Consider the following 72,089-nt stretch of genomic DNA (forward strand, 5'->3'; position numbering starts at 1 on the left):
CAGCTCAAGGAGATTTCTCCAGCTTAGTGGATTCGCAGAGGAGGTCTCTTTTATCCTCTGCTAAAGTAACCTGGACCTCTACGGAGACGGACCATCATTTGAAGGGTCTGCTCAGGACGCTTGAAGTGTTCAACTTCCTTGACTGGTGTTTGGGAGTTCTGGATCTGCAAGCGAGAAGCCCAGAATCTCTCAGTCTGGGGGAGCTGTCCAGCGTGTTAGCATGTATGGACAAAGCCGTCAGGGATGGTTCGGAGGAGATCGTCTCTCATTTTGGAACGGCTTTATTGAAAAAGAGAGCTTTGCTGTGCAATTTCACAGCTCGTTCGGTAACTCCAGCTCAGAAAGCGGATTTGCTGTTTTCTCCTCTTTCGAACCATCTCTTCCCCCAGACTTTTGTAAAGGACCTGACTAACAGTTGCAAGAGAAGGCAACTCAGGACCTTTTGGCCCAGTCTACAAGACGTTCGGCCGTACCTTCAACCTCTTCAGCTGCGGTTCGACCGCCGAAGAAAGTTAAGCCCTTTCGTGGGGCTCCCCCCTCGAGAGCAGCTCCTCGAGGGAGAGGGTTTTCACGAGGAAGAGCTTCTTTTAAGTCAAAAGCCTTCCAGGTGAGAAGCATGTCCTTCAGACACCAGTCGGAGCCAGACTGAAGTTTTTTTGCGGAGCGTGGAGAGAGAGGGACACGGACTCTTGGGCCCTCCCTCAAGATCGTGGAGCAGGGGTACAAGATCCCCTTTTTAGATCTTCCTCCTCTTTCTACGACTCCCAGAGACCTTTCTCCATCCTATCAGGGAGAGAAGAAAGTATTATTCGATCTCCTTCAACAAATGATCGACAAAAGAGCGGTGGAACAAGTCGCGGACCTGGGTGGGGTCCCAGGTTTTACAACAGGATTTTCCTAGTACCGAAGCAGTCGTCAGGTTGGCGTCCAGTTCTAGATGTAAGCAGGCTCAATCTTTTCGTGGAAAAGACCAAATTCACGATGGAAACGCCTCATTCTGTTCTGGAGCCTTGAGATCCGGGCGACTGGATGGTGTCCTTAGACTTGCAGGACGCGTACTTTCACATCCCGATCCACCCTCTTTCAAGAAAGTATCTAAGGTTTGTCTTAGACAAAAAAGTGTGGCAGTTCAGAGCTATGTGTTTCGGCCTGACCACGGCTCCAATGGTGTTCACTGTAGTCATGAAGAACGTGGCGAGGTGGCTACACTCTTCGGGGATAAGAGTTTCCCTGTACCTCGACGACTGGCTGATCAGAGCGTCGTCGAGAGAGAAGTGTCTGAAGGACTTGCAGTTCACTTTAGCCCTAGCAAAGTCCCTGGGACTTCTGGTCAACCTCGAAAAGTGCATCTGACCCCAACACAGTCCATCGTGTATCTGGGGATTCAGATGGATTTAGTGGCTTTCGAGCGTTTCCGTCCCCCCAGGAACGTCAGCGGCTAGGCTTAGAAAAGATCTCAGCCTTCCTAGGGAAAGAGACTTGCTCGGCGAGGGAATGGATGAGTCTGCTGGGAACCATTTCCTCGCTAGAAAGGTTTGTTTCCTTGGGAAAGACTGCACCTCAGGCCTCTCCAATTTTTCCTTGCGGACGAGTGGAAGGCCAAGGACGATCTCAATGCCATATTGAGAATATCGCTTCCGATAAAGAAAACCATCTAAGATGGTGGTTGGACCTCAGAAGCTTCAGGAGGGCTGTGTCCCTAAGTCTTCTGAGCCCCGACCTAGTGTTGTTCTCCGACGCTTCCATCACAGGCTGGGGAGCAACACTAGGAGAAGGAAGTGTCAGGCTCCTGGAGAGGGGAACAGGTAGCCTGGCATATAAATGTCAAAGAACTGGCAGCAGTATTTCTGTCCCTGCAGTTCTTCGAAAGGAGTTTGAAGAACCAAGATTGTTCAGGTAAACTCGGACAATACCACAGCACTCGCTTATTTAAAAAATCAGGGAGGAACACACTCCAGAACGTTGTTTTCCCTAGCGAGAGAGATTCTGCTGTGGGCAAAGATAGAAATGTGACTATCCTGACGAGGTTCATTGCAGGAGTGCAAAACGTCAGGGCAGATCTTCTCAGTCGTCGGGAACAAATCCTACCGACGGAATGGACCTTGAACGAAGACGTTTGTCGAGACCTTTGGACGTTGTGGGGACGTCCGCTGGTCGATTTATTCGCGACGTCAAGGACCAAGAGACTTCCTCTTTATTGCTCCCCGGTCCTGGATCCAGAAGCAATCGCGGTAGACGCGTTTGCTTTGGAATTGGACGGGTCTAGACCTGTACGCCTTCCCACCATTCAAGATTTTGGGGGGATGGGGAAAGTCATGAGGAAGTTTGCGGCCTCAGAAGGGACGAGGTTGACCCTGATCGCTCCGATGTGGCCAGCGAGAGAATGGTTCACAGAGGTCATGTCTTTCCTTGTAGACTTTCCAAGGACATTGCCCTGGAGGAAAGATCTACTCAAACAGGCCTCACTTCGAAAGGTTTCACCAAAACCTCTCCGCTCTGGGTCTGACTGCGTTCAGACTATCGAAAAGTTGGCCAGAAGCGAGAGGTTTTTCGAAAGCAGCTGCGAGAGCAATCTCACATGCAAGACGTGCTTCCACAAGAGCTGTTTACCAATCGAAGTGGGCTTCCTTCAGGGCATGGTGTAAAAAGAGGGAGTTTCCTCTTCCTCGACCTCTGTGAACCAGATAGCTGATTTTCTGCTCTTTCTCAGGAATGTGCAGAAATTAGCTGGTCCCTACCATCAAGGGATATAAAAGCATGTTGTCAGCGGTTTTTAGGCACAGAGGCCTCGACCTGTCTGAGACAACAAGGACATTCATGACCTTTTAAAGTCTTTCGAGACTTCGAAGGTTCCTCAAATGAGACCTCCGTCATGGAACCTTGACGTGGTTCTTAAATTCCTTATGTCAAGCCCTTTCGAACCGCTTCAGGCAGCGTCTCTTCGAAACTTGACAAGGAAGGCTCTTTTCCTAACTTCTCTTGCGACGGCTAAGAGGAGTTAGTGAAATTCAAGCGTTTAGTAAGTTAATGGGATTCAAAGGAGACAATGCTGTCTGCTCGTTTTGAACCCAACTTTCTTGGCGAAGAATGAAAAATCCTTCGAACCCTTGCCGAAGACTTTCGAGATCAAGGGTATGTCAAGTCTGGTGGGCCAAGAACCAGAGAGTGTCCTGTGCCCGGTCAGGGCTCTCAAGTTCTATGGACATAGAACAAAAGAGGTAAGAGGTCCCTCTAGGTAATCTCTGGTGCTCTGTGAGAGACCAAGGAGTTACCTTTATCGAAGAATGCTGTTGCTTTCTTTCTAAGGGACGTCATTAAGGAGGCTCATTCATCTTTCCAGAAGACTGATTTGAGCCTCTTACGAGTGAAAGCGCACGAAGTTCGAGCTGTCGCTACCTCTCTTGCCTTCCCAAAGAACATGTCAATCAAGGACATTCTTGATTGCACCTTTTGGAGGAGTAACTCCGTCTTCGCCTCACATTACCTAAGGGATGTGAGAACGATTTATGACGATTGTAATGCACTGGGGCCATACGTTTCTGCGGACACAGTCTTGGGGTCCGGAAGTAGCTCTTTCCCTATCCCTTAGTTAGGATTAGGTTAGTTTTGTTGTTGTGTTTTTTAGGTTGGTGGGAGTCTTATGTGAAGATCTCCCATCCTTTAGTTAGTTTTTAAGGGGTTTTTGTGAATAGTTGTCAGGTGGTGGTCAGTTGCTTCGTTGCCCTCATATGTATGGCCTCGATGGTCTTGTCATGTGGAGGTCTCGTACACCGTTGACAGATATCCAGAGCGCACCAGCCACTACAGGTCTCCACCTGGCTGGCAACTCTGATTTAAGCAAAAGCAGCCTTTAGTGACAGTAATCACATAGTCTACTTTGCAAACAGGTGAGGAACCAAGATGTATATCATCTACTTAATTTAAGTTTCCTAAAAAATCCTATTCTGTCTCTTCCCACCATCCGAAGGTGGGATTCAGCTATATATATATCTGTCAGGTAAGTGGCATGAACAAAATGTTATTGTTATTATACAATTAAGTTTGTTCATACTTACCTGGCAGATATATATAATTAAAGTGCCCGCCCTCCTCCCCTCAGGAGACAGAGGCATTAATAAAAAATATGAATAGAAAATGGGAATGGTTCCTGATATCCGCCTCCCAGCGGCGGGAATGGGTACTACCACCTGGCCGCCCACTGCGTGTGCCGCGAGTTTTGAAATTCTGTCGGACTTCAGAAAATACAGCTATATATATATCTGCCAGGTAAGTATGAACAAACTTAATTGTATAAATAACAATAACATGTTCAGTTTTCTAGTCATAGTAACATCAGTTTGTGGACAGATTGTTATATCAGGAGTGAGTAATTTTTGAAATAACCGAAACCTCTCGCCATTATATAGCTTTTACTTCTGTGCCAGCCGATAGTAAAATCTATATAATGGAGAGTAAAGTATTTAAAAAAATCAATCTTAAGATAAGTATTTATATTTTATATTTCTGACCACAGTTCTGGGTTTATGCATTTTTTTTTTCAAATGTGCTCTCTTACTTTTCAGGCACCAAATTTCTCACAAAAGAGGACATTCACAGCAGTAAGTGGTTTATGCTACATTACAGATAGTGACATTTGCCATATATTTCTTTCATTTCATACAAATAGTTAATTTGTTAGAGAAAATTTCATTTTTGTAGTTGTTCAAAACATTTCTTCCAGCAAAAGTCTGAATGGGCAAGGCTAGATCAAATAAGTAGTGTTGTACAAGTGTAGTAAGTTATTGATATTTTGACAAATTAATATTATCAAATTATAATAACTCTATCAGTAGTATTCATAAAAAGGACTAAGTTTCAGATGGAATGAAGTTTTTTAAATCTGAAAATCTTGACAGAGCAGTTCCTGGACTGAGTGAACATATGTAACTGCCCTTCATAACATCATTTATTATTCCTATCAGGCAAAACCCTTCCCTGTTGCTCAATATGGAGGCCGCTTCACAGTTACTATGGTACCTGGAGATGGAATTGGACCAGAAATGATGGGTTATGTTCAGAATATATTCAGGTACAGCAATTGCAAAACTTTTCATTTTGTGCTATTTTAGTTAATGCAGCTAAATTTTATCATACGTATCTTTGAACAAGGCAGATACTATGTGTGTTGTACTTTATAAAGATGTGTTGCTGGAAATGTTTTATTGTATCATTTAAATATTTTTTGGAGTATCTAAATTTTTCATAAAGAGAAATGGTCTAGAATTACTGCATATGGGATGTTTCTTTGTTGCTTTTAATACTTATTTTATTTTTGTAGATATGCTGGTGTACCTGTAGATTTTGAAGAAATTCAGTTAACCAAGGATTCATCTGATGAAGATTTTGTTGATGCATTGATTTGCATTAAAAGAAATGGAGTAGCCCTTAAAGGTTAGTTATTAAGCATTTAAAGAAATAATTTGAATAATTTTGCAGTGTACTATATTCATACTTGCAATTTTCTTAAGACTATATTATTCAGAATAATCAGTACATATTAGCGAAGAATAGTTATTGGTAGGCAAAAGAAGTTGAATATTTATTCTGGTGAACATCCATATGTAGAGGGAGCCCTTATTGCTTCATAGGCATTGCTACATATGCTGCTGTATTACACATATGCATTGTTATTAGCTGTGATATTATTATTGTAATTATTATTTTATAATAGTCAGTGAGTCCAGTGTGCCACATTTTGAGTTTTTTAGTATCTTCCTAAATGAGAGGTGGAAATTAGAACAGGGTAAAGTTAGATTTGGAAAGATTGGTAGGATGGGCCCAAAGAGAATTACTAATGAAAAGTAAATTGCAGAAAGTAACATGCATGCTGTGTTGCCATGCATAGCCATTTACATATTAATTTTTAACAAATGGCCTCATTGTCAGTGGCCTTGAACTTCACCACCAGAGAACCTTAAACTAATGAATCAACCTTTTTGGGGAGTGTACTAGCACTACCAATGGAAGTGCTACCCTGATAAGCACCAATAGCACAGTGGTATACCTGTTTAGCCCCACTCTCTTTCCATAATAGACTTTGTAAGTGAAATGTATTGTTCAGAATTAAAACAGTTCATTTTTGTACATGAAACTTCCCTGCCCCAGTATATACTTAGCTTAGGTCTCTGACGTCACGACAGAAAATTCAAAACTCGCGGCACACGCTACAGGTAGGTCAGGTGATCTACCTTACCCGCCCGCTGGGAGGCGGGTGTAAGAACCAGTCCCCCTTTCCTGTCAGATTATTTTCTGTCGCCGGCTGGACAACACCTGTTGTTCAGTCCTTACGATAGTTAAAATTCGTTCTCGTTGCCGACGATTTGGATTTTGGTGAAGTACCCTTTGTTTGTTGGCTTGGCATACGCTTTTTGGACTGTTTTTTGGATTTTTTTCTTTTGGATTTCTCTTACATATCTATAATCATGGATGATTCTGAAGTTAAGAAAACCTAGTTTATTTAGGGTTTGTTCAGAGAAGGAATGTAAAGTTAGGCTTCCTAAGCTGCATTTGATCCTCACTCGGTATGTGAGTCGTGAAGAATGACTGCTCTTTTATTAACCCTTGCAAAAGAGTGTGAGAATTTGGATGAGGATGGTTGGAAGGCTCTCTCTTCTTATGTGAGAAAGTTAGAGAAAGATAGGGTGCGCAAGGCTTCTTCAAAGAGTTCTAGTAGATCGAGGGTGAGTGAAGTTGACGCTGAGAATCCTGTAGTAGAAGTAGTTCCTTCTCCAGTTTCAGCCCCTGCGCCCAGCATTGAACCCGAAGATTCGTTTTCGGAAGTTGCTTCTGGGAGAGCCTCGATCAGGAGTAAGGAGAGCCTCGCTCGCTCTCGACAGGTAAGAGTGATGATAGTGCAAGTTGATCAGTGCAGTGCCCCTAGTGCAGTGAGGTGCGTCTGACCGCTCACTAACGCTTCCAGGCCTAGACCTCTTCCCAGACTCCCAGACCCAGTGGAGGAAAGAAATCGAAAGCCGCAGGAAGGTTAGGGAGAACCCCCACCGGTCAGGCGTCCCCTCGGCAGTTCCTGTTGCTCGTTCCCAGGCTGCCTTGGATCGAACCAAGAAGGAGTTATTGCGCCAGTGCTTCTCGTCATCTTCGTCGCCTTCTCCTCAGCGTAGATGGAGCGCATCGGAGTCGTCTCGCCCTCTCAAGAGGCCCTGGAAGGAGCCTTGCCACCCTTCCTCCAGCCCCGATCCTTCGCGGAAGAGCCGAAGTGGAACGCAAGAGAACTAAGATTTCGTCCTGTTACGCTTCTCCTGTTCGCTCTCGGACTTCGTCCCCTGTAGAGGAGTTTAAGAGATCTCCTGCGCGTATCCTGGCGGGTCTGCAGGCGCAGATTGCGGCTTTAGCAGAGTCTATTGCCGGGACTTTCTCCTCGTCGGAAGGACGCCTCACTTCCGGTGAAGAAGTCTAAGAACGTTCCTTCGGCTAAATCTCCTTTGGCTAGAAGAGCTTTTGAGCCTGTTAGTAGGAGGTCAGAAGTGCAGGCTGGAGCTCGGGATCTTTCTTCCGAGTAGGCTCTCCTCTATCTTCCCAGCAAGAGTTGTGAGCATGTAAGGTGTAAGGAGCCAGGCAGGCGCTCTCCTCAGGATTTCCGCTCCTCTTCAGTTAGGCGTCAAGAGCTTGACAGACGTCAAGAGCCTCGTTTTCGTCAGGAGCGAAGGAAGAGTTCTTCGCTGGTGGCCACTCTCCTTTTGGACGGACGCTCGGAGCCTAGTAGGCATCAAGAGCCTAGTAGGCGCCAAGAGCCTAGTAGGCGCCAAGAGCCTGGTAGGCGGCAACGGAAGTTTTCTCCTCCGTTAGAGCACTCCCGATTGGATAGGCGCTCAGAGCCTTGTAAGCGCCGCGCTCTGACAGGGATTTCATCTGTTGGATGTTTTTCCTCTCCCCGTGGCAGGCGTCAAGAGCCTGGCAGGCGTATTGAGGATGGCAGGCGCCAAGAGCCTAGCAGGCGCAGAGAGCCAGATAGGCGCTCTCCCTTATCCAGACGCTCTTCTGTGGAGTTAGAATCTGTTTCCGACAGACGGGCCTCCACTTGTAGGCGCTCTCCTAGTAGGCGCTCCCCAAGTAGGCGCTCTCCTAGCAGGCGCTCACCAAGTATGGCTCTCTCCTGGGATGGAGCGCTCAAAGTAGGCGCTCTCCTAGTAGGCTCTCTCCTGGGAGGCGCTCCCAAAGTAGGCGCTCTCCTAGTAGGCGCTCTCCAACTAGGCGCTCTCCTAGTAGGCTCTCTCCTGGGAGGCACGCGCGCTCAAAGGTACTGGCGCTCTCCTGGTAGGCGCTCCCCGTGTAAGCGCTCTCCGGACCCGGTTTTTCTTTTTTTCCAGTTAGGCGCCCGAGTAGTAGGCGCTCTCCGAACAGGCGCTTCTCTCCAAGGATTAGCTCTCCTCCGGTGGGCAGTTAGAGCTTCTAGACGTCATTCTTCGGAAGAATTTGTTGCTGATTTGGAGGAAGATTTGCCCAAGGATGCTTCGGTTTCTTCGTATAAGAGACTTACAGACCTCCTCTTGCAAGATTTTGGGGAGTCTCTTTCGGCCGTTGCTCCTCCGTCTCCTCCGTCCTTATTTTCAACGACCAATACGGCTAAGAAGTCTTCGGTCGTTAAGATGAAGCCTACAGTGTCTATGAAGAAGGCTATGAAGAACTTTGACGACTGGTTGCTTTCAAAAGAAGAGAAGGGCAAGACAGTTTTTTCTTTTCCCCCGTCCAAGCTGACGGGTAAGATGGGGTTCTGGTACGAGTCAGGAGAGCCCTTGGGTCTAACTCTTCCCTCTTCTGCAGACTCGGACTTCTCTTCGTTGGTCGATTCCGCACGTCGCTCGGCGCTGAATTCTGCGAAGACGACGTGGGGTATGAGCGAGTTGGATCACCTTCTGAAGGGAATGTTCCGAGTCTTAGAAGTTTTTTAACTTTCTTGACTGGACCCATGGGAGTGTTGGCTAAGAGGACGCAAGAGCAAGACACTCTTTCGCCTGAAGACCTCCACGCAGTTCTGTCTTGCATGGACAAGGCAGTGAGAGACGGTTCCGGGGAAATTGCTTCACTTTTTGGTGGCAGGAGTGGTAAAGAAGAGGGCCGTTTCTGCTCTTTTCTTACCAAGGCGGTTTCTCACGCACAGAGAGCTTCCTTGCTGTATTCGCAACCTTTCCCCGCAACTCTTCCCCAAGAAGACTATTAACGATATCTCCAGCTCGTTATCAGCAAAAGCGACGCAGGATATGCTAGCTCGCTCGGCTAGAATTCCGAAACCTTCGTTTCAGCAGAAGACGAAGAAAGAGGCTCAAAGTAGGCAAGAACCCTTTCGAGGAGGACCTTCGTCTCGCTCTTCTTCCTCCAGAGGTTCGAGACCACCTAGAAGAGGAGGACCTTCTCCCGGTCTATTAGGGCCAAGAAATAGTTCGGGTGTCCTCCAGACAACTGTGGGTGCCAGACTTCTGAACTTTGCAGATGTCTGGGCACGAAAGGGGGCGGACAACTGTCCCTCGCGATCATCAAGAAGGGATACCTCATTCCCTTTATTTCGAGACCACCCTTGACCACCACTCCAAGGGCACTGGTGGCCAAATACAAAGACCCACTGATGAATCAAGCCCTCGCTCTAGCGGTAGAGCTGATGTTAGAGAAAGAGGCAATAGAGATGGTTCAGGAACCCTCTTTCAGCGGGGTTCTACAACCGTTTGTTCCTAGTTCCCAGAAACTCAGGAGGATGGAGACCGGTTCTGGACGTAAGCGCCCTGAATGTCTTTTGTGAAGAAGAGGAAGTTCGCTATGGAGACGACGTCATCAGTCTTAGCAGCTCTTCGTCCCGGGGACTGGATGGTGTCACTGGACCTTCAGGACGCTTACTTCCATGTGCCGATCCATCCTTCTTCTCGCAAATATCTCAGATTCATGTGGGAGGGAACGTTTTTTCAGTTCAGGGCCCTATGCTTCGGCCTTTCCACGGCCCCCCCCAAGTATTCACAGGACTGATGAAGAACGTTGCCCCAGTGGCTTCATCTCGAGGGAGTGAGGATTTCCCCTCTACTTGGACGATTGGCTTATCAGGGCCAAATCCAAGGAGAAATGTCTGGAGGACTTACGAGTGACGTTGGATCTAGCAGTTCTTCTCTGGGTTTGCTAGTGAATTTCGAGAAGTCACAGCTAATCCCCAGTCAAGAGCGTATCTATCTGGGGATTCTGATGGCTTCTCAGGTTTTTTGGGCGTATCCGTCCCCAGAGAGGATAACCCGAGGTTTGGAGAAGGTAGCAATTTTCTAGAGAAAGATGTATGCACAGCGAGGGAGTGGATGAGTCTGTTGGGGACACTCTCCTCTCTGGAGCAATTCGTTTCTCTAGGAAGGTTGCACCTCAGACCCCTACAGTTCTTCCTGACGAGGAACTGGGATCGGAAATATCAAGGTCTGGACTTTGCGTTCAAGATTTCGCAAGAGATAAAGGAGGATCTACGTTGGTGGCTAGACCCTCTATTGTTCAAAAGGAAGGCCTTTCCTTGCAGGTTCGGAACCCCAACCTAGTATTGTATGCAGACGCTTCGGACAAAGGTTGGGAGCTACTCTCGGGTCGAGAGAAGTGTCAGGCACCTGGATGGGGGATCAGGTGTCCTGGCACATCAACAAGAAGGAGCTAACAGCGATTTGGTTAGCTCTCAAGACCTTCGAACCACTCGTAAAAGGGAAATATGTCAGATCAACTCCGACAACACTACAGCCCTGGCTTACATTCGAAAACAGGGAGGGACTCACTCTTTCTCCCTGTACGAGACAGCGAGATCGCTCCTCTTGTGGTCAGAGGAAAGGAACACTAAGGCTTCTCACCAGGTTTCGTACAGGGGAGAAACAAATGTCAGAGCGGATCTGCTAAGCAGAAGGAATCAAGTCCCTTCCTCAGAGTGGACTCTGCACGCGGACGTATGCCAGGAGCTGTGGAGGACGTGGGGCAGGCCCCATCTCGATCTATTTGCGACCTCCAGGAATGCGCGGATAGATCTATACTGCTCCCCTATTGCAGACCCAAGAGCAGTGGCAATAGATGCATTCCTGATGGATTGGAGGAATCTGGATCTTTACGCGTTCCCGCCTTTCAAGATTATAGGGGAAACGTTAAGGAAATTCGCAGCGTCAGAGGGAACAAGGATGACGTTGATAGCTCCGTTCTGGCCCGCCCACGACTGGTTCACAGAGGTACTGGAATGGCTGGTGGATGTCCCAAGATCCCTACCTCTAAGAGTCGATCTGCTCAAACAGCCCCACTTCGACAGGTTTCACAAAAACCTCCCCGCTCTCAGTCTGACTGGATTCAGACTATCAAGAGTCTCGTCAGAGCTAAGGGCTTTTCGGCAAAGTCTGCAAGGGCTATTGCCAATGCACGTAGACCTTCCACATCTAGAGTCTACCAGTCGAAGTGGGATGTTTTTCGACGCTGGTGCAGGACTCATAAGTTTCCTCCTCCAGTACCTCTGTGACGCAGATTGCAGATTTCCTTATCTTCCTGATGGGAAAAATGCGGGTTGGTTGTCTCCACCATCAAGGGATACAGAGCATGCTTTCCTCTGTTTTTCGTCATAGAGGATTAAACATATCTGAGGACAAGGACCTCCATGATTTAATCAGATCGTTTGAAACGGTTAAAAGAACCTCCTCCTTAGTGCCTAGCTGGAATCTTGATGTCGTGCTGCTCTTCCTGAGGTCCTCAAGGTTCGAACCTCCCCATGCTGCTTCGTTCAGAGACCTTTCGATGAAGACTATTTTTCTCTGTGCGTTAGCGTCAGCTAAGAGGGTCAGCGAGCTTCAGGCTCTAGAAGGTGAGGTAGGTTTCCAAGGAGGCTCCGCGGTTTCCTCTTTTCTTCCGGCTTTCCTAGCCAAGAATGAAAAACCGTTCTTCGCCGTGGCCCAGGAGCTTCGAAAATCAAAAGCTTATCCTCCTTAGTCGGGACAGAAGAGGAGAGATCTCTTTGCCCGGTGAGAAGCCTGAAATATTATCTTCAGAGGAAGAAAAGACTTGCCGCTAATGAGAGCAATCTCTGGTGCTCTGTAAGGGACCCCAGTAGGCCCTTATCTAAAAATGCACTCTCATTCTTTATCAGGAATATTATTAGAGAAGCACACACTTCTTGCAATCAGCAACAGTTTAACCTTCTGAAAGTCAAGGCGCACGAAGTACGGGCCATCGCGACGTCTTTGGCTTTCAAGAAGAATTTGTCATTACAAAACCTTATGAAGGCCACTTTTTGGAGGTGTGAATCAGTCTTCTCTAATCACTACCTAAGGGACGTATCGATTACGTATGATAAGTGTTTTGGGCTAGGCCCTTACGTATCGGCGGATTCAGTGCTGGGGCAGGGAGCTGAAACACATCCTTTTTAATCCTTTTTCCCTGTTAGTTTTAAGTTTGAGTTTTTTGGTTGTACGAAGGAGGTTGCAGGAGGCAGCTCCTTCTTTCGTATACTAATGTTAGTATTGGTTAGGTGATCAGTTGTGCTTGAGGCTCCTTGCAATTGGTATGTGATAGGCTTCTGGCATGTAAGCGGGTTGATCCCCATTGACCAGATCCTGCTTGGATTCTGCAAGTAAGTGGACTCAGTTCCCATTGTAGACCCAAAGAGTTCTTCAGCCATAGGTCACGCCCTCGCTGAGACTCTTTAGGCAACGCAGACTAATAGACAGTAACTATCAAGTCTTCTGCCTAAATCAGGTAAGAACCAGAGGTTTATATTATGTATTCCTTTAACATGTGTTGTCCCCACTTTCTAAGTAAGTATGTGTCTCTTTCCCTCCACCAAGGGTGTCAATCAGCTAAGTATATTATCTGGCAGGGAAGTTCATGTACAAAAATGATATTGTTAGTATACAATAAAGTTTTGTACATACTTACCTGGCAGATATATACGATTGATGGCCCGCCCAGCCTCCCCTCAGGAGACAGGTGGAAGAAAATAACCTGACAGGAAAGGGGGACTGGTTCTTACACCCGCCTCCCAGCGGCGGGTAAGGTAGATCACCTGACCTACCTGTATAGCTGTGTGCCGCGACGTTTTTGAATTTTTCTGTCGTGAACGCCAGGAGACCTAAGAACTAAGTATATAATCTTGCCCAAGGTAAAGTATGTACAAAACTTTATTGTATACTAACAATATCATTTTGAAGGTCACAGAATCTGCATATGAATTTTTAAGTCTTATCCAAATCCTTTAATGTGGTGAAGACCGCTCTTGCCACCATGACCTGCTCGTGATGCCAAGGATGGTAAAGGTACGGGCAAGTGACTTCCCTACAAAGGCTGTTAGTCAAGTGAATATGTTTATCATGTACCATTACTCTAAATAAAAATCATCAGACATTTTGAGTATAAATTTAGGCATAACATGCATTTTCATATTTGAACTTTTACTGTGGGTCATGCATAATGTATGGGTATTATTTACCAAGAATATTTATATTTGATTCTAAGCGCTGTTAACATCACCCATAAATCTAAATAATCCAAAAGTCCACATGGCACATGGTCATATTCCTAATTTAGCAAGCTGGCCTTATGCCATCACTGACTCTAACTCTTGAGCAGCCCATGTAATTTGGTTCTTGTTAGCCATCAGTCATTTGTTCTCACAGCAGTTATCATTATCTACAATAAAAATTATGACTGCATTTCAGTATAATACCAAGTACCTGTTAAAGCATTACTATTGCACCTCTTCAGAACTAATGTCCTGGAATTTGTCATGTCGCTGTAGAATGATTTTTTATGTTGTATGTGAAATGAGAGGGCTGTAAATGCTGAATTCTTGCTCGTAGGTAACCAGAGTTAAAATGCTGACAAAGCTGGGGTCCCTTAGTAATGACTGTACTTCTTGGATGAGGTAAACCAAAATGGTTGAAGTTTTTGAACTAGAACTAGATATTTCTTATATGTACTGTTGTAGACAAAAAATTATTTTGGAGTACTGTACTTTGATTTGCTTTTCTTCTATTAAATTGTTCATATGTTTTAATCTTTTGGTTCAATATTATCATTCTGATTTGTTGTAATGTGCAATAGATATTGAATGAATTACAGAGAAATGCAGAAATTTTATTGATACCTATACTCTGTTACTCTGTTTTCTATTAGGAATTTTATAACATTGTCAGGAATTTTTATCATCACATTAATAACTGGAGAATCATGGTAATATTTCTGTATTTACTATTGAGTTATTATAGATATTTTGATTGTTGTTACCCTAATTTCATTTTGATTTACCCAGGCAGCATAGGAGAGCAAGTATATGGCGCAACATTTCTACTTTGTCACGCAATGTTGCTCTCAGGACTGAACTAGACCTCTTTGCAAATGTCTTACATTGCAAATCTTATCCTGGTGTGCGTTCAAAATACAGGGATGTTGACATTATTTTGGTCCGCCAGAATACTGAAGGAGAGTATTCCATGTTGGAGCATGAGGTGAGGAAAGAAATATAAGGTTAATCATATTTCAAGTGAGTACTTAGTAAAAGAATTCTGAATTGCAGAAATTAGTAAAGAATTTTAGTAAAGAATTCTGAATTGCAGATTGTCTTTTTAATGTATTTGCTTGGAATGATGATTGGAGTTTAAATATCCTATTTTCTTTTAAATTTAATTTTCATACAATCAACTTACCTGTCAGATATATACATAGCTAAGACTCCGTTGTCCCAGCTATGTATATATCTGCCAGGTAAGTAGGTATGAAACTTTATTGTATCAGAACAATAATCATGTTTCAATTATTAAATTAACTATTGGGTTTTGCAACACGGGGGGTAATTTTTATACAAGTGCTTTTTTTTTGCCTCATGCAAGTGATACTCTATGGTAAGAAACACTTACTGTAGGTAAATCTAGAACAAGGGTTTCAGTTAAATTACCAAGTAATTACATAGCTTTTAGTTTCTACTTGAACAACAGCTTTTGATTTTGAAATTTGCAATAGCGCTCATTTGTTTATGGTGTAGGTAACTAACGGCGCCCACTTTCAGTGAAGAATAGGTACGACATATCTGAATAGCTTAATTTGTTTCTGTCGCTCAATGACTGAACAGTGGTTGTTAGCAGCTTTGGTTTTGTTATGTTCAGGATTTGTTCAACAGATGGTCTTAGCTTTTGCCTCTGGACTAATTTTATATAGCTTAGTTTAGCTAGATTAAATTTATTTACTCAATTGTGACTTGAATATGTCTGACACTAGTGTGTCTAGTAACCGATATCGCGGCAAGGGCTGCAATACCAGGTTGACTTCATCCAAGTATTACTCATTCAATTTGCTATCATTACAGAGGACAGATTTGCTCTTCTGACCTAACTTACAATGAGTGTAAAGATTAGGATCAGGGGAAATGAAAAACTTTAACTACTCATTTAACCAAACTTAGTAGAAATAGACAGAGGAATGCGATGTGTCTTTTTGCGTTATGCATCTACTTTCGATTCCTGTGACTATTTCTTCTCCCCTATTCTTATTCCTCTTACACTTACATCCACCAAGTTACCTGGTTCCCAAGCTTCCGAACTCAATGCCATCGCCAGCCTCAAGAAAATTATAGTCCAAAAGTTTGGTCTTTTGATTAATTCTCTTGTGCAATTTGGAGCTTCAGTCAAGGTCCTGATGGACAAAGTGAACGCAAGCGATATCAGTGCCAGTTTAGTGCCAGTGACTAGTACTTGTCCCACTGACACTCCTAGAATTAGGTCACTGTCAGACTCCCCTTATCCAGGGAGGAGGCAAACCAAAGCTCCAAGCAAGGTCAGTGGGGTTTGCCCATGGGTAGTTGCTCCCTCAAATGAGTCTGTTGTATGTATCCAAGACTCTTTGGACAGCTGCGGGAAAGGTGTCCAAATAGATGTACAGTGGGGCCCCATTATTCATGGGAAATCCACCTATTAGCAGTATTTTTCTATGAGAAATATCCAGAAATTCCTGTTTTTTTTCAATTTCATCATAAAATAACTTTTTGTGATAAAACTATTAAAACAACCAGGTATAAGAATTTTTAGTGGGATATTCTTGAGTTTTATCTACCAAAATAGGCTGTTTCCATCATTTTTAGATGGGTTCCAACTATTTGCGGATTCTAACTATTTTCTGGAGGGTCTGGTACACATCCCCGCGAATACAGGAACAGTATCAACACTCAGATGACTTTGATAGCCCCCTTCTGGCCCCATAGATCTTGGTTTCCAGACCTTCTGGACATGTTGATGGAAGTTCCAGTATTTCTTCCAGAGAGGAAAGATCTTCTCAGACATCCTCATTTCCATTACTTCCATTGGAACCTCGAGCAGCTCGTCATTCGGGACTCTGTAAGGCAGTGGCTTGCCAAATGTTTCTGTCTGAGAAGATCAACTAGGAAACTATACCAGACTAGGTGGGCTAAGTATCATAGTTGGTGCCAGAAAGAGGGGCATAGCATTTCACATTCATCGGTTGCTAAAGTGGCAGATTTCTTCTTGTTTTTAAGGAAGAAGAAGAACTTGTTGTATTCTACGATTGCTGGGTATAGGTCGATGCTCAGTAGCATATTCAGGTTTCATCTGCCTGAGCTTTCAACCAGTAGAATTTTTCACGATCTATTAAGATCTTTTAGAATAGAACGTCCAGTTTTTCCACTTCAGGCCCCCTCTTGGGATTTAGCAGCTGTTTTGAGACTGTTGAGCTCTTCATTTTTTGAAGCTTTGGAGTTGTTATCCTTAGGAGAGCTAACCAATAAGGTGTTATTTTTAGTTGCTCCGATTCGAGCTCTCATATTTGCTCCGGTTCAAGCTCTCAAAGTTTATTTGTCACATACTGAGAAACTTTTACTTCTTCTGAGAACCTTATATGTTCCCCTTGGTGTCCATCTCCTTCTATTTCCAAAAATGCAATTAGTTTCTTCTTGCAAGAGGTTATTAGTCAAGCGTCGGATGGTTCTTCATCGCTTTTGGAGCCTTCTAGTTCTTCTTCGTGTCCAAGGGCGTATAGTATCAGGGGGATGGCTACTTCCTCAGCTTTATTTAGGAATTTTTCGGTGTCGGCGATCTTGAAGGCGGCTACTTGAAAGTCAATGTCGGTTTTCACATCATTCTACCTTAGGGATATTCAGTTTTCTTCAGAGAAGGGTTACTCATTGGGTCCTTTTGTTTCAGCCAACTCTATTTTATAATTAGCTTTGTATCATTGGGGTGTTAGGGGTTTAGGTAGTCAGAGTAAGTCTAAATGAACTCAAGAGTCTCTTGTTGGTCAGGATTCATATTGAGTGTATTTTTTTTTAGGTCTGAGGTTAGGCAGATCCCACCAAGTTGGACAACTAGGTGAGGACATACTTTTGCACATACTAGTAGGTTGATAATGAGTTACCTGCTTATGCTCCATTGACAGGTCGGGCTGAATTAGATTGATCCCACCTCAATTAAATTTTGTTTATCGGGCTAATTCAGGTGTTCAGGGAGTGTATTGCATTATGAAGTTTTCATAATAAAACACCTGAACACCTGAATGATTTTCACCCTCCTCCCCACTTCAGTTTTGATAGTGAGTGACTCAATTGGGGATGTTGGCTGATATTTGCAGCAGCATTCGCAACGGTACCTCAGGTAACTCATTTGACAAGATTTTACCTGCAGCATTGGTAGCACTGACAGGTAATTACCCACTTTGTGGGTAAATTTATAGGGATATAGTTCGGGCTGGTCAGTGACCAGGGCTAATTCAGGTGTTAAGGTAAGTATTTCAATATTAGTTTTATTATGAAAACTTCATTTTTTTATAAAAAATCATTTTAATATTGTGTGAATTTCATCTTTCATAAGGGCAAAGTAGGTTATGTCTAGGGTCCTTAGATTTGCACCATAAATTTAATCAGTGTTATTATATACACTTCTGCATAAGTTTAATGGCTTAAGAAGGATAGTAACCCATGAGTGCTACAAATAAGGCACAATTGTATATTCCAATTTTTATTTAACTTGTGTTGTATGATTATTACATACTAGCCTTCTTGAAGATTACTACTACTGTTTGGATTGTTTTTTTAATTTAACTTTAATATACTTTGTTTCCAGAATGTGAAAGGTGTGGTTGAGTGTATGAAAGTCATCACAAGAAGTCAGTCTGAAAGACTTGCGAAGTATGCCTTTGACTATGCTGTGAAAAATGGACGTAAGAAAGTCACCATAGTCCACAAGGCAAATATCATGTAAGATGCTACTTTGAAACAATCGTATAGTATTTAGTTTTAATTTATGTGTTGAAGTATTATGACTGCTGTAAATTAAATACTGTAAATACACATTCCAGCAGTAGCTTCTCTTGAAACTTGTTTGCACTGAAACTTTTGATCTATATGTAGAGTAGAATTGCTCTTCCTTGTCAATTTCTTTGGAATATAATTTTAGTTTTTTTTGTAACAAACCTATTACATGAAATTAATCCATTTCATGTTCTGCCAAATGATTCAGACAGCCTAGTCCCAAAAGAAAGCAGTACTTAATTGGTCACTATCAGGCAGCTCTGGATACATCTGTTGGTTCATTGGTTTTCAACAGCCAACTGGGTCCTTTTCATGTTGTATGTGAACCTGTTTGCATCTCGCAGATTACTCAGACTATTATCTGCTATATCCAAGATTGGCTTGTATTTTCTTCATTATTCATTTGTAATACTAAAGAACAAAATGTAGCTGGTCCCTCTCTCCCTGAAGGGGCAATAGCCCCTCGGGAGACAGACCAGCATTACACACAACACAGCCGATGATGAAGCAGAGGAAAAGGCATGAGGCACATCAACTGCAATTTGCATCTGTCCCAAAGGAATGTCAGCACGGAAATCATGGAAGGCTGTCTAAAAATGTGGACATCCACAGGACTTCTGGACTGGATAGATATGAAACAAATCACAGGCTTAGGTAAAACAACTGGCTTGGGGGGAGGAGAGCAAAGCTAAAGTCAACTCTCCAAGGTGGTTAAAGAAAGACGAGTGCGTCACAAGGTTCTAAACCTGGTTGGTGACCAGCATCCACCTCGTATACATGAGTTGCCAGAGGCCACAGATCACTTGCTTTACAGTTTTCGATTGTTTTTAACCTGTTTCTGGCTGACACTAGAAGATTATCCCATTGTTAAGACCTTAGGTTTGTTAGCTATGAAAAATACAAATTGATTAAAAGTTTGTCATTTTTCATAGAGTGTACTATTGTGGTATTTTTTTTGTTATACTGGACTACTGTAATATTTCCATTTTTGGTCTGTTGTGGTAATTGCCATCATAAGAATTGTTAATTATAGAATTTGTATAAAAATGCCTTCTTAATGAATAATAGATTCTTTTTTAATATATTTAAATTTTATTTCTTTAAATATAGTTTGTATATGCAATCTGCTGTGGTGAAGGTAGCTTTTTTCCTTCAAAAAGCTTGAGCAGTGCTTCCTAGCTGTCTTACAGTTTGTCACAATGCTACTCTGTCTATCCAATGCAGCTCTGAAGGTTGGTAGTGGAAAGGATCTGAGTTATGGTGTCATCCCATTAACTGTCCAAATGGATGTATGTAAGGTAGAACCTCACCAGGGATTGCAGTGTATACTGGGACATGGCCTGCTTTAGTGGGAGAGACACTGGTGATTTAACCATTGATGATAACATCATGAGTACCAAGAACTGGGAGGGCTATATTAGTAAAAAGAATTGTTATAGGCTTCACTTGTTACTTGGAAGGTGACAAGGAAAAGGAGACTGGCTGTTAAGGATTTGACTATGACCTGAACTAGATATATCTAGTTTTAATATGGAAAGACAACTGAAACACAGGAAAGTCATTTCATTAATGGAACTCAAGTCTGACCCAGCTAGGTTTTCGGGTGTTTAGCTGCTGCTTGTGATATCCAGGAAATCTCGAAGCATGAGAAGGCTCCATGTTCACAATAGCGCCCGGAAATTCCACACCCAACAGATTCAAAACAACAGGGGGCAAACTAAACTGGCTTTAAAAGGACAGAAGCAAAGCATGTCCTCTCTTAAAGGCAGTAAGAAAATAACTAACAAGGTCACGAGTTAAAGAAGGGTTTGTGGGTGGCTCCACATGACTCGTGACCAAGCACAGATGCCAATAGTCCCTTGCGTACACAATTTTTTAACTTTACTGGTTTCCAGCTGGTGCTAAGTTATTATCGTAATGTTAAGACCGAAGGTTTGTTTCGTATATGAACAAAGAGGATATATACTTGTCAAACATATGGCCTGTTGATCTTTAATGACTACTGGTACAGGGATATACTAGCAACTGTGGCACTCTGGTACATCAAATCTGCTCTGCTGAAGTAAGTTTCTCCATCAGCTCCTTAACCTGGTTTTGTGGAAAGTTGGTGTCCATAAAGTTGGACAATCAAAAGTCTAGTTTTAATGGATGATGACAACAAATATAATAAATAGCACTCCAAGGTTGCATCTCTTTTCCTGAGGATGTTTACTAGCCAATGCAGAACCACCCACAGCACCCGAACAAACACTGCACACAAAGAAAGCAGAATCTTGCTACCAAGGGCCACTCCTACTATTTAGGAATGACCAAAACTTCACCCTATGATTGCTATAATTTGTCATCTCTGTAGAGTTCTATTGAGCTGAAGACAGAAGTAGCTGGCAGTCACTTTGTGAGTCAGTCCTTCAGTTAATGAAGGCAGGTACTGTACTTGGCTGGCCCATCCTAAAAATATTTCACTATCTATTGCATCCTATCAGGAATATTGTCCGCTGTAGCCATACAAAGTAAGCTGGACCGCATTTTAGGCTTCATGAAGCCTACAGCTCCTATTATTCAGCCACAAACAACATTGTCTCCTGTTTCTTTGGCAGAAGAAAGGAAGAAGGAGATAAGGAGTCATCCTATGGCCTACAAATCGCTTCTTTGCTATTTTCTAGCGAATTTCTCCGACTCCTCTCCAGCAGCTCCAACTTTGCCAGTCTTCATATATGAGGGATAATCAAGCAGATTCGTCTAAGTTCTTTCTTTTTCTCCTCGTAAGGCATTGAGGAAGTTAACCTTTGGCTTTCAGAGGAGTGGGAACAGGGAAACGTTAACTTTAATTTCCCACCATCACGTCTTTTGACAAGGAGACATCTCTGTTAAGAGACCAGGGAGGCTCTCTCTTTGGGTATGTCTGCCTCTTCCCAGGGCGACTTTTCTGGACTCATACTCCACAAGAAGGTTGGCCTTCAACTTGACCAAAATAATTTTTTTGGCGTCGGAATTATACCATCTTATCAAGAATATCTTCCATGTGTTCAAGGTAGTGAGCTTCCTTGATTGGACTGTAGGAGCTTTGGGTTGCAAAATCAATGAATGTTAGGCGCTGGATGAGGACACTTTTACGTACCTTTCAGGAGTACAGTGGACCCCCCGTATTTATGTTCTCCAGATTCGCGGACTCACACATTAGCGAATTTCTCTCTGGAACATTTCCCCGCATTATTCGCGGAAAATTCACCTATTCGTAGTATTTTTGTATGAGAAATTTCCACAAATTCATGTTTTTTTTTTTTCTATCAGTCTCATCATAAAGTGCACTTTTTGTGATAAAACTAATACAAAAACCAGGTACAGTGGTCCCCCCGTATTTGCGGGGGATGCGTACCAGACCCCCCCGTGAATAGTTAGAACCCGCGAATGTTTGGAACCCCTATAAAAATGCTAAAAACAGCCTATTTTTTAGTTAAAACTCAAGAAAAACCACTACAAATTTTCATACTTGTTTTTTTAATAGTTTTATCACAAAAAGTGCATTTTATGATGAAATTTATCAAAAAAAACAGGAATTTGTGGATATTTCTCATAGAAAAATGCCGCGAATGCGCGAATAATGCGGGGAAACGTTCCCGAAAGAAATCCACGAATGTGTGAGTCCGCGAATCCGGAGAACGCGAATATGGGGGGCCCACTGTATAACAATTTTTACTGTTTTTCTTGAGTTTTAACTAACAAAATAGGGGTTTAGGGGATTTTTATAGGGGTTCCAACTATTCGCTGGTTCTCACTATTCGCAAGGGGTCTGGTACGCATCCCCCGCGAATAAGGGGGAACCACTGTAATTTCCTGCTTGGGTAAAGGCATCAGGGAGGGTTCCCGGGAATTGTCCTTTCTTTTTACGTTGGGCATTCTGAAAAAGAGAGAACTCTGTGTTCTTTCACCACCAAAGGAGTGTCTTAGACACAGAGGTCCGCCCTTCTTTACTCTCCTCTGGATAGTAAACACTTTTTTCCTGAGAATATAGTGATTCAGGTTGCTTCTGACCTTCAGGAGTCAACACAGGACCTTCTATCTCATTCAACCAAGTGCTGTCGTGATACCACTCCTAGCTCACATCCTTCTTCTTCCACATGTGCTTGGGGCCTTTCATGGCAGGGGAAGCTCTAGGCCATTCCCAAAATCAAAGAGAAGAACACATTTTACTCCTCAAGCCATTAGGAAATCCTCCTCCAAAATCCCTGCTAAGAAGTGAGGGGGCAGTCCTTCGTGCACCTGTAAGAGCAAGGCTCTGTTAGTTTTGGATGAACTAGAAAGCAAGAGGGACGTAACTTTGGATCGTAAGTGTTGGGAGAAGGCTACGACATACCTTTCAAGTGTATTCCACTCTTATCCAGCTCTCTAATGCCCTTGACAGCCTACTCGGAAAATTCAGAAAAATTCATTGCCCGGTCAAAGAGAAGTTTCGTCCCTCATGCAGAAGGCAGCCATAGAGTTAGTAATTGATCCGCTAACTCACAGGTTTTACAACGGACTATTTATAGTCCCCAAGGCCTCGGGGGACTGGAGGCCTGTGTTAGATGTAAGCACACACAATCTCTCTGTCCGAAAGTCAAAATTCAAGATGGAAATGAATCAGACGGTTTTGTAAGCCATTCGTCAAGGGGATTGGATGGTGTCCATCGATATGGAAGATGCTTACTTCCATATCCCAGTTCATCAATACTCAAAGAAGTTTCTTTGATTCATTTTCAGAAACATAGCATGCCAATTCAGAGCTCTGTGCTTCAGGCTTTTGACAGCGCCACAAGTGTTTACTCGTGTCTTAGCCCTTATTGCAAAATGGCTGCACTTAGTCGGGATAAAAGTCTCTCTCTACCTGATGATTGGCTTCTTTGGTCGCAGACAGAGAAGAAATGCATGGAGAACCTGCAGAAAATTCTATCATTGGCACAGGAGCTGGGACTTCTGATAAACTTGAAGTCACAATTAGTTCCCTGTCAGGAATGAGTCTCTTTGGGGATGAGGATAGACATAGTGGCTTTTCAGGCTTTTCCATCCCCACAAAGAGTGGGTTCATGGCTTCAGAAACTGGACCCTTTTCTAGCCCTTCAAGAGTACTCAGCAAAGGAGTGGCTGAGCTTACTGGGCACCCTGTCCTCGATAGAACAGTTTGTGTCCTTGGGGAGACTACATATGATGAATCTCCAGTTCTTCCTAAAGATAAATTGGAACAGGAAAAAATTTCCAGCCTTGTTTGTGTTCCAGGTGACATCTGAAATAAAGGAGGACCTGTCTTGGTGGAGATCAGAAGACAGGCTTGTAGAAAGGAAGTCCCTTCTCCCTCTGAGCCTCGACCTAGTATTCTATTCAGATGCGTCTGATCTAGGTTGGGAAGCTCTCCTCGGGGACATGTAATGCTTGACAGAGGAGTGGCATATCAGTTTGAAAGAATTGAGTGCTATCCACTGGGGGCTGTTGGAGTTTGTGGACCTGGTCCATAACAAAGTAGTAACTGTCCACTTGGACAATACAACAGCTCTCTTGCATCAAGAAACAGGGAGGAGCACACACTTTTCCTCTCTGCAAAGTGGCAAGAGCCATTCTGTTATGGGCAGATCAGAACCACACCAGAATCCTGACAAGGTTCATACAGGGGAAATTCAACTTCCTAGTGGATGAATTAAGTGGCAAGAAGCAGGTTCTTCCCACAGAGTGGATCTTGAACCCATTGTTATGCCTCAATTGTGGAGAATATTGGGCAGACTGATTCTAGACCTATTTGCAATGTCAAAGAACCACTGTGTCCCGCTTTACTATTCGCCAGCCATGGACCCTCAAGTGTGGGCAACAGACATGATGCTTACAGATTGGTCAGACCATTCAAGATGGCAAAAGTGGTCATAAATAAGTTCAGGTCTCACCGGAACATTTCCATGACAATCATTGCCCCACTCTAGCCAGCGCAGGAATGGTTTCTGGATCTACTAGAGCTCTTGGTGGACTTTCCGAGATTGTTACCACAGAAGACCAGTCTACTCAGACAGCCCCACTTCAGACATTTCCATCAAGGTCTGTCCATTCTGGTTCTTTCAAACTAAGCTGCAAGTGCTATTGCTCAATGTTGAAGGAAGTCCTTAAGTGAAGTATACCAGGCAAAGTGGGCAAATCTTTCTATCCTGGTGCAAGGAGCATAACATCTCTTCTTCTAAGACATCTAAAATGGAAATTGCTGATTTCCTTTTATAAGGACGTCCAGGAACCAGTCTACTTCGACTATCAGGGGATATAAAGCAATGTTGGATTCAGTCTTTAAACATAGCGATGTAGATTTGTCGAACAAGAAAGACCTAGCAGATCTTATTAGATACTTTGATATGGAGAAACCTAAAAGAGTAGGTTTTGCTCAAGGTAATGCTATATGCACATTACCCTTGGTATTTTTGGTGAAGAACGCAACCCCATCCAAGCCATAGCCTCATTCTTTCGTCATTAAAAGTCTTACGGACTTTGTAGATCCAGAAGATGAAGAAAGGTCTCTTTGTTCGGTCAGAGCACTGAAATTTTATCTGCAGTGGACGGAAAAGATTCGGGTCCCGTCCGATCACCTGAGGTGCTCCAGGAGGAACCCATCGCGCCCAATTTCTAAGAATGTCTTGGCATTCTTCTTGAGGAATCTGATTGTGGAGGCTCTAGACCTTGCTAGCCACAGACTATTCCTTAGTTGCAGGTATCCCACGAAGTAGAGGATGATTCTTGGCTATACTGCCATGTCTACAAGTTAAGATGAGCATCATCTGGAGGCAGTAATCTTCTGTAACGGCTCTCTTAACAGGCAAGGAACCAAAGAGCATAATCCAAATGTTAGCGCTACCTATATCTTTTGATTATTTTTATATGAATTGTAATATACTAGCCATGAACCCCACCACCTACAACGTGGGATTCACCTATGATAATAATAAAATAAGATTTATGTATACTTAGCAGTAGTTACATGATCAAAGCCCTCCCTCCTCCCCTCTCATGGATAGGAGGGCATAAATAACTGATTTTCAGTGCTGAGTTGGTTCCATTCTCCCCCGGTAATAGGCTGGGGGCATCGCCTAGCCAAAACAATAGAGCGCTTCCATGAATTTCAAATTCTAGCTGCCAACGTATAGAAACTATAGCTATGTAACTACTTGGTAAGTGTACATAAAATCCTATTTTACTATAAAAATGTCATTTAAAAAAATTTTTTTTTCATATAACCCATCATATGAAGCACCACTTTAGTCAGTTAAGACAACGCAAAAATGATCCAATAGGCTGTAGGGAAGCCATCAATTGATAATCACATTGCAGAGTTGCCTGTTAACTACATTTTAACTACCATTTTCTTTTATGAACTGGATTGTTTTGACCATTTCACTGACCACAAAATAGGGTTAATTATAACTAACATTTGTCAGATAATTGTCTTTTTAAACTGCATACTATTTATTTGTGCTATATGTTGATAAAATATATCTGGTAATATTTGGTTTAACGTAACTGGGAATAATTGTATTTTACTTGATTAATATATAATCATCCCATATTATTTAAAAAAAAATGTTTTTTGTAGCTAAAGAAGAATCATTATTTAATTTCAGGAAGTTATCAGATGGACTGTTTCTGCAAACTTGCAGAGATGTTGCCCAAAACTATCCTGATATAGAGTACAATGATATGATTGTCGATAACACTTGTATGCAGCTTGTTTCAAAACCCCAGCAGTTTGATGTGGTGGTTATGCCCAACTTATATGGCAATGTTGTTTCAAACATTATATGTGGACTTGTTGGAGGAGCTGGATTGATTTCCGGTAGAAACTATGGTGATCACGTAAGTATTTAAGAAACTGGTATTAGTGTCTAGTGTCTACCATAAAAAAAGGAAACTCAAAGTTTTATTAGTTTATTACTATAAATGTTAAGTCAAACTATCAGGTTATAATTGTTAAGTTGGTTATTCTGTAAAAGTGCCCAAATCACTTCTTTTTGTTCCAGTAAAATGTACCTATCTAGTGACAATTGCTTTTTATGATTTTTTACTACTGTAAAAGTAACTCGGCTCTGTAATAAACAAACTGGTGCATGCTTTTGATAGTTTGTTAAAACAGCTTCCTTGTGAAAAGTTATTTTATCTTTTTCCTTTTCTTGCATTGTTGACTTATGACTTATTTGTTTGCAAAATCAAAATCCTCATGTTTATTCTAAATTCTGCCATTTGCCAACAGTAAGTTGATGTATTGTGGCATAATTAATCTCTTTCACGCACTTAAGATCTTAAGTGTAAACACGCTGATTACTCTCTCTCTCTCTCTCTCTCTCTCTCTCTCTCTCTCTCTCTCTCTGTCTTTAAAATTATATTAATATAATCTCTAAGATTAATACAGTAATATGATGATAATTCAAGGTAAGTTTAATGTAGGATATTACATAAGGTATACATTGGTGTTTCTATTGCTTCCTTCTTTTATCTCTCTCTCTCTCTCTCTCTCTCTCTCTCTCTCGTCTCTCTTCTCCTCCTCTCTTCCCTCCTCTCTCCTCTCGCTCTCTCTCTCTCCAATCGGGAAATAAGGGATGATAGACAGACAAATAGATACTTGTTCAGTTCTCTCTTTCTTCTCTGGAAAAGATATAGTATGTATTTATGGTAGGGGAAGAATTGCTACCCTATAGAAGTTGATTTCAATCTTTTGATATCATAAGGGTTTATTCTCTCTCTCTCTCTCTCTCTCTCTCGTCTCTCTCTCTCTCTCTCTCTCTCTCTCTCTCTCTCTCTCCTCTGTTATTGGCTGTTTATATATTTCTAATGGTAAAATGTTTCAGATGACTTTGAAATTATATTAATAATACCAATTCAATGGTATATTTGATGTAAGATGATACTTTAAGTATACATTTGTTATTTGAAGTTTCAAGATAGGCAGATATAAGCATTTTTAGGGGGGAGTTCTAACTATTCGCGGGCTCGAGCTATTCGCGTGGGTGTCTGGTACCCATCCCAGCGAATATGGGGGAACACTGTAATTTTGATATGGAAGATACTGTAGAGAAACAAAATCATTCAAAATGTTTTTATTATACTCAAAAAAAAAAATCATGATTAATTACGTCAATACAACTTTATCAATAAAAGATGCATAATATCATCATCTAAAAAAAAACATTGACTTTTGTTCATGAAACTTACCTGTCAGATATATATATAGCTGTATTTCTGAAGTCCGACAGAATTTAAAAACTTCCGACACACGCAGTGGTCGGCCAGGTGGTTAGTACCCATTCCGCTGCTGGGAGGCGGGTATCAGGAACCATTCCCATTTTCTATTCATAATTTTTCTGTCGCTGGTGCTGGAAACACCTGTTTCCAGTACCTCCGTCTTAGATTTTGGAAACTTCATTTCCGCTAAGTATCCTAATTGTCTTTTAATTTATTTACTTGGATTTTGTGGCTAGGCATACGCTATCTTAAATTGATTTGAATTTGATTCATTTTTGCATAAGATATCTGTAATTAGTTAGGCCTACTTTTCAAGAGGGTTTTTTGTCTGCAAAGATAGGGGTGTGGCTACCGAAAGCTTCGGTAGATCTGCACTTGGTATGCCACGAGGGGGTATGAGTTCTTGCTTCTTTGTTGAGATTTGTCATGTAAGGAGTGTGAGACTTTGTGTAATTCCGTAAGGAAGACGTATGATTCGTATGTACGCAATTAATCAGTAAACATGTCTAAATTCCGTAAGGAATAACGTATGATTCGCATGTACCAGTTTAATCAGTAAAACAAAAGTCAGGGTAGTGAACCTGTAACCTTCCTGTAGACTTTTTTTTTGCCTAACCCTGTAGTATGGCCTACGGGTTATGAATATGTCTGCGAGAGGTGATCGCTCTCCTTCATTGTTGTGAAGAGTGCTACTTCTGTTATTGTTTCTCATAACCCTGTAATGTTGCCTTCGGGCCCTAAACAGTGTCTGTAGAGGTTATTGCCCTTTCTCTAATACTCTTTCGATCGTATCTTAGAATCGAAAGTGCTTGCTTTAGAGAGCAATAGTGAAGTGGCTAAGTGCAGTGACAGTGCCCTTGTGTAGTGGAGGGTGCGTCAGATCGGCCTATTTCGCCTCTAGGCCGGGACCTCTGCTTGACTCCCAGGACCCGGGGAGAGAGCATGTCGAAAGCCAAAGGAGGGTTACGAGGAACCCCCACCGATCTGGCGTGCCTTCGCAGTTTCTGATGAAATCCCCGAACTGCCTAATTGCGTGCACGTGCACGAATCCTGAAGGATTGCTTCTCGTCCTCCGAAGCGTCCTCCCCGCGCAGGGGTTGGAGCTTTCGGAAGGACCCGCGCCCTCTAAATAGAAGCTTTATAGAAGAGGACGCTTCACGTCCTCTCTCTCTCGTTATGCATTCCATGAGAAGTAAGAAGGCGAACGTCGCTGATCACGTGTACGTCTTGTTTCCACCGAGAAATATGAAAAAGAAGTCTTAGTAGCAGGACGCTTTTGAGAGCGGACGTCCGAGCTTTGTTACTGTGAGAATAAGAAGGCGTTCCCTCGCCCTCATATTCTCACACGATCAACCCTTCTCCTGAGACTGTTTCGTGCAGTCGGATTTCTCTCCGAGATGTATCTCGCTTGTTTTGACGCCTGTCAGGAGCGTGACGCTTTTCTGCATGCTTCTTTTGACGCTCGGCTTGGATGGGACGTTCAGATGGACGCCAGGCGCGCGGGGGTGCACGCCAAGCGCGCACCAGTGGAACGCCGAGCGCGACGCCCAGTGGATACCGAGCGCGCGCCGCGCGCAAGCCAGTGGACGCCGACGTGCTCGCTGCTCGCCAGTGGACGCCGAGCGCGCGCGGCAGCGCACGCCAGGTGTGTCGCCTGGCTGAACGTTTCTGTTGAACTCTTCAAGCTCTTGTTTTACGATTTGGGCCTCAAGAATTTTTACCTCTACCTTCGGTGATACCTTATACCTCACATGCAAAGAATGTGAAGTAAGCAGTGCTTCGGTAGGAAGCTTAAAGTGAACAGACAACTTCGTCTTCAAAACCCAGCAAGACCTCGGGTTTCGTGAATTCAAGAGGTCTCTGTCAATATTATATTGCTTTTCGCAAAGGTGGATGGAGTTAAGGAAAGCTCAAGGGAAGATCTCGTTTTCTCTACCGCAGTCAAGACTTTGCGATAAGGCAGTTACGGGTTATGTAAAGGCTCGACGTCCTGCATGTCAGGACTCGGCAACGTTCAGTAGGATTCTTGCAAAGTCATCATCAAAAGGACGCTCTTCAGGAAAGTGCAAGACAGGATTTCCTTTGCCATACTGCCAATAAATTTTAAGCTTTAGCAGGCATTAGTTGTGATACGGGAGAGGAAGCTGGTTGGAGAGTTTCTTCCTCTTCCCAGGATAATTTTGCAAGCTTTTTAGCCCATCTGAAAGGTTTTTCAGATGATATATTTTGTTAGTTTCTAGTCGGGACTACGCTGCCGAATTGAACATCGTCGTTCTACCTGCCGTAAGCCCAATCTCTTAACAGGATTCTTGCCCCTTCCTCGTTTGAGACGGGAATCGGAAAAATAAAATGCTCGACTTCCTGGATTACGTTTTGTCAATTCAGTGACTTTCCCCCATTGACAATATACTATCGTGTTTTCAAAGTGGGATCCCCTCGTAAGTGTATCCCCCTCATTGACAAAATATCTCTTTGTCCCGTAAATGGGTTAGTTCTCATTGACAACATCTCATTAACTTGATATTGCGTAAGCGAATAAGCTCTTATTGACAAGATTCGGAAGAGCTCTCATTCGTCATTCGCAGACTCGTACAAGAAATAGACTTGTAGACTACGTCAATGAACGCTTATGTCCAATAACATAAGAAGCTTGAGCTGACTGCTTCGATTCTCTTAAGTTTTGTTCATGAAACTTGCCTGTCAGATATATATGTAGCTGTATTTCCGAATTCAGCTATATATATGTCTGCCAGGTAAGTATGAACAAACTTTATTGTGATATAATTTCATATTTTGCCTTGCGTTATTTTATTTCTGGTTGGTTCAAGTCATATACGCTTGCTGTAGTTACCTCTTCGGATGGCAACCGAGAGGTCTATTGTCCTATTTTTAAGGACATTTAATCGTTACTCCCTGCAGCCTTCCAGGAGTTTCCGATTTATCTTACCGCTGTATGGTAGTGTTCTGACGACACAAACGCATCTATATATTTAGCGTTTTCTGTTTCGCTTAATATACCAGCTTGAGAGAGTTTCTGCTCAAAAAATAACGGACCTATTTCTTCGTAGAATAGGGTAGCTGGCAACCCAGACATTAAGAGACGACGTTCGTAAGCTGCTGCTGCTGCTGTCACGCTGTGTCTGTCCTCCAGTCCAACCGAGCCAGTAACAGATCGTGCGCTGTCATGCGCGGTAGGTTACGTCTCTCTCTCCTGCGGGATTGACTGACTAACCGTATCTCTGTGCTGGCGGTTTACATCTCTCCTGCTGGATTGACTGACTAACTGTATCTCTGTCCTACAATCACAGACTTTAGCCTAAGATTGAGGGGATTTCTTACGTGAATGAATAAACGTTGCATTCGTTTTGCCTTACTATGTTCAACGAGTTTATCTCTTAATCCTTTCGGTGCTCGTTACCGCACGGTATAGAACTACGAGTCTACCGCAACATTGCACTTTTATATGCTCTCCTGCTTAGGCAAAGCGCAGCCTTATTAGGGAAGTAAGCATACTCGGGGAGGGAATGGATGAGCTTGCTGGGGACCATTTCCTTCCTGAAGAAGTTTGTTTCCCCGAATAGACTGCAATTCAGACCACAGTTTTTCGTTACCGTGGGAAAACTGAAATATTATTAAAGATCTAGGAATGATTCTGAACATCTCTCAGTGCGTCTATCACCTGAGTGATAGAAAGAAGGTGCCGGACATCTGGATAGGGTTTCAGATGTCCTGGATCTTAATCTGAAAGAAGTAAAAGCGATTCGGTAGTCCCTCCAGTCCTTGAAACGAGTTTTTGGGAACCAGTGGTCCAGATCAACTCTGATATTCCACAGCTCTCTCATATCTTAAGAAGTTTCTCTCGGTCCCTGTTCGAGTTTACGAGAAAGAGCCTATTATAACAACAGGCGTAGAATGTAACAATCCTCTAGAGGTTCGTTACAGGATTGCAAAAGTCCGTACGAATCGTCTCGATCGACGGCAGCAGCTATTGACTTCCGAGTGGAATCTCTTTAGAAGTAAGTTGAGAGTTGTGGAGACTTTAGGGACGCCCTTTCATTCTCTCTCGATATGTTGAGGACGAAGAGGCTTCTTCTTCTCTGCTCCCTTATTCTCGATCCGGGATCGGTACCATTAAACGCCATCCTATGATATTGAACAGGGATGGATGTTTAGTCTCTTTTCCCCTTTTTTCAATCGCTTAGGAAATGTAATAAGAGGATTTATGACGTCACAGGGAGCGACAATGACGCTGATCGCCCCATGTTGGCCTTCAGGATCCTGGATTCACAGAGGTCACATACTTCCTAGTTCACTTTCCAAGGACCTTTTCCGAGAGAGTCGGTCTACTCTAACTCGAAAGGTACCTATAACCTCTCCGCTCTGAGTCGACTACGTTCAGGCTATCGAGATGTTGACAGGAATAAGATTACTGTCTTCCATTTCCGTCTGAAGAATGGGATAAGCTGGCAGTCACAACTATTAAAGAATACGCAAATATGTTGTTGGCGGCCTTTGGGCTCAGAGATTTGCGTCTGTCAAACAACACAAAGCCCTTCCTGATCTTTGAGTTCTGTGGAATCTCGAATCTCGCTCACCATCTACTTTTTGTCTCACCTGTTTTCTCGGAGTCAGACACTCGTGCGAGATCAGGCGACATATAGTAGCCCTGAGTTTCTTGTTGACGAAGTCGGTTGCGTTTATACACCCCCGATGATCGTGTAACATGAGACCAGGTTGGACTGTCAGGCATTGTTCCTTCGGGACTGAATCGCCTTTTTTGCTCCTCGCTCCTTTCTCCTGGCACCAGAAGCTCGAGTCAGGAGTTGATTCGCTGACGACGTTGGGTTGCGTTGATACACCCCCAAGGTTTGCTTAGATTGATTCGCCCAGGCAGTCCAGACATCATCTTTCAGTGAAGAATAGTGCCTTATGGTCTTCAGGAGTACAGCCTTGCTGTCCTTGATTCGTCTGACTGGTCAACTGGTCGGTCACCAGACTTTAGTACAGACGGACTGACTTTGCATGTCCAGATCGAAGCTTTCAATATGGAACTTAGACGTAGTCTGAAGTTCTTGATGTCAAAGCATTCGAACCTCTCCTACCTGTTAACTTCTTGCATGTGATCAGGAAGGCCTTCTAACCAACACCTAGATACGGACAAAGAGGGTTAGTGAGATTTTAAGCCATCGTCACAAGTTTTGGCTTTAGAGAACACAAGGCGGTGTGCTCTCTAGCCTTTCCGTTGTGGCCTAGAAAATGGAAACCCGTTTTGTCCTTTGGGCCCAGGAGCTTGGAAGCAAGGGATGGCACAAGTTAGTGGGCAGGAGCCAGAGAGAGTCCTGTGCCCTGTCGGGTCTCTCAAGTTTTATCTACATAAAACTCAAGAAAGTCGAAGTCATTCGGGCAATCTGCAGTGTTCCGAAAAAAGACCAGACTTGCCCATATCGAAGAACACCCTGGCTTTAGTGTTAAGGAGTTCTTTTCAAAAAATGCTCCTTCATTGTGTTTGCACAAAGATTTGAAATCTTTTTATCTGAATGCTCACGAGGTGAGGGCGCGGCCTCGGAAGCATTTCAACAGAGCATGGCACTCAGCACATCCTGAGTACCATGTTTTAGCGAAGCAACTCTGTGTTCACTTCACACTCCCTGCGAGATGTGAAGATGGCATATGAGATCTGCTGCTCGCTAGGGCCATACGTGTCTGCAGACACAATCTTGGGGGCAAGAAGTACCACTCATCCTATCCTGTAGAAAATGGTTAGGAAGAGTTCTTAACTCTTAAGCCTTAGTTAACACACCTTAACTTTGGCTAGGTTGGTCAGGTGGTGATATATATATTTATATATAATATAATTTATTTTACTTCTTAGCCCTCATGGTATGGTCAATATGGTCTAGTCACATTGTGGTCACGCCCCCGTTGACAGATCATCTGGCAACTCTAGTAAAGCAGAAGCAGACTTGGGTGACAGTAATCACAAAGTCAGCTATGCTAACAGGTGGAACCAAGATGTAAATCATCTGCATTGCATTTGTTTCCCAAAATCCTTCTATATTCGTCCCTTCCCACCTCCAAAGGTGGGATTCAGCTATATATATATCTGACAGGTAAGTTTCATGAACAAAATGATATTGTTATGATACAATAAAGTTTTGTTCATACTTACCTGGCAGATATATATAATCAAGTACCACCCACCCCCTCCCCTCAGGGGACAGTGGAAATAAAAATTATGAATAGAAAATGGGAATGGTTCCTGATACCCGCCTCCAGCGGCGGGCAATGGGTACTAACCACCTGGCCGACCACTGCGTGTGTCGGAAGTTTTTAAAATTCTGTCGGACTTCAGAAAATACAGCTATATATATATATCGCCAGGTAAGTATGAACAAACTTTATTGTATCATAACAATATCATATTTCTTAGCAGAGACATACGATCTTGAAAAACATGAAGCATCAAGTGTATTTGGTGACAATCGGGAACGAATTTTGGATAGAAAGTACCCTCCAGAAGAAAAAAGCTCTTTCACATTCTGCACTGGTTGCTTTAATGGTTAATAAACTTCAGTAAAGCTTTTTCTAAGCTCTTAGATAATTTCCATGTTGCCTCAAATTGCTTCATTTCTTAACCCAAATCAAGAATTGGGGAGAGAGAGGTTAATTTTCTTCTTTTTACTGGTCACTTCACTTCTAAATCTATGAAGCATTGGATCACCAGCTGTTGATTCTGTTTGTTTCAGTTTCACAATTATCTTCTTTATGACATGACTGGCAATTAGTGGCTTTTTTTGCTTTTCTTCAGAAAGTGCTGCCACACATTTGATCTATTTTGAGACTTTATGAGGCGGGGTGAATGTTGATGTCGTCAACCTAACAAGACAAGTGTTAAACAAATTGCTGTAAAGTTTGAGAAGTAAATCATAAACATTTATGGCAATGCCTAAGTATTAACAACCATTTTAAAATTCAGTTAGTTCAAGAATCCTTTTTGCAAATTACAATGCTTAAGAATTAACAACCATTTTAAGGTTCAATCAGGTCAAAAAACCTTTTCGCCAATTACAGCAAGCAAATAACCGGTAACAGTGAAAAGTGTATCGGTAATGGTAATCCTCATCGAATTTTGTTAAACAGTAGTTACCGATAATTCATTACTGATGTTCAATTCCTTGTGTCCGAACGACTTTCAAAGCTTGACAACCCAGTGTCCGTTCTCCCAGTGTCTGATCCCCCCAGTGTTCAACCTCCCAGTGCCAGTGCGTTCACCTGTATCCGCAAGCTCTCATGTGGTACATCCCCTCAGCTGGTGTGGCACCAGTGGCCAAGATGGTGCCAACTTCTGCTGTTTCAGATCCTCCCTTGGATCCTATCCAACATCAGGTAGATAATATTCTGGGTCTTTCACAGAACTACCTATCGACAGCACAAGAGGATCCAAACTTAGTTCTTTCTGATGTTTCATCAAAAGAAGAAGAAGAAGAAGTTGCTAAACAAGAACAACCTCCCTCCAACCCCTAACCATGTTCTTTTACCATCAAGAATTTAGTGGATATCCTGGGACCGACAGATCAAGAGAGAGCTCAGAATTTGTAGTGTTCTGTGAGAAACCCATTACATCTAAGAATACCTTGGGCTTCTTTCTAAGAAGTGTGATTTCTGAGTCATACTCAAAGATTCAAGAGGACGATCTCCGAGTTTTTAAAGTTAAAGCTCATGACTTTAGGGCAGTTGCCACTTCGAGAGTTTTTAAAAAGAACTTTTCTCTCTCCACAATTCTCCAGTCAACCTACTGGAAGTCAAGATCAGTGTTTGCCTACCATTATCTGCGAGATGTGGAGACTGTTTATAGTAATTGCAGTACTTTTGGCCACTTGTCTGTGGCTGGCATGGTATTGGGTGACAAAGGATAGGGAGTCACTCTTCTAGTTCCCTATCCCCTCGCCTTGTTTTAGGATGTTGAGTTTTGGGAAGCCTGGTGGTACTTTGTACCAGGAGTACCCACCACTTGTTGGTTTTTATGGTTGGGTATTGGTTTGGTGTGATAAAATTATTTCTCGTATTTTGTACTGTACCCAGAGCAAGGCCATCTGTTTTATGGTAATATTTTGTTGGCCTTTGGAGTACTCCTCGGCTGCAAGGTTCCCCACTAAAGTAGAGGTGGTATCTTCCGTTGCAGCTCTCTCACCTGGTAAGGTTACAACAAGTATTTAACTAATGCTAGCTATTTCCTATATCAAATTCATATCCTTACTAAAAATTTTTGAGTTGAACATGACCAAGTATCTCACCTCAACATGTCCATATATCACTTCTTGTCAGTGTGGGATTCTACTGTGTAGTTACTTGGTAAGTTACAGCTTCCCTCCAACTCGAAGAAGCAGCAATAGTCACTGGCAGAGCAATAAAAGATGTCTGACCTCGGCTACCCACACGAAGACAAGGCCGGGCCGGGAGGGAGGGGGATTGGCCTGGCCAGCCTGATTGGTTGGGTACCCCCTAGCCTGAGCGTCTTCCAATCGCCGCCATCTTGGATGCCTCTGACTCTGGAGAAAAGAGAATGATGAGAAAAGCTTCCCTCTTCTCGGGAATCAAATTAATTCCCGAAGAAGAAGCGGTGACATTACAAACATCAGCCTGGTGGCCTCAGGATACTTCCAGCGATGAATCAATGGAAGAAAAGGAAGGAGACTCAGGAACAACTCTACTATTGGGATTGAATACTGCAGGAGACGAAGCTCGAGAAGGGGCGAAAAAACCTTCCCATGAAGAAGAGTCAAAACCCTCCGATGTTCTCTCTTGCTAAAAAAACGACATCTACTCCTCTTTAGGCCATGACCCAGCATTCTGTGCAAGGATCGTTAGTACAAAAAATTAGAACGGCACCTTCTGCACGAGATGTGGGGGGTGTCAGTTGCTTCCGAAGCCAAAAACGAGAACACGGAAAACCTGGAATTCCGGGGCACACATGTTGATCGAGGCCAAGAAGGAGCAGAAGAAGCCACAATACAACCAAACACACACACACACAAAATGCAAGCAAAACGGGCAATGAACCGGGTAAAGGCCAAGAGAGGTAACAAGACTCTCCCCCAGGCGGTCAAAGAAAGACTGATTCATGATTGTAGGTGGATGGTCTGTTTGACCATCCTTCAACCGATCTACGGCATACATTGCCAGATATCACAAGATTCCTTGCTTTCATCTGTTTTTTAACTGGATCCAGCTAGGCGCTAGAAATTATCCTATTGTTAAGACCTCAGGTTTGTAGCTATGAAAAATACAAATTGTCTTAGAAAATTTGTCATTTTTTTTTTATAATAAAATTTGGTTTTATATATACTTACCAAGTAACTACATGATTAAGGCCTCCCACCTCCCCTCTCATGGATATGAAGCACAAATAAATGACGCTTTCAGCTTTGTTGTACCTATACTTACCCAAAACAAAAGTGCAATACAGTAATATCTCAATCTTACACAAGGTTAGGTTCCAGACCCTCTTGCGCAACATAAATTATCGTGTAAGTTTGGCGCTGTTTCTAAAAATGCTAACAAATGCTTGTTTTTAGAGAACTCTAATTATGACCTTAATCATGCTCCCCAAGTATTAAGCTAACTTTCAAATGAAATTAAGAACTTCTTTATTTTGTCTCTTTGTCTCTGCTCTGAAATTCCTTTCCATGAACAAACAGCACTTTTATTTGGATTAATACAACTCATATTTATGTGTTTATGTTTTAGAATGGCGCATTTACAGTTTTAGATGATGAAGGTAAAATTTGATAAATTTAAAATTATCTATCACTAACAATGAGAGAGAGAGAGATCACATTAAATTGACATATTTGACAGCCTAGTCTTTGAGCTTCTCATCGAGTTAAAATGAAAGATGAAGGAAAGATATTTCATATGCATTTTGTAATCACAGTTATATTATTATGTATTATTAGTATTGGTATTATTATTATTAATATTTAAAAATATTAATAAACATATATGTTATACCAAAAAAATTCTCTCATCTCAGTAAGAGAGAGTGAGAGAGAATAGTTGTCTTTACTTAAAATAGTGAAAAGTAAAAGGTTATTTTGTTTCTTTAAAATGCTATTACATACATATTTTGTAATTACACTTTTATTATTATAATTATTTATTATTATTTTTATTATTATTTATTATTTTACTATTATATTATTATTATTTTATTATTATATTCATTATGATTATTTATTTAAACATTTTTATCAATATTGAAAAATTATGAAAAAACCAGGATTCCATGTGCCAAATTTCAGTTAAGAGAGAGAGAGAGAGAGAGAGAGAGAGAGACACATTATTTTTTTATTATGTTTATTTAATTTGCCTACACATGAAAGCTTGAAAACCTTTAAATTACATAAAAAATAAACAAATGCTTTTCCAGGTTCTCTCGTGGATCGGAAAATGTTCGCTTTTATGTGTCTGTGAAAAACTTGCGTATGATAATTAGTAAGGTTCCAATAAAAAGTTCATGCTATCATGAATTCGCGCAACTTGAATCGCTTAAGCTAGAGGTATTGCTCGGTGAATTTACAAATTTTGAACTGCCGATAAAGTAGAAAACTAATATAGCTATGTAGTTACTTGGTAAGTAAACATAAAACCGATTTTATAAAAATCTCATTTTTTATTTAGGTCTTTCCGAAACAGCATTCTTGCTTTTCTTGGGTCAAACATTCCCGTTCTCCATGCCTTTTGATGGTGCAGGAATAAAGATTAGTATACTACAGGCAGTCCCTGGGTTACGACGGGTTCAGCTTACGACGTTCCGAGGTTAAGGTACTTTTCAATTATATTCATCATAAATTATTTCCAGGATTATGACGCATGTTCCAGGGTTACAACGATCATCTGGCAAATGAAATATGACAAAAACAAAAATGCAAAATAATGATTTTTTGAAGTTTTTTTTTATGTAAATGTAATAAGAATGCAGTTTACCTAGTTTTCAATGCACCCAAAGCATTAAAAGTAAGGTTTTCTTAGGGTTTTTTGATGATGTTCCGGCCTACAACGATTTTTTGCTTACGACGCTTCTCAGGAACGGAACCCCCGTCATAACCCAAGGACTGCCTGTATTTGTTTTTGGTATTTGATGTTGTCCTATTTAGAGTCATAGTTGTCCTCTCTTGTCACCACTACAGCTAACAGGCTGGTTATCTTGAATCTGTAATGGTTGGAATCCTGTCTTTTCTCTTACCTGGCTAAGGTGTAACCACACTATAAAATACTCTTTCATGTGATGTTTCATTATTTATTGTATATCTGGTTGTCTTTTCTTTCCTTCTGGATGTCAAGAAAATGGCTTTCTCTTCATATGTAACAATAATCTGTTGAGTACCTCAGTGGCCTGGTTGCCACCTCGGTGGCCGCGAGTTCGATTCTCAGGCATTCTATGAGGTGTGAGAGATGTGTATTTCTGGTAACAGACGTTTACTCTCAACGTGGTTCGAAAGTCAAATAAAGCTGTGGTCCCGTTGCTGAATAACCACTGGTTCCATGCAACATAAAAACACCATACAAACAAACAAACAAACAAACAGTAATCTGTCTTCTCTGATATTTTCCAATAGGAAGTGAGCTGCACTGATGCAGGGTTTGCAGATTACATTTCTAGCTGTTAGCTTTTAAATTTCTTTCATGTGTCAGATCTATACCCTTGTCTTCAAATCAAACAAGTCCTTTTTAGCTAAGCATATTTTCAGAGCAGAACTGTTTACAGCAGTGTGGACTGCCACCTTCCTATTTGTCTTTGAGAATCATTATCCTTATATTGCCTGGTTTGATAACTATCCTTTTCCTGTTTTTCCTGAGCACATCTCTTGTTTATTTTTTCTGTTGTATGTATGTATAGAAAAAAAAAAAAAAAGATGAGTAGGCTCAATTTGTAAGCTTAAAAAATCCTTGTGCAATTAATGAATAATTATTTGAAAACTGGCTTGTTTTTGTTCACATTAATTGTAAATATGCAAACAATTATGTAATTGACTTATTCAATATGTAGTTGAATTGATTTTACTTTTACTTAAAGAAAGGGGCTATCTGATAAAAGAAAGATCAAAATCCAACAATAATCTAAAATTGTGAAATTTTTCAATTGTCAGTTGTCATTTAACAATTAAAATATGAAGTATTGCAAAAAAAATTATCAATATTTTATAGTTAATAGGAATTTGAGACAATCATTACCAAAATTTACTATGAGATTTTTCCCCATTGATATTTGATGTATAACATTAAAGCTGAGCTATTCCTTGAAAGCTTAGATCAATTAGCATAGGCAGTGTATCAGCCCTTAGTCAGGCTTGTCCCAACCGTAGAAAACATGTATTTTAGAACATAATTGATATATGACATCAAAGAGCTGCTGCTTCATGTTTTTTTAGTCATATTAGATTGATGATACAGAACTCTTTTCATTAACTGGATTTGTTTGGTGACAGCAAAAATGAATATACAGTATGTGTATTTAGAAATTTATATCTTGCAAACCAAGGGTTTTTGCAAAGATTTCTGCTAATGTCTTTGATAACTAAGACAAGGTCCTTTTACCATATTAATTCAGTTCATGTAGGCTAAGTGGTATACAAGGAATAGGCATTTGGCTGTTTATGATTACTAAATATGATGAAAAATGAACTTCAGATTAGGTTTCTTGAGCAGTACATGATGCATATGATGTCCTTTATTTCTGGTATAAATGTGGTACATGTATCCCCATAACTTTGATTTTATTTCCGCAAATTGGATGGACCCTTCAAAGCAGGTGTATGGTATTTTGTGTTTGGGACATGAAAATAATTTAAAATAAATCATCTGCTGTATTTTTCAATTTCAGTTTGCAGTCTTTGAACCAGGTACTAGGAATACAGGAACTGCAATAGCTGGACGAAACATTGCAAACCCAGTCGCTATGTTGGTTGCATCTTGTGACATGTTACAACATTTAGGTCTCCACAACCATGCAAATTTGATATTGAATGCAATTGAAAAGACATTAAATGTGGATATGATTCACACTCAAGGTTAGTTCTTATATATATACATATATTTTTTTTATAATAATTACACTTTGATGTTGATATTGTAAATTTACATAAAGGTATATCTTGTTATTTTTCACTTAAGTACTAATCTGCTTGATACATAAAAACCAAGGCTTTTCAGGTTTTTTCCTTTATTAAATGTGAAGATGTTGTGTATATCTGATAGATTTTAATGCATACCATTAGAAAAGGATACAAAACATGATTCTTAACATTTTTATCTGTTCATGTTTCATGATGAAGCTATCATATCAGTGTTTTAACTCTTATTCTTCCTTGTTTGGAGTACTGTTCTTCAGTGTGGTCTTTGGGAGCTGACTCTCATCTGACTCAAGGCGAGCCTGGGGCCACTTGGTGGTTGAAATGCCCTTCAGTCTTGTTTTTAATGGTGGTTGGGTGTGTTTATATTGTTGCAGTGTAGGTGATTTGTATTGTTTTGTCTGGTCTTTATTTATTCAGTCTATGCTTAGGGCAGGGGCAATTGACTACTTGTATGCTTTGTAGTCACTGTGTTTATCCCTTGCTACAAAGCCCCAGTATTGTAGAGGTCCAAGTGGCCAACTAGCCACTCCCTACATAGATAAGATGAGCGCCGACCAGAGGCAGTATTTACCTGTAGCAGCTCTCTTATCAGATAAGGAACAACAAGCATTGTTTCAATGCTGTTATTTTCAGTTTTTTTGTACACCACATAATACAATATTTAAGACAAATAAGTTTCATTAAAAGGAAATCAGAAGAGCATACAATGTAATGGAGAAAGTGGATAAAAAATAGGCTATGGTTAAAAAAAATTATAGAAAGAATATTATATGTAGAAAATGTAAATTTTAGTGGTGATGGGGTCAGTAGGGATTGTTTGTGGAACCACAAGAGGCTGAGTTAGAAAGATACATTTGATTGGTCATAGGGGATCATTTCTTAGCATAGTGGCATCAGGGAAGCAACCAGAGCAGCTCCTTAATGCCCAGTGCCCACCTTTGAGTTTACCATAGATTTTGGCCTAGAAATCAGATGATTGTTGCAGCAGCTCAGGAGATGCCTGTCACACCATTGGCCAGTGTGGTAGTGGCGGAGGGTGAGGCCCTGAATAGTGTGTATCCTTTTGGATGGCTGCAGGCTGCCATTTAAGGACCAGTGCCCTGCTCTTTCCCCTACTAAATTGATTCATTGTAGCCTATTCACCAGGATTATCCAAGTCTCCCGCCTTGTTGTGGGAGGTGCAAAATGTGCAGTAGAGAGTTTGGGAGTTGATAGGTGACTGGTGACCAGTCATCAGTCCCTCCTCTGGATGGATTTGTCCTTCGAAATCAGTTGAGGATGGAAACTGCACATTCCATGTGAGATTCCATTTCAGAGGGCATCTTCATACGTCGACAAACTGGAAGGTTGCATTTTCCAAGTACCCATCCATCAACACTCAGAAATTCCTCTGCTTTTTCTATGGGACAGTCTTCCAATTCAGAGCTGTGGTGCTTCATACTGTCAGCTGCCCCACAGGTGACACATGGAAACAAAATCAATCAGGTGAAAATTACACTATTTCTTGTTGAGTCCTCGCAGTGCTGCGAATAGAACTTACCATACAGCTGAGAGTAATTACAATAATTCCTAGAGAGGAAACTTGGAGGAATCACTCAGCCTCATCTTTGGTGACCAAATTGCATCATCAGTTCTTTGGATCAGTCTCGCCTTCCATTCCACCACTACTATGAACAGATGATGGTAGATTGATTACTGGCTCTAGGGAAAAGGCTGAAATGCTTCATTGAGCTTTGAAGCTAAGCAATCGGCTGAGGATGTCCTTCCCCCTGATACTTGTCATCCTGAACCTATTGTTACAAAATTTGCATTCGCTGTAGGGATGTTAAGAAAATTCTGGATAATCTTGACAGCTGGGGTGGAGATCCTGATGGTTTTTTTCTTTTTTTTTTTTCTTTAAAGTTTCTAGTATGTTGTTTCTCAAGTATCTTTGAAGATGAGCGTGAGCTAAGTAGTAATAAAATCCCTGTTCCAAAGTGTGTCATATCTCAGACTACACTTAACTATAGGCCAATGTTTCATCTCCTGTGTGCTCCAAAAGTTCTAAAAAAACCTATTTTTAAGTACTAGAAAAAAACTTAGTTTTGCAGCCACTATATAAGACAGTTACAGTGGTACCCTGACCTACAAGTGAATTAATGTACGAGTTTCAAAGGTATGAGTTGTCACTCAGTCAATTTTTTGCTTTGTTACACGAGCAAAAAATTGAGGCACAAGCTTGAGATGCCACTACTACGTAGATGGTTTAGTGAGGAAAATTAAGATAAGTAAAGCAGAAAAAGTAAATATGTATCTTTTCCGTGAATCTTTTAAAAAGTTATACATTACTTCACTGTATCCAATAATATAGTATGTATTCTTCATATGATTGTATTATAAAATACTAACATATCGGTCAATGTGCGTATTGGTTTGGAAATCAGCTGATGGCGAATACAAGTTTATTTCGCCATATTTAACTCGATTCTGAGTTAATTTTCTTGCTTATAGTTAGCATCAACGAATATCTAGTATCTTGACTTATATGAAACAAGGTCATTTTTTGTTATACGTGTTAAGTCGAAATGTGACTTGAATACATCTCGTTGTGATTGTGAACTAAATTAATTTTTTTGTTAAGAGATTGCATTGGCTGCATGTTTATTGAGAAAAAAATTGTGATGCCGTTTCTTTCAGTCATATCTACAGTTGTGTTTGATAGCATAAGTTTACGGGAGTTTTATCCTTGTTGCCAATGCACAATAATAGTCATTAGCAGCTAGAACAGTTTTCTCAACTTCAGCTACAACTTGCCAATTTAAATTTGTTAACAGTATATTCCTTGTTGATTTTTTATCCATGAGCAAATAAAGGTTATTACATAATAATTTCTCAGTCCTATTCTGCATAACATCATTTATAACATAACTACGGTAATTGTTTATTATCGTACAATGGTTGAAATACAAGTCAAATGGATGTTAATGTTATCCAATTCGGTTGTACTCAGTAATAAAGGTTTTTTCTTCTTCTGCTGTTCATGACTACAATTTACGCAACAAGTATAACCTTAAAACAATACCTTCATCATTCTCTTTTGCTGTTTTTGAACTTGTTTAACTAGAAGATGGGATAAAGTTAAGCTATTGTAGTTCAGTTTGTCTCTCCCTTAGGCTATTGTACTATTTGCTTTGCTCTCTCACTCCCATAGGCTATTGTAATTTGGGTGTCTCTCGCCTCCCTGTTTTGTACGCTGCTGCCCTGCTCTCGTTGCGAGCAAAATTTGAAAATATTTTCAAAATATCTTATTAGTATTAAAATTGGATTATTGAAAGACGAATGATAGTAACTTGAACGCTACCTGTAATAAAGATAAAGATATGGGGTGGCATATTGAGGGGCTGGAACGGATTAAGAGCATTCAATGGGAAAAATTTATTTGATGTGCGAGCAAATTAAGCTACGAGCTCGGCTATGAAACGAATTATACTCATAGGTCAAAGTACCACTGTGTGGAATCTAAAGGATTGTTAGCTGTATACAAGTGCTGGTTTCTATTTAGTAATTTACAAGGCACTTGTTTATGGGATCTTGAGTGAACCAAGACCTATTGTGTCCAGAGTTCCACAAGGTAGTGTTCTTGGTTCACTATCATTTATTGTGTATACAAGTGATATGGTTGTTGGCCTGTAAAACAAGGTTGTTCAGTATGCCGACAATGCAATACTTTTGGGTATAGTAAAGTCTCCACTTACAAGAAATGAAGCTGCCCTCAGCCTTAATCGGTATCAGTGAATGGTGTAGTCAGTGGGGTATGTGATTGAACTCCAGTAAAACGAAAACAGATTACAGATTTTCCACCCCATCCTCGCCTTCAGCTGGATGGAACTTTGCTAAATGAGTCTGAAGCTTTAAACATTCCAGATGTAGCTTTTGACTCACATCTTACTTTTTAGAAGCATTTAATGAAAGTGTCAGCAAATGCAGATGAAGTTAGGTTATTGTTGGTAAGGCGTCATATATTTATAACAGTGATAAAAGTCAGTGCAACCTTTTTTAGGCCATCTGTGCTTCCTGTATATTAGAATACTGTTCTCTGGTGAGGATTCTGCTTCTGCCAGTGACTGATCTATTTTAGATAGAATGGTTTGTGGCGGTGGGTTTCTGTTTCCTAATATGAGCAGTTAGGAATTGGACCATCGACAGCTTGATCTTGTATGTCCAACTTTTTTCATAAGTTGTATTTTAACAGCGGTCTTTTCATGTTCACAATTGATCCTTAATCTGCTTTTTTCTTGCCGAGAACAATTTGATTCACTGAACAGCATTACTATATACAGTACTATATGTGCCTTGCTGTCAAACTTCGCAGTTCCAAAGGTCCTTTATTCTTCACACCATTGGACTGTGGAACAGTCTCCATGAGGATGTTGTTTAATTGGAACTTCAAAAGTTCAATTGAAGATGCAATGTGTTACTACCCTAATACTGGTCTTGAATTTTAATTCATTTTTATATATTTATTAATGTATGAATATATTTTTTTCTTTTTAGTAAGTGAGATCTTTTTGTATTTCCCTTTACCTTCTCTTCTTCCTAATGTACATCATATTCTTTGGAAGCTTGAATTTCAAGTCAGTGGCCCCTGTGGGCTTATTCCATATGAATAGGATTCATCTTCTAAATAATAATGACAAAAATAATGATTAACTAAGTGAAAATTTAAATTCAACAAATATTTTGCTCCAATCTTTGTCAATTTGGTTTTTGATTCCTGACCTTATATAATACCATACCTCTGATATTTTCAGATTGGGTGGCCAGGCAACAAGCCTGGATATCATACAAAATATAATCAAGTCTATCCAAGAGAGAGCACAGCATCGGGCAAGTGGTAAAAGAAACATTTCTGATATCTTGCTTGCAGTTTTGCCTGTAAGTGTTAGTAGTACATTATATTATTGTGGTTTTTGGTCTACTATTTTTGTGTAGGGTTGCATATTGTACAGTATATTTTTATGGCTTTTTGGTTGACTATTTTTGTGTTGGGTTGCATGTTTTATTAGTTCTGCTTCATCAAGGTAGAGCATGTATGTATTGACGTGAATTCTGTAGTACTAATTCCTTGTAGGATTATTACTTCATTACAAATTTCCTGTTCATAGCATGTCATGGGTATACTAGCTAATTCTTACTTATTTTGCTTTTTGAAAAATTAGTAACTGATCCTTTTAATTTTGGTATATTTTTCATGCCCATTTACTAGGCAAAGTGATTTTTTTTTTTTCTTGTCGTGTAGTGTTGTACAGTGCTTTTGTATTGATAATGTATTCACATCCATATTAACCCTTAAATGCCGAAGGGGTATATTAAAAATCGTCTTCCGTGTGCTGAGGTGGTCTCAGAGTGAGCGTGGAAGCGGAAAAAATATTTTTTTCAAAAAATCACAGGGCGCTTAGTTTTCAAGATTAAGAGTTCATTTTTTGCTCCTTTTTTTGTCATTGCCTGAAGTTTAGTATGCAACCGTCAGAAATGAAAAAAATTATCATTATCATATATAAATAATGCGATATATGATAGCGCGAAAACAAAATTTCATTATTGTATTCAAATCGCGCTATGCCGCAAAACGGTTAAAGGTAACGAGTTAATTTTTTCGTTGTAATGTACACTAAATTGCAATCATTTTGGTATATAACACTGTAAAATGATAAAAGCAACACAGAGAAAAATATTATCACAAAATAATGCATGAATTCGTAACGCGCGGACATAAACAAATAATTTTTTTCAAAAATTCACCATAAATCTAAATATTGTCCTAAAGACTTCCAATTTCTTTCAAAATGAAGACAAATGATTGAATATTACTATACTGTAAGAGTATTAGCTTACAATTGCAGTTTTCGACCATATCTGACGAGTTAAAGTTGACCGAATGTCAAATTTTTTATATATTTTTTTATATGCAATTATTTTGGAAATTAGAAAAGCTACAACCTTAAAATATTTTTCGTTTTATTCTACATGAAATTGCGCACATTTTCATATATAAAAACTCTATGAAATACCTAATATGAAACGGAGCAAATATTCTGAGAATGGGACGTACGCATTTCAGAGATTTGTGACAGAGAATCCGCGCGCTGAGGGAAGGAAATTTTGTTTTTTTTTAAATTCACCATAAATCTAAATATTGTGCTAGAGACTTCGAATTTGTTTCAAGATGAAGATAAATGACTGAATATTACTAGACTGTAAGAGTTTTAGCTTACAATTGGTGTTTTTTTTCGACCCATTTCAGTAGAGTCAAAGTTGACCGAACGTGGTTTTTTTTTCTATTTATCGTGATTTATATGCAAATATTTCAAAATGAGAAAAGCTACAACCTTCAATTATTTATTGTTGTATTCTACATGAAATTGCGCACATTTTCATATATAAAACTTTATGTAACGGCTAATTTAAAATGGTGCAAACATTACCACAATCGCACGTATGAATTTTTTCGGAAGAGTTTACTGAGCGGACGTAAAGAAAAATGTTATTTTTTTCATAAGTTCACCATAAATTGAAATATTGTGCTAGAGACTTCCAATTTGTTGCAAAAATGAGGGTAAATTATTGAATATTACTAGAATATAAGTGTATTAGCTTACAATTGCGTTTTTCGACCATTCGGTAGAGTCAAATTTGACTGAAGGTTGAAAATTTGTCACTTATCATTTTTTTATATGAAAATATTTCAAAATTGATAAAAGCTACAACCATGGGTTATTTTAGTTGTATTGTGCATGAAATTGCGCACATTTCCATATATAAAATTTTATGTAACGGCTAATTTTAAAATGGCGCAAATATTACCACAATCGCATGTATGATTTTTTTCGGAAGAGTTACCACCGCGCAGACGCAAGGAAAGTTTTTTTCATAAATTTACCATAAATCGAAATATTGTGCTAGAGACTTCCAATTTGTTGCAAAATGAAGGTAAATGATTGAATATTACTAAAATATAAGAGTTTTAGCTTACAACTGCGTTTTTCAACCATTTCGGTAGAGTCAAAGTTGACCGAAGGTTGAAATTTTGGCAATTATTGTTATTTATATGAAAACATCTCAAAACTGATAAAAGCTACAATCATTAGTATTTTTTGTTGCTTCTACATAAAAATGCGCACATTTCATATATAATACTCCATGTAACAGCTAATTTAAAATGGTACAAAAATTATGTCAAAGTGACGAAATAATTTCCGAGATGTGCACAGATACTTTTAGTGCGGCAGAAAGAAATTTGCGCTTGCACGCCTGCGTAACGAGTTGTAAACAAAACAGCGCCTTGATCCGTGAACTCCAGCATCACCCAAGGCGCGTGATTCAAGAGTTTTCGTCTGTAGGACCTAAAGTATTTTTTTCTCCGCGAATTTTTTAAAAAACTTTTGTGTGTCGACGTAAATACGTCCAGTCGGCACCCGAGAGACTAAAAAATGTCAACGTAAAATGCGTCCAGTTGGCGTTTAGGGTTAATCAGACCATTATGGGTTTCCTTTATTTTGATATTTATCATAGTTGTAGAAAGGGGTTGTCCCAGAACCAAAATTAAGATTAAATTGTATCATCTTCCTTGTAAGTTGATCATCTTAAAGATAGTGGAAATACGAGTTTTAATACTGGGTAATTTGTGGGGTCGGTTCAGCTTGGAGGCATGAGCAGTAGTCATTGAGTTGAAGGTAGTTTCCACAAGAGGAGGCTGCTGAAGGTGAATTATAAGCAGTAACAGTTGGAGTTTAGATTTAGTATTAAAGGTATCTGTTTCTTTTGTCAGCACATTTTCTTTTACTTTTCACACAAGGTTGGGCTCTTGTTCCTGTCTTTGCCTCCAATCATTCCCTTGAATGTATTCTCACCAAGCCATATGTCTTCTAATTTGCTACATTTCACTACTCATTTTCAGGACATTCTTTGGACTATACAAGAGTCCAGAAATCTTATAAAATGGTCTGGTTGAATTACTTTGTCATGGTGATCATGAATCATTGACATGTGGCACAGTGTTGTTGAGCAATTGGCTCAGCACCAATACTGGATACAACAGCACTATTTTTCTCACAAAATTAACAAACGAAGAGTGCTTATCAACTAGCCCATACATAATGTTTAGTCAGATGCCGTGGCAGCATTAAAGTATGGACAGTATGAGATAGTACATTCTTTTTCAAGTATCAGCAGTACGCTTTTAGATTAACATGCCATTTGCAAGGAAACCTTGATAAGCATTTTGAGTGTAGAATAATCCTGATAGATTTTAGTGCTGCTTTCTATTCAGTAAATCACAAGGTACTTATTTATAAACTTAGAATCTTAGAGTGGATGGATATTATTTTAGGATCAATTTCTATTTTGTAATGATTATTATTTAGGATAATTCTATTTTTGTAATGATTGGGTTAGCAGTTAATATCAGTACAGCATTATTTTTGAAATACGTATTTAAATTTCACGCACGACGGGCACAGGCAACAGTGTACAATCAGGCATTATATGGTATATGATACATTGGCCTGAGAGACTGCAATAGTTACATAAATTCAATGAGCTGAACTCGCTTACTTTCGTTGTGTAGGAAGTAAAATTAGTTTAGTGTTCGTTTGCAATTTATTCATGTTTGTAAGTAAACTCAACACTTGCATTTGTATCAGTATGTCTGCCAAACACCAAGTGTGTTTCCTGCTGGTAGTGCAAAAAGAAAAGGCAGTTCATCAATTTGGAGCAGAAAATATAAATTATCAACCAGCATTCCACTGAACAGCCAGTCATTGTAATTGCACGTGACGAGCATCTGTTGCAACCAACGGTATCTACCATTCTTAAAGACAAGAAACAGATACTGGACAGCATCTTGAGTTGCCTTTGATGAATTATATTTAAAGAAGATAGAGCTTTTGGAAGAAATGGAGCGTTACTTGTCATATGAATGGAGGGCCAGATACAAAAGCATATGTCACTCAGGCTCTTGACCATTGAAAGCAAGACTCACATGACTTTTGATGAACTAAAGAAAGAATATGATGATAACCACACAAAAGTTTTGTAGCAAGTGCTGGATGGGTTTTGTCGTTTCAAAAAACGCCATAATTTTCTTAGTGTGAAAATTAGCAGTGAAACAGCAAGTGTTGATGCTAAAGGAGCTACTAAATTCAAGTATGCTTTGCATAAGATCGTCATTGATGAAGGATGCTTGACGGAGCAAGTCTTTGATGTCAACAAAAAAGGACTGTATTGGAAGCATATGATTAAAACAGTCCCATACATCCCATAAAGAAGCAACAACAATTCCCGGGTCTAAGGCATTCAAAGATCAACTGAATTTTGCTCGGGGAAAATGTGGCTGGGTATAACTTAAGCCATTTATCTCCCTGAAAATCTAAAGGCATTAAAGAGAATCAACAAACATACACTTCTTGTGCTTTACCGTCATGGATGATTGCAATGTTGTTTGAAGACTGGTTTGTGTACTGTATTGCTGTATTTCAGAAGTGAAAGATTATCGTAGGAAAAACATCATTTTCAAATTTTGATGATTTTAGACAATGCTCCTGGCCACTCTCAGCACATCGGAGATATTAACAAACAAAACTCATACAACCCATGGATCAGAGTGCTGTGGCTACATTTAAGGCCTATTATCTTTGGAACATGTTTGTTCAGGCTGTTCAGGCTATGGATAATGAGGAGAAAGATCTCAGAACTTTCTGGAAGGAATTCAGTGTTCTGAACTCCATTACAAACATTGGAAAGACATGGAATGAGGTAAAGAAAGAATGGATGAATGGGATTTGGAAAAATCTGCTACGAGAGTATGTGAACTCATTTAAAGGTTTCAATATGAATGAAGAAGTGGAAATTAATAAAAAGGTCTTGACACTTGGGAAAAATTTAGATTTGAAATTGATGAGGAAGATGTCCAAAACTTGTAGGTGTGCAAGATGTAGAGCTAACGGCAGAAGATTTAATCTCATTTGCAGAAGAGAGAAACAGAGCATAAGAGGAAGAGGATATTGAAGAGGCTAAGTGAAAGTTTACAACAAAAGCATTGGCAGAGCTATTTGGCACATTTGAACATGGACTGAATCTTTTAAGTAAAATGGTTGGGAACATGGAACAGTTTGCTAAAGTTGAGAGATCAGTCAAGACACTATTGCATGTTACTGAGCCATTTATGAAGAATGAAAATAACTCTCTATGCAACTGATGATGGAGTACTTTTCCGAGAGAACGACTCCATTGCCATCGTCTACTGCCACCCCTCCCCCCACTTTTGAGCCTCGATCCTCTACATGTCATAACAGCTGTTTCCTTGAAACACCTGAACTAAAGAGAGCTAGTTGATGATCTTGCAGCTTCACATCCTCCTCCACTACCAATTTTTAGTTAAACTTTGCCTTGAACAGCAGACACAGTTCATATTTAATTACCATAAGTCAGTCTGCATTGAACCTGCAGAATTAGCTGATATTAATATTTACTGTACCATATTTGTATATAGTATACTGCAGGCTAGGCTTTCTGTATATTGTATATGATATGCCATAGTGTACGTTAGGCTAACTCCTGCTATGTTATTCAATTTCTCTTGTGCTGAATTATCATAAGTCAGTCTACATTGAAGCACCTAAATTAGCTGACATTGATAATTATTATATCATATATGTATAGAGTATACTGCATAGTGTAGGCTTGGCTACTATATAAGTATAGATGGTACTGGTTACCCTAGTGTAGGCTAGGCTATAGTATTTGGGTACGATTTTTCCGTATTTATACGATTTTTCGACAAACAATGGGTTTTTTGGAACCTACCCATCAAAAGTAGGACAATACCTGAACTTCAAGAAATCCTTACAGATAGACAGCAGCTATTTGCTGTGGATGGGATCTTTCATGAACCAAGGCCTATTGTGCCTGGAGTTCCACAGGGCAGTGTTCTTGGTCCACTGTCATTTTTAGTGTACTAGTACATAAACAAGTGGTATAGTTGGCCTGGAAAACAAGATTGTTCAGTATGCTGATGATGCAACACTTGTGGGTGTGGTATAGTCTCCACTTATTAGAACTGAAGCTGCCCTCAGCCTCAATTAGGACATGGACTGCATCAGGGAATGTTGTAGTCATTGGGGTATGAGGCTGAACTCCAGTAAAATGAAAACTATTGATAGCAGATGTCGTACAGATTTCCCACCCCATCCTCCCCTTCAGGTAGATTGAACTTGGCTGAATGAGTCTGAAGCTATAACTATTCTAGGTGTACTTTTGACTCTCAGCTAACTTTTTAGAAACATTCTGATGAAAGTTTTCAGCAAATGCTGCACAAAAGTTAGGTATTGTTTGTAAGGCCTCATATATTTATAACAGTGCAACCTGTTTTAGGTAATTTTTGTTTCCTTTACTAGAATACTGCTCTTTGTTGTGGATGTCTGCGTCTTTAGATAGAGTGATTCATGTTGGTAGGTTTCTGTTTCCTAATAGTTGCAGTTATGACTTGAACCATCGACAGATTGTCTCGTTTGTAACTTTTTCATAAGTTGTATTTCAACAAAGATCTTTCACATTCACAACTGATCCCTAGTTCCCTTTATGTGCTGAGAGCAACCAGCATCACTGAACAGCAGCACCAACTACAGTCCTCAGTTATCGCCGGGGTTCCGTTCCTGGGGCTGTGCCAATAACCGAAAACCGCCATTAACCGAAACTCAGTGTTTGTTCATGAAACTTACCTGTCAGATATATATATAGCTGTATTTTCTGAAGTCCGACAGAATTTTAAAAACTTCCGACACACGCAGTGGTCGGCCAGTGGTTAGTACCCATTCCCGCCTGGGAGGCGGGTATCAGGAACCATTCCCATTTTCTATTCATAATTTTTCTGTCGCCGGTGCTGAAAACACCTGTTTTCAGTACCTCCGTCTTAGGATTTTGGAAACTTCATTGCCGCTAAGTATCCTAATTGTCTTTTGATTTATTTACTTGGGATTTTGTGGCTAGGCATACGCTATCTTAAATTGATTTGAATTTGATTCATTTTTGCTTAAAATATCTGAATCTAGTTAGGCTAGTTTCAGACGGGATTCTGCAAAGATAGGGTGTGGCTACCGAAAGCTTCGGTAGATCCGCACTTGGTATGTACGAGGGGTATGGGTCTTGCTTCTTTGTTGAGATTTGTCATGTAAGGAGTGTGAGACTTTGTCTATTCCGTAAGGAAGACGTATGATTCGTATGTACGCAATTAATCAGTAAACATGTCTAATTCCGTAAGGAAGACGTATGATTCGTATGTACGCAATTAATCAGTAAAGATTCGGAAGAGCAAAAGTCAGGGTAGTGAACCTGCTAACCTTCCTGTAGACTTTATTTTGCCTAACCCTGTAGTATGGCCTACGGGCTATGAATATGTCTACGAGAGGTGCTCGCTCTCCTTCATTGCTGTGAAGTGCTACTTCTGTAATTGTTACTCCTAACCCTGCAGTGTTGCCTTCGGGCCTTAAGCAGTGTCTGTAGAGGAATTGCCCTTTCTCTGATACTCTTTCGATTCGTAACTTAGAATCGAAAGTGCTTGCTTTAGAGAGTAAAAGTGAAGTGCAGTGATACCCCTTGTGTAGTGGAGGGTGCGTCAGATCGGCCTCGTTTCGCCTCTAGGCCGGGACCTCTGCTTGACTCCCAGGACCCGGGGAGGGAGCATGTCGAAAGCCTAAGGAGGGTTACAAGGAACCCCCACCGATCTGGCGTGCCTTCGGCAGTTTCTGATGAAAATCCCCAGACTGCCAAAGTGCGTGCGCGTGCACGAATCCTGAAAGATTGCTTCTCGTCCTCCGAACGAAGAGTCCTCTCCGTGCAGGGGTTGGAGCTTTCGGAAGGACTCGCGCCCTCTAAATAGAAGCTTTATAGAAGAGGACGCTTCACGTCCTCTCTCTCTCTCTCTCTCTCTCGTTATGCGTTTCAGTGAGAAGTAAGAAGGCGAACGTCGCCTGAACTCGTGTCCGTCTTTCCACCGAGAAATACGTAAAAGAAGTCATAGTAGCAGGAAGCTTTTGAGAGCGGACGCACCCGGGACGCTCGGATGGACTCCAGGCGCGCGCGGGTGCACGCCAAGCGCGCTCTGCTGCGCGCCAGTGGACGCCAAGCGCGCTCTGCGCGCGCCAGTGGGGGACGCCGAGCGCGCTCCAGTGGACGCCGAGCGCGCGCCAGTGGACGCCGAGCGTGCACCAGCGCACGCCAGGTGTGTCGCCTGGCTGAACGTTTCTGTTGAACTCTTCAAGCTCTTGTTTCAGATTTGGGCCTAAAGAATTTTTACCTCTACCTTCGGTGATACCTTCTACCTCACCTGCAAAGATGTGAAGTAGGCAGTGCTTCGGAGGAAGCTTAAAGTGAACAGACAACTTCTTCTTCGAAACCCAGCAAGACATCGGGTTTCGTGAATTCAAGAGGTCTCTGTCAATTAATATTGCTTTTCGCATAGGTGGATGGAGTTAAGGAAAGCTCAAGGGAAGATCTCGTTTGCTCTACCGCAACCTTTGCCATTCTGCCAATAAATTTAAGTTGCCACTACCGCAGTCAAGACTTTGCGATAAGGCAGTTACGGGTTATGTGAGGCTCGATGTCCTGCACGTCAGGACTCTCGGCCAAACGTTCAGTAGGATTCTTGCAAAGGCACTCATCAAAAGGACGCTCTTCAGGAAAGCGCAAGACAGGACTTCCTTGCCATACTGCCAATAATTTTAAGCTTTAGCAGGCATTACTTGTGATACGGGAGAGGAAGCTGGTTGGAGAGTTTCTTCCTCTTCCCAGGATAATTTTGCAAGCTTTTTAGCCCATCTGAAAGGGTTTTTCAGATGATAGATTTTGTTAGTTTCTAGTCGGGACTACGCTGCCGAATTGAACATCGTCGTTCTACTTGCCATAAGCCCAGTCTCTTAACAGGATTCTTGCCCCTTCCTCGTTTGAGACGGGAATCGGAAAAATTAAATGCTCGACTCCCTGGATTACGTTTTGTCAATTCAGTGACTTTCCCCCATTGACAATATACTTTCGTTTTGTCAAGTAAGTGGGTATCCCCTCATTGACAAAATATCTCTTTGTCCCGTAAATGGGTTAGTTCTCATTGACAAACATCTCATTAACTTGATATTGCGTAAGCGAATAAGCTCTTATTGACAAGATTCGGAAGAGCTCTCATTCGTCATTCGCAGACTCGTACAAGAAATAGACTTGTAGACTACGCCAATGAACGTTTTTGTCCAATAGCATAAGAAGCTTGAGCTGACTGCTTCGACTGCTTCGATTCTCTTAAGTTTTGTTCATGAAACTTGCCTGTCAGATATGTATGTAGCTGTATTTCCGAATTCAGCTATATATATGTCTGCCAGGTAAGTAGGAACAAACTTTATTGTGATATAATTTCATTTTTTGCCTTGCGTTATTTTACTTCTGGTTGGTTCAAGTCATATACGCTTGCTGTAGTTACCTCTTCGGATGGCAACCGAGAGGTCTATTGTCTATTTTAAGTTTTAAGGACATTTAATCGTACTCCCTGCAGCCTTCCAGGAGTTTCCGATTTATCTTTTACCGTTGTATGGTAGTGTTCTGACGACACAAACGCATCTATATATTTAGCGTTTTCTGTTTCGCTTAAATATACCAGCTTGAGAGTCTTTCTGCTCAAAAAATAACGGACCTATTTCTTCGTAGAATAGGGTAGCTGGCAACCCAGACATAAAGTTAAGAGACGACGTTCGTAAGCTGCTGGCTGCTGCTGTCACGCTGTGTCTGTCCTCCAGTCCAACCGAGCCAGTAACAGATCGTGCGCTGTCATGCCCAGTAGGTTACGTCTCTCTCTCCTGCGGGATTGACTGACTAACCGTATCTCTGTGCTGACGGTTACGTCTCTCCTGCGGGATTGACTGACTAACTGTATCTCTGTCCTACAATCACGGACTTTAGCCTAAGATTGAGGGGATTTCTTACGTGAATGAATAAACGTTGCATTCGTTTTGCCTTACTATGTTCAACAGAGTTATCTCTTAATCCTTTCGGTGCTCATTACCGCACGGTATAGAACTACGAGTCTACCGCAACATTGCACTTTTATATGCTCTCCTGCTTAGGCAAAGCGCAGCCTTATTAGGGAAGTAAGCATACGGGTAGGGGAGGGAATGGATGAGCTTGCTGGGGACCATTTCCTTCCTGAAGAAGTTTGTTTCCCCGAATAGACTGCAATTCAGACCACAGTTTTTTCCTACCGGGAAACTGAAATATTATTCTAGATTTAGGAATGATTCTGAACATCTCTCAGTGCGTCTATCACCTGAGGTGATAGAAAGAAGGTGCTGGACATCTGGATAGGGTTTCAGATGTCCTGGATCTTAATCTGAAAGAAGTAAAGCGATTCGGTAGTCCCTCCAGTCCTCGAAACGAGTTTTTGGGAACCAGTGGTCCAGATCAACTCTGATATTCCACAGCTCTCTCATATCTGAAGAAGTATCTTCTCTCGGTCCTTGTTCGAGTTTACGAGAAAGAGCCTATTATAACAACAGGCGTAGAATGTAACGATCCTCTAGAGGTTCGTTACAGGATTGCAAAAGTCCGTACGAATCGTCTCGATCGACGGCAGCAACTATTCACTTCCGAGTGGAATCTTTCTTTAGAAGTAAGTTGAGAGTTGTGTAGACTTTAGGGACGCCCTTTCATTCTTCTCTTCGATATGTTGAGGACGAAGAGGCTTCTTCTTCTCTGCTCCCTTATTCTCGATCCGGGATCGGTACCATTAAACGCCATCCTATGATATTGAACGGGGATGGATGTTTAGTCTCTTTTTCCCCTTTTTCAATCGCTTAGGAAATGTAATAAGAGGATTTATGACGTCACAGGGAGCGACAATGACGCTGATCGCCCCATGTTGGCCTTCAGGATCCTGGATTCACAGAGGTCACATACTTCCTAGTTCACTTTCCAAGGACCTTTTCCGAGAGAGTCGGTCTACTCTAACTCGAAAGGTACCTATAACCTCTCCGCTCTGAGTCTGACTACGTTCAGACTATCGAGATGTTGACAGGAATAAGATTACCGTCTTCCATTTCCGTCTGAAGAATGGGATAAGCTGGCAGTCACAACTATTAAAGAATATGCAAATATGTTGTTGACGGCCTTTGGGCTCAGAGATTTGCGTCTGTCAAACAACAAAGCCCTTCACGATCTTTGAGTTCTGTGGAATCTCGAAACTCGCTCACCATCTACTTTTTGTCTCACCTGTTTTCTCGGAGTCAGACACTCGTGCGAGATCGGGCGACATATAGTAGCCCTGAGTTTCTTGTTGACGAAGTCGGTTGCATTTATACACCCCCGATGAGCGTGTAACATGAGACCAGGTTGGACTGTCAGGCATTTCTTCCTTCGGGACTGAATCGCCTTTTTGCTCCTCGCTCCTTTCTCTGGCACCAGAAGCTCGAGTCAGGAGTTGATTCGCTGACGACGTTGGGTTGCGTTGATACACCCCCAAGGTTTGCTTAGATTGAATCGCCCAGGCAGTCCAGACACTCATCCTTCAGCGAAGAATAGTGGCCTTATGGTCTTCAGGGTACAGCCTTGCTGTCCTTGATTCGTCTGACTGGTCAACTGGTCGGTCACCTGACTTTAGTACAGACGGACTGACTGTGCATGTCCAGATCGAAGCTTTCAATATGGAACTTAGACGTAGTCTGAAGTTCTTGATGTTAAAGCATTCGAACCTCTCCTACCTGTTAACTTCTTGCATGTGATCAGGAAGGCCTTCTTCTAACCACCCTAGATACGACAAAGAGGGTTAGTGAAATTTTAAGCCATCGTCACAAGTTTTGGCTTTAAGAGAACACAAGGCGGTGTGCTCTCTAAGCCTTCCGTTGTGGCCTAAGAATGGAAAACCCGTTTTGTCCTTGGGCCAGGAGCTTGGAAGCAAGGATGGCACAAGTTAGTGGGCAGGAGCCAGAGAGAGTCCTGTGCCCTGTCGGGTCTCAAGTTTTATCTACATAAAACTCAAGAAAGTCGAAGTCATTCGGGCAATCTGCAGTGTTCCGAAAAAGACCAGACTTGCCCATATCGAAGAACACCCTGGCTTTAGTGTTAAGGAGTTCTTTCAAAAATGCTCCTTCATTGTGTTTGCACAAAGATTTGAAATCTTTTGATCTGAATGCTCACGAGGCGAGGGCGCGGCCTCGGAAGCATTTCAACAGAGCATGGCACTCAGCAACATCCTGAGTACCATGTTTTAGCGAAGCAACTCTTGTGTTCACTTCACACTCCCTGCGAGATGTTTGAAGATGGCATATGAGATCTGCTGCTCGCTAGGGCCATACGTGTCTGTAGACACAATCTTGGGGGCAAGAAGTACCACTCATCCTATCCTGTAGAAAATGGTTAGGAAGAGCTCTTAATTTAGTTGATGAGTCGCCGACAACGGCGACTTCTTAACTCTTAAGCCTTAGTTAAAACACCTTAACTTTGGCTAGGTTGGTCAGGTGGTGATATATATATATATATAATAATATATATATATATATATTATTTTACTTCTTAGCCCTCATGGTATGGTCAATATGGTCTAGTCACGTCGTGGTCTCGCCCCTGTGACAGATCATCTGGAGTGCACCAGCTATATAGGTCTCTACCTCGCTGGCAACTCTAGTAGCACAAGCAGACTTACGTGGCAGTAACCACGAAGCCAGCTATGCTAACAGGTGGAACCAAGATGTAAATCATATGCATGCATTTGTTTCCCAAAATCCTTCTATTCTGTCCCTTCCCACCTCCAAAGGTGGGATTCAGCTATATATATATCTGACAGGTAAGTTTCATGAACAAAATGATATTGTTATGATACAATAAAGTTTGTTCATACTTAACCTGGCAGATTTTATATATAATCAAGTACCCACCCACCTCCCCTCAGGGGACAGTGGAAATAAAAATTATGAATAGAAAATGGGAATGGTTCCTGATACCCGCCTCCCAGCGGCGGGAATGAGTACTAACCACCTGGCCGACCACTGCGTTGTGTCGGAAGTTTTTAAAATTCTGTCGGACTTCAGAAAATACAGCTATATCTATATCTGCCAGGTAAGTATGAACAAACTTTTATTTTATCATAACAATATCATATTTATGGCACCATAATACACCGCTTATGGCGCTGATAATCGGTTATGGCGCCATAAGGTGCCTTATGGTGCTGATAACTGGAGACTACCTGTATGCAGTAATGTGCCTCGCTGGTGAACTTCTCAGTTCCTTAGGTCCTATGTTTCTCACACTGTTGAACTTTGAGACAACCTCCCAGATGTGCAGTTAGAACTTCAGATGTTCGAGTGAAATTGTAATGCACTATTGTACTACCCTAATACTATTATCCTTGCATTTTAATACATTATTATCTATTTATCTCTATGCATATTAGTTTTTTTCTTATTTGATAAGTGGGATCTCTTCTTTCTGTATTTTACTTTACTTCCTCTTACTTCCTATTTAACACCATATTCTTTGGGCTCTTGAATTTCAAGTCAGTGGCCCCCCCTGTGGGCCTGTTCTATATAAGTAGGTTTCATCAACTAGTTACTTCTCAGGAAAACATTGATGGCTGGTAGGTGTATCTGGTCATGGGTGGTAGTTACTTTATGCTGACTAAGCTGTGATAACCTGCAAGGTTTTTTCCTGTTTTCTTGAGTTCTTTTATTTCCAAGGAGCTGGGCATTTGATAAGTTGTAGCTTTTGTAGAAGATATGCTTATCAGACATTGAATGATTTGATACATTGCCATCTGTTCTTCATCCTAAAATATGAAGACTACACAGTCAGCCTTGACCAAGATAACTCAGGCTTCAAGGTCAAACTATTGGCCAGAAAACACTTGGTGCAGGGTAGAAAAGTGCCTGTCATGGTTTGTGCTTTTGGCTTTAGTTCAAAAGACTTTAGTGTAACGAGGTGGCAATATTTGTGAGCAATTTTCAAACACATAACAAGACTTCTGATATGCTACAAAAAAAAAAAAAAACTTGAAAGACTTGAAGCCTTTCAATCCTATCCGAATTCCTGGCCTTACTGGAAGATTCTTAGGCTTAATCTTTGATACACTCTTGAACTGGAAAGTAAACATTGCAAACTTTTTGTAAATTAGCATCAACCACCATTCCCAGTTAGAGCTAGCAGAATTTTTAGTGAAACAAACATGACACATCCTCGATCATTAGAATTTCCCCTTCCCTGTATTTTGCATAAATTACATACTTGTACACTTTTGTACTTTCTATCCAGAAGTTATGCCTATAGTACCCCTAAACATCAGCGACAATATGCAACAGAGCTTATGATGTAAAGCTCCCATTAGATGCCCTTCAAATTATTGGCTCAAAAATCCATATGTTATACAGATAAATAATAATTTTACAAATTATATCAAGCCAGTATAAATACTGATATATGTTGGGTCCCTGCACTTGTGAACATTGAGGGATATGTATATGCTGATAATTTAAGCCAAAGCCCCAATCACTACGACTAGTCCAAGCATATTTTTGTGTCAGTGATTTGTTACTTCCTCTAAAACCCATCATCTTCAGTAAATGACAGGAATCATGGAATGATGAATTTGTCAATAATAAATTTAAATAGATTAACCAACTGCTGGATTGTGGTGTTCTTTACTTTAAAAGACCAACACATTGAAGTAATATTTTCGTGTCTTTTAGTAGTTAATGTTCATCTACTCATGGGTATTTGATGAATATCCCACGCAGTCCAATCTATAAATGAATAAGAATGTAGATAATGCATATAGTGTGTCATTATTATGTCCAGTTTTCAGCCAACAACATACAGGCGGCCTCCCGCGGTTAGCGGCAGGGGTTCCGTTCCTGGCCACCGACGCCAAGCGATTTTCGACGCTGAGCAATTTTAAAGCCTATGGCCGCCGCACACCTTCTTTCGAAACTCTAGACCAGTCAAAGGCGCCGTAATCCCACAACGACGCAATAAGTAAAATTATATTTATGCAGTATAGTACTATAGAATTTACTGTACAGTACATGTGGGTGTCTAGAGTATGTAAAGATATAATAAAGTTTATACAGTGTACAGGTAGCTGTAGTGTTCAGGTTACGATCATTAGTCTTACGATAGTCCGATTTTATGAGAGATCAAATTACAATGGCCTAACTTTATCCATCTTCTAGTTACATAAGTTCAATAACAGCAAAAGAGAATGATGAAAGTATGGTTTTAACGTTATACTCGTTGCGTGAACGTGTACAGCCATGAACAACCGAACGAGAAACTACTTTTTTTTCTAAGTACAACTGAACTGGATAACATCTGTTTGGCTTGTTTTTCGATCATCGTACTACAGTGCAACATTGCCGTATTTGTTATAAATGGCGTTATGTATAGAATAGAACTGAGATATCTTAATGTAATAACTTTATTCGCTATTAGATCAGAGATCAATATAGATAAAGATCAATCGGGAAATATACCGTTAAATTTAAACCTAGTTATAACTGAAGCTGAGAAAACTGTTCAAGCTGCTAATGACTATTATCGTACATCGTCAACAAGGATAAAACTGCAGTAAACGTCTGCCATCACACACAACTGTAGATAAAATTGGGATGAAATCATTTTAATCAAAACTACTGTGCTTGAAAGAACACATTTTACTGTTGGTTTCACGCCGATATAAGATAAATACGTAACGTAAAGTTCGTATTACGATGATATAAAAGATTATTGCGAACGGAATCACATAATTTTTTACGCAATAAACATGCCGCCAACGTAATCTGTTAACGAAAAAAATAGTAGTTCACATTCACAACGAGACATATTCAGTAAATATTTCCACCTAAAACATGCTGTATAAGGAAAAATAACTTTGTCTCATATATATAAGTCAAGTATATAGATATTCGTTTATGCTAACTAGAAGCAAGAGCATTCGCTCAGAATTGCGTTATGGTGAAACAAACTCGTATTCATCAGCTGATTTCAAACCACAACATTGGCTGCTCCGCGGAATACGGGCTTAAGTTTGCCGTAGTATTTTAAAATTATTATTATATTAATAGGGGTTAGTTTTTCCAGACCTCTGAGTCTCAAGTAGACTCAGTATTTTAAAATACAATAATATGAGAATACTACAATATTCTTGGATACAGTGAAATAATGTATAACTTTTTGTTTTAAAGGATTTATGGAAAGATGCATAATTAATAAAAATAATACAATGCATTTTTCGGAACTGGGCGGACAAGAACGAACATGAAAAACCATCCCCTGACAACGTGGAGCGTAATTAAAAAGGCTGCCTTAATTTATATCTTATTTCTGTACAAAAATGAAAATACCTTTACGTAATATATTTTCATACACATTTTAAACATAAAAGCATAAACATTTGAAAAATCGACACATCGATCGCTAAATTTGCACTCTTTTTAACTATATTTTCGGAAGAGCGGCAGACGGCGGCATACAAGAACGAACTTGAAAAAAACATCGTAGTCGATAACTTGAAGGGGAGTTTCAAAAGCTGCCTTTTTATCATATTTCTGCAACAGAAATAAAAATACCCCATTCGTAATACATTTTCACACACATTTAAACATAAAAGCATAAACATTTATAAATGACCACATCGATCGCTAATTTGCACTTTTTTAAAATCTATATTTTTGAAGAGCGGCAGGCGGCGGCTTACAGAAAGAACATGAAAAAATATCGTATTTGATAACGTGAAGGGCAGTTTCAAAAGCTGCCTTTGTATCATATTTCTGTACAGAAATAAAAATGCCTTTCACGTAATACATTTTCATACACATTTTAAACAAAAGCATGAACATGAATCGACACATCCATAGCTAAATTTGCACTTATGTAACTCGATATTTTCGGCATAGAACAGCGTCAGAGGCATATATTTTACCCTAATACCTACGTAATAACTCTCCATAAAATTTGTTAATATAATTTGCATAACCTTTATGGTCTGAACGGCATTTCTACAAATGTATAAACTCGTTAGACAACGGCGCTGTTAAACTGAAATTTGTGCCGTAAAGATACCTTTAAAATGCCTCCTTATTTTTTAATGAATATTTTTGACGACCGCCGTAAAACCGATTCGCTGGTGAGAATGTTAATTCTGTGGTCTGGCTGAAGTACAGTAGAACCCCAGACCTTAACGCTATCCGTTCCAGAAGAAGCCATCAAAGAGTTGACCCATAAGAAATAACTAAAAATGGATTAAATCCGTTCCTGACCACTAGTTATTATTCTAACCTTGCCACTTTATACAAAACATCATGCTTAAATTACAGTTAAATAAGTTAAGAGTTAAATAACATATCTTATTGGACGTTTATTTTAGGTGATAGAAATTCATTTCTCGATATAATGTGGTTCAGATCCCACAGTAAGCTGTAGGTCCTGTTGCTAGGTAAGGCCATTGTTTCTAGCCGCGTAAAAATATCTAATCCTTCGGGCAGCCCTAGGAGAGCTGTTAATCACTCAGTGGTCTGGTAAAACTAAGATATACTTAACTTAACTTATTGGACGTTTTTTTATTTTTAAATGTCTACTGTTAAAAAAGAAAAAAACTGGCCAATATCCAGTATAGTCGTATTACCGGTTGACTGAGCACCATGGCTAGGCTAGGTATGGTATGTACTGTACTGGGTAGGCGCAAAATTTGTTGCTATTTATGAAACATTGAAAAACATGCCTAATTAATACAGTAAATTAATAAAATATTAAAAATAAGATGCTAAGTCAGTCACACAAGTGCCTCTTTCATACTTTACAATAATCTTCTCCTGAAGTTCAATTGTGGCTCCTAGCATTTTCCTCTTTTGCTTGTCTGCAATGGCTGTCTTGGGATCCATGATGGAATCAAAAATACATATAGAAAGCCACAAAAACTAAGGAAATACATATTTCTATACAAGTGTGTATACTTGCTCAAGACACTAGCAGCAGAAGTGAGCTGGTTTTAACCCTTAATGGATGGATAGCTTCTCAGGAATATTAATAACAGCTTTGGGGTGGTGGATGGATTGATCCTGTAGATAAGCAATATTAAGGGCCATCGATTTGGAAAGAATCGGGCTGGAAAGAGGTGCCAATACTTCTAAAGCCCATAAATTCACTAATGGCAACTTTTACACGGGCTAAAATTAAGAGGGAATGTACTGCTTCTGTCTCATATGATGTCTTTTTATAAATTTGCTATAAATTACCAAAAGGCTGCTGTTAGTTTTATTTCTTGTCTTTTACAATATAGTATGTCAGTTGTAAATGTAATTTTGCAAAGAAAAGTCAAAGAAGTATTAGAAAAAATATGTACTATTAAAAAAAGTTACTGACTTCGTTCTCGGTAAATTTACATAAATATTTTTCAACAATTATGCTAAGAATATATAACCAATTTTATTTCTTATCAGTTTTGATATTGTGTGAGCAGTAATTATAATATTACAAAATAAAATAAAATTTGTTACAAAAAACATATAAGTTGTTAAAATTTATGATTGCCTTGTAAAAGATGCCCCACAAGGGCTTGTAAATAGTAATTTTTCAACTTCTTGTAGAAGGTAGGGAAAATTTTATAGAATTTATCTCTTTCACCATGTGCATTTGCGTATCTTCCTCTATCCATTGATATGCTTTATTTTTTTTTTTCATAAATTGGCTGACCTCAAAGTTTACCCGACCTGAGGAACTGCATATTGATTTTTTTACCCGTCCACTAAGGGTAAACAGCAACACCGCCAAAAACACCAACTAGCATTGACTAACCAAAACACTTGTTTACAAAAATCATATGGTTTATTGGGTTGGATTACGGTTTTTGTTTGAACTCTGATGCAAAATTACTTTAAAAGTTTGTCAAAATCTGATTATGTTGAGTTCTGATACGGTCAAGGATTGGGGTTTTACTGTAGTATTTAATAATAATAAAAAATAATAATACAGTAATTTCTATTTCAACAGTGTTCAGTTTATACACTTTTATTTTTCTTATATTCGTCAACAGGTAAATTAAACAGTACATATCCAAAGGACAATGAGGCTGTACCGTATATTTCGGCGTATAAGTCGACCTTTAGCCCCAAAAAATCATGCCAAAATTAGGGGGTCGACTTATCTAACGGTAACAAAAAGCCTGTTGAGGTAACTATGTATGTAAATACCAGTATTAAAAACAAAAACATTTCACACTGTGATACGACAATAATAATACATTAGAACATCCATTACCTTAAATAAAATTTAAAAAATCAAAGTAACTTGAAGCAACCCCAATCGCACAGCAAGTGTAAACATTGCATAGCCATTTTATATGATACGCTTTACCCTGCAGCTTATTTTGAGCGTACGATTGGCCTCACATTTTATAGGTCGACTAGATACCCGATATTAGTTAAATCATAAAATTTACTCAGAATTGGGGGGTCGACTTATACGCCGAAATATACGGTACTTATTTTTTGTTTTGTTGTAGCTTCATTTCAGTGCACAAACAACCAGTTATCTACACAAAAGCAAATTAATAGAAAACAAAGATGTACATATGTATATAGCTGTGGAGGAGGTTTAATGTTAGGGGAAGTCCAGTCTTGTTGAAATGCCCGCCCTTTATCATTTCATTGTCAGATGTTATTGCCATGAAGCTTGCATCCTAAAAGTTTGAACCACCTTGGATGTGTTGAATTTTAGTAAGGTTTAGGGGTTTCTGCTGCTGGTTCCCCAACTGGTATGATTGGTGTACATATTGGTTTGCGGACTGCATTTCCACTAGTACTTGGGACACTGGAAATTGTATTAGTACAAGTATATATTATTTGAACTTAGGTACAATTTTAGTATAATGAAAAGAAACCAAATCTTTATTAGAGCCTAAGTTCTCCCTAAAAGTAGTCTACATAAGTCCAGAGTGTGGAACCACTTCAGTACCCACTACGAGCAAAATGAAAGTCTTATCTCAGACCCCAATCCTAGTGCTGGGTCCAGCCTCAGCGTATGTAGAGATACACAATGCACTGGACTTATAGCACTTGGTGCATTGTGTATATTTGAGTTTAATCTTTATTGCAGTCCATTAGATTGAGTATTTAAAGAGTTAAACTTAAAAAAATACTGGACCTTTACATTGTAATAAAGATGGGAATGGAATTCATCTGTTAAATTTGTAAAAATTCTTCTGTCTTTACACTGAACATATTCACTGTTGGTATGTTGTCAGGTGAATGCACCTGTTCCTTTTGTTAAGTTCCTTTCATTGCTTGCACTGTATAACTAGTCTCCAAGTAGTTGAGAGCTCAAAAGGCAGAAGCCAATTTTAAAGGAAAATCACAATACTGTTTCCTTATGAGGAAATTATTTACCCTACAAGCATAATATATGCCTTACTAGGTTAGGCTGCAAAGAGTATCAAAAGATATAAAAATTAAGTTGGGTAAAGTAGGTTTTTGATCAAATATGAAAAGTTTTTATTTTCAACTTCTGTTGAAGTATGAGTGTGATGAGAAACGGCTTTATTTCCAGATTTTATGAGTGAAAATTCACGACCCTACAACTCAACAATCCATCATCCCCCACAAAAAAAGCAAAAACTCTTTTAACTTATTAGATTTTGACTGTCAGACCAAAGATAAATATAAAATCCAAAAAGTTGTTACTTGCAGTAAGCTCATACATAAGAAATCCTTGGGTAGTAACCTTAAGATACAGTCCAGCAAACCTTATTTTTGGTTAGTCTCTGTTGAGTCCTCAAAGGAGTTGCCCTCCATGGTGTGTGCCAGTGCCCCCATGGTGACTAGACTGATACAAAGAAATATCTTTAGCCTGGTCTTGTAGTTGGGCATTATGCCATAATGATAAAAGCTATGACACATGATAGAGTATAGTGAATTCAAAGACAAAGTGCTTGAGCTGGGCAAAATGTTCTGTCTGTTAAATTGAGTTTTCTTTATAAGATTAGGAAATTTCCTTTTTAAAGGATTCTCATTCTTGGCCAGGAAAGATGGACCAGGGGATAATAATAATAATTGATTATCAGCAGTTTGTATGATATATTGTCCCCGTCTAAGAGAGCCCAATTCACTAATACAGGCTTCTGATGCTAATGCTACAGGAAGATCACTTTTTGAAGCGTATGAGTTGTGGTTGTGTTAGGTCTGTTGAATTGAGGAGCACTGGAGAAGGGAAGTGACAACTTCTATGCTGGAATCAATCCCAAATCCATAAAGCAAGGGTTCTGTTAATGCTGCCTTGAATGCCATAAGTGTTGTAACTGCAAGATACTTGTCTTCTAAGAGGTATATAAGAAAATTTTAGAAGTTTTCTATATTTGAAATCTTCATTGGGGTCTCGTTATGGATATAAGTCTAACCATATTTGCCATATGGACTGGTATTGCTGGGTAGATGATGTCCATAGTCCTTTGCACTAGAATTACCTAGCAAACATCAGGTGAGTAAATTTTCATGGTAGATTATATTTAAAAAAGCCACATGTGAAGGTCTCGGCTTAGAAAGGAGGATGTGTAAATGACTTTCCCTCCTACTTCCGTTGGGATAGTACAATGAGTGGTGGTAGAATTTATCTCTTCGCCCGCCCATTTTTGAAGTTATAGGAACCAATGCATTTGTGGCCAATTTTGGGCTACTAGATAAGCTATTCCTTTGAAGGTTAGGAATTTGTTCAAACCTAAGAATCTGGGACACTGTAGGAAAAAGGTATATCGTCTTCCAGTTGTTCCAGTCTTGTAGAAAGGTATCTTTTGCTGTTGCTTGACTGTCCAAATTCCAGGACACACATACACTAACAGAACCCTTGGCTCACGACTGTATTAGAACTCGACATAATTGGATTTCGCCACTAAATTTTCCATTAAAACTTTGTATCTGTTTTCAAATAAAAAACCGGATTCCAACCCCCAGACCATATGTTTGTAAACAAAACTGTTCCGTCAGCCGCCGCTAGTTAGCGTCATCCCAGTGTTACCAAATGTAGCAGAATTTCATGTTTTATAGCATAATTCGACCCAAGAATTGGAGCTTAGCATAAATTCTATCATACTTAGGGTTCTAGTACAATTCTAGAATGTATTTTCACTTAAATTTTAAATAAAAGATGCAGAAAATTCCTCAATTTCAAACACAGCTATAGTGAACATATTTATCTTCATATTGAAATTGCCTCAAAAGCAGTACTAACAAATGAGTTGATTGCTGAGTTTGAACCCAACTAAGGAATGTTAAGTTTTGTGAATATAAATACCCAGTGGCATGACAAATGATCAGTAAAGTGTAATAATGTTTTTTTTCTTCTTGAGTAAAGTCTGACTTTTTCCTTTTTTAAGTTTAATTTTTTTCAATAGTTATCAAAATTTTAATTGTCTGAAGTGATTTTTCACACAATTTTCAAGTATTTATTCATTGTGTATGTGATCTGTTAAAGAAAAATGGTGTTTCAGTGTCATGATAATGATCAGTAATAAGTACGTGATTTTTTCTTCTTGAGTAGAGACTGGTTTGTTTGTTTTCCTTTTTTATACATAGTTTTAATTTTTCAGTAGATATCAAAATGTTATATTTGAAGTAATTTTCACTCATTTACAAGTATTTATTAATTGTGTAAGTGACCTGTTAAAGAAAAATGGTATCTCAGTAGCATGATAATGATGCAGTAATAAGTAAAATTTGTATGCTTTTCTTCATGAGTAGAGACTTGTTTTCCTTTTTTAGTTTTGATTTTTTAGTAGAGATATCAAAATGTTAAATATAATATCTGAAGTGATCTTCAGACATTTTTCAAATAGTATAATAGATCTATTAAAGAAAAATGGTGTTTTATTTCGAGTTTGCTAACATGTAAAGATCATCAAAATGTTTCCACCATTCCCAACTCCAAAATAAACCTTAAGTTTCATCTATCCTCTCCTCTATATATGAAAAGTGATGAGTGTATAAAAGATTTAATCAAGCACCCTTGCTTGCTTTTTTTAGGCGTAAACCTAGTTTAAAAACAATGCTCACACATGAGGTGCGTTCAGTAGCAAATGCAATATGTATCTAAGAGTTAGGTTTGGAGTGAAGGCAATGTTACGTACATTGGTTGCATGTGCGGTTTGATAGCAAATGCAATCTTTAAGCTTTGTTAAGCTTGCCGGTAAAGCAGAGGTTTATGATGAGATTTGGTAGTGAAACCACTGTTACATACGTAACGTGCGGTTCGGTAGCAACGCATTCTAAGCTTTTTAAGCTTGCCAGTAAAGAAGAAGTTAGCCTTAGCTTAACTCAGAAGCCGCTATGGTATACATAGTAATTATAGAAATTATGTAGATTCTTTTATGTCTACTGTAAAAATATGTTCAATGTTTACGTGTGAGATTTGGCAGTGAAACCACTATTACATACGTAACGTGTGTGGTTCGGTAGCGAACGCAATCTCTAAGCTTTGTTAAGCTTGCTGGTAGAGGTTAGCCTTAGCTTAAATCAGAGAAGCTACTATGGTATACGTAGTAGTTATAGAAATTAAGACTATTCTTTTATGTCTACTGTAAAAATACGCCAATGTTTACGTATGAGATTTGGTAGTCAAACCACTGTTACGTACGTAATGTGTGCAGTTTGGTAGTGAACGCAATCTTTAAGCTTTGTTAAGCTTGCTGGTAAAGAGGAGGTTAGCCTTAGCTTAAATCAGAGAAACCGCTATGTTAGATGTAGTACTAGTTATAGAAATTAAGACCATTCTTTTATGTCTACTATAAAAATCATCAATGTTTTTACGCATGAGATTTGGTAGTGAAATAGTGTTACATACGAAACGTGTGCGGTTTGGTAGCGAACGCAATCTTTAAGCTTTGTTAAGCTTACTGGTAAAGAGGAGGTTAGCCTTAGCTTAAATCAGAGAAGCCGCTATGGTATACGTAGTAGTTTTAGAAATTAAGACGATTCTTTTATGTCCCTACTGTAAAAATACGTCTGTTTATGTATGAGATTTGGTAGTGACACAGTTTACATATGTAACCGTGTGCGTGGTAACGAATGCAATCTGTATGCTTGGTTTGTAAGCGTCCTCATAAAGAAGAGGTTAGCTTGATATTAAACTCGAGATGCTGGTACGTAATGGTATAGTATTTATAGAAATTTAGAAGATTCTCTTACTAATACGTACAAATATATGTACCATGTAGTACCATAATTATTTTCAAAGTCCAATAAGCTTGAAACCGGCCCTGATATTTGACAATTTGGCGTCGTAGAAGACGCACTTTTTTTATAAGGATATTTATGAAAACCGTTAGTATCATAATATTTACTGAAAGATAATTTTTAAGCGATTTTGTATACAGTATTATAGTCAACTCCGTTCAAGATTTACCATAAATCAATACCGAATGTAAACATTTCTAGGCTTATAGCGACGATTTGGTTTCTTTATTACCATAGTCCCGCTGTAAGCCACCAGGGCTCCGCTATAGTTTGTTTACAACCTTTCATGCCACAGCCTGCCGACTTAAAGTAGGCAATTTTTCGTAAGTTTTTGATAATATTAATTGGGTTTTAATTTTAATAGTTTATTAATTTACTGTAATAATTAGACTTGCTTTTTGATGTTTTATTATGTTCCCAATACTTTTTATGCCTATTCACTACACTACATTCTACTTACTAGTTACCTAGGTAGCCTATGGCGCTCAGTCAACAATTGGTTGGACATAGCCCAGTTTTCTTATATGCTTATGTTATACATTTAAAATTATAAATACTATACAGTTTTAATATGATATTTATTGAACTCTCAACTTATTTAGTTGTAATATACATGTTTTGTATTGTATAAAAAGGCAAGGTCAGGGTAATAACTGGTGGTCAAGAACGGATTAATCCATTTTCAGTTATTTCTATGGGAGAAACTTGATTCAGATCTCGAAATAATAGAATTTCAACGCTCCTTCTGGAACGAATTAGCGTCGAGATCCGGGACTCTACTGTACTGGGAGTCTGTGATTCTTGTATGTAGCAAACAGGTCCACTTCTGGTTGTGGAAGTAGATTGCTTATTGTTTGAAAAGTGGTTTTCCATATCCACTCTGTTGAGGCTGTCGTCGTCCTCAACAAAGAGTCTGCTATTACTTTGAAAGACCCTTAAGGTGAATGCAGACAAGTGCCACTTCTTTACCTGTGCCATCCAAAGGATGGCTAACATTAACTATTGAGAGGAGGTAAGCGTGATCCAAAATTTTTTGATGCAGGACACGGCAGTTGTGTTGTCTAGGATCAACAGAATGTCTTTCTCTTCTGGGGGTTTGAGTTTCTTGAGAGACAGAAAGACAGCCGTCAGCTCTAGGAAATTGATATGACAGTTCTTTAGAGTAGCTGACCACCTCCCTGCCACATTGACATCCTCCCAATGTCCTCCCCAACCTGTCAATGAGGCATCTGTGTGTATTGTCACTCTTACAGATGGAGGAGTCAGGGTGACCTGTTTTGCCAGAGATTCCTTCCAGGTCCATGGCCAAAGTATCTCCCATACTTCTGATTCATTTTGTGAGATTTTTCTCGCATCTTTTTTTTCTTGTGTGTAACAGCCAAAACTTGTTCATGTTTTTCAGTTGCAATCTGAATATTGGATCTGTTACTGATGCAAACTGCAGCAGACACATCATGCATTCTAACTGATGTCTTGAAACAATGGGCTGTGTCAAGAACCTTTAGAGGTTTTTCTTATTCTGTTCTGTGTTTTGAGAGGGAGACATAAAAAAGGCTATAAGCAGTATCTCAACACATTCCCAGCCACTGAAACTGTTTGCTTGGTGTGACACACTGCTCTTAGTTTTTCAAGCACTTTTCTCTTGTGGCCTTCTAAACTAACCAGTTGTCTAAGTAAACTATTAGATGAATTCCTTCTTTTTCTGAGTTCTTGTACAACTCCTGTCACCAATTTTGAAAAGATTCTTGGGGAATGTTTAGCCCAAAAGGCATGACTTTGAACCTGTACATATTTTTCCCTGTCTGGAACCCTAGGAAGGGGCAGAAGGCAACGGCAGTAGGGACATGCCAGTATGCATCTTTCAAATCTATAGAAACTGTCCAAGTCCCCTTTTGAATGACTGAACGTACTTAACTTTCACATTTGGAAGATTCCATGATCCCTGAAGAAAAAAAAAAAAGGATATTGAAATGTCTCAAAATGAGGATCGCTGGCTGGAGACACTTTAGTCTGCATTGACTAGAGGGGTAATGGTTCTTGGTCCATTTAACCGGCCTAATCATAAAAACAAAATGGCCTATGCTGAAGACAATATAAAATGCCTTCTTGTCTTTGTCCATTATACTCTATCATCTATTATAGTGTTTATCATTATGGCATAATTCC

At 40.0% G+C, this 72,089-nt stretch overlaps 1 protein-coding gene across 1 annotated transcript; it reads left to right on the forward strand.

The window, feature by feature from the left end:
* Positions 1 to 4,562: 4,562 nt before the first annotated feature.
* On the forward strand, positions 4,563 to 45,527 carry LOC135207322 (isocitrate dehydrogenase [NAD] subunit gamma, mitochondrial-like; the record flags this gene model as incomplete). Its single annotated transcript, XM_064239021.1, is given in 9 exon segments — positions 4,563 to 4,598; positions 4,962 to 5,068; positions 5,318 to 5,434; positions 14,294 to 14,477; positions 18,093 to 18,226; positions 25,903 to 26,134; positions 40,401 to 40,591; positions 45,441 to 45,498; positions 45,501 to 45,527. Coding segments are annotated over 9 exon segments (1,086 nt in total), but the record flags the coding sequence as incomplete, so codon positions are not given.
* Positions 45,528 to 72,089: the final 26,562 nt, after the last annotated feature.

The sequence above is a fragment of the Macrobrachium nipponense genome, chromosome 32 (assembly GCF_015104395.2).
Source record: "Macrobrachium nipponense isolate FS-2020 chromosome 32, ASM1510439v2, whole genome shotgun sequence".
Classification (NCBI taxonomy): Eukaryota; Metazoa; Arthropoda; class Malacostraca; order Decapoda; family Palaemonidae; genus Macrobrachium; species Macrobrachium nipponense.